A 72,089-nucleotide genomic window follows, 5' to 3' on the forward strand; every position below is an offset into this window, starting at 1 on the left:
TGCAATTAATAAAAATGAAGGTTTTATATATGTGTTTTTATTTTAATTATGAAATAAAAAAAATTCTCCCTATACATATTTTGAATGTAGGTTTGAATATAAAAGTGTTCAAACCGGTTTTATTCGTACAGAACCGATATTTTTTGCAAACCAAACTTGAACCCTGAACCGTTATTTTTATCCGAACCTGGACCGATATTGGTTTTGGTTTGAACCCCCGAGGGAAGATGAACAATAGAAAAACGACAATTGTCATAATCCTTATTTTTTTAACTTTTTAGAATTTTTTTGAAACAAATTAGTAAAAATATAAATTGTAAATGTTAAATTAAAATTTAAATGAGGATGTACCATAAAAGCGACAATTGTCATAATGGTTATTTTTGAACATTTTTTATTTTTCTTGAAGCAAATGGGTAAAAATATAAATTGCAAACATGTTAAATTAAAATAAAATGAGGATGTATAATAGATAAGTGATAATTGCCATAGTCGTTATTTTTAAATTTTTTTGAAATAAATGGGTAAAAATATATATTGTAACCATGTTAAATTAAAATTTTAGTGAAGATGAACCATAGAAAAGTGACAATTATTATATTCGCTATTTTTTAACTTTTTATACCATGCAGATGTTTGAAAATATTATAAAAAACTACCACTCTATACTAATATATTATTATCAAAGAGAATATATAAGAAAAATTGGCAATTTTAGCTATTTATGATTTATCTAATTTTGTTTATTGTGTTTATATAATTTAAAACACCATTGAAAATTATCAAAGTCAATTATTTGTCAATAGCAGCAAAAAATCAGAATTATACGTTTTAAGTAAAGTATGATCTTACCTAATGATATTAATGAACGATACATGATACTTGTTAAAAAAAATATATAGAAGAAACCAGTTCTATATTAAACCTTTTTATTTAAACTACCAAAAAATTGTGAAAGAATTACTGTTAACATAAATAATTTTATGAGTGGGATCCCCCATCATTATAATTTTATTATGCAAAATAATTGTTGGCTCATGCATATTTTTTCGTTTTTCGTCTGGAATTACCCCATACCCTCCATGCTCAACAAATTGCAAATATTTTAAAAAATATCAAATCAATAATCTTGAAATTTGGTTGATATATTCCTTATAACAAAACCTAAACTATTACAAAAACCTAGTCAAATTGCTTTCAGTTTTTTTGTTACCATACCTTCCATAATATGGATCCAATATTTGCATTATTCGTATTCGATTGGATCGAATTTTTGTATTATTCTTATCGTACGATTCGAATAATTTCTTATTCGTATTCATACGAATAATAAAAACATTTTTCGTTTGATTCATTAAAACATTCGATTCGAAAATTAAATTCTTTAAAAAGATTTTCAAAAATGAAAAAATAGTTTAGTAAAATTTAAGTTATTTAAAAGTTTCGCAAGGAACATGTTAAATTCTTAACCCGGGAGGAATACTACACATTTGTAAATATTACGATTTAGGTATCCAAATTAGTATATTTAGGTGCGCTTGCAAATAATAAATTTTATTTCCTGTTATTTAATTTTTATCATTAGAACTAGAACACTTTATTCGTAAAAATTAAAAATGATAAGTCAAAACTACCCTATATATGGACATATCAGAGATAACTCATTGGAAGAAAGTGAAAATCTACCAAAATCAATTAGTACTATTTGCAAGTTTTTCCCATCAAAATTGAGACTTGTGGCCAAAGTTATATATTGGATAACTCAAGTTAATGAATGCTATATTTAAAAAAAAATTATTTTACAGGAATATATTTGTATTAAATGTTTTATGATGATTTTACAATAAAAAAATATCTTGTCTAAGGCTCAAATTATTCTGATATTATTTAAAATCTTGTATCGTGGTAATTTTTACGATAGTAGGTTAGTATTAAAGTAACTTGTTCATAAAAATAATAATATTTATGAATAATTTCGAATATTGTATTAGTTTACTTTCCAAGAAGCTATCATAGACTCTTTCTGTTATTTTCTTCTCGCTTTGTACGATATTTCATTCACTAATATAGTTAGTTTTATATGTAAAAAGATTTTAAACATAATTTTATTAGAGTATAAATTGGTAGTAATTTATTTATAATAGTCTAGTTTTATATATTATTATTTTTAATTCTAAAAAATAAAACAATGTAAAAATAAGTTGCACCATACATATAGAACGAAAAACATAGAACAGCCTAACCGGATTTTTTAAAAAAAATTTTTTAGACGTAACGTGTAAAAGTGATTACCGTGAGATTTCGAAATCTCACACCATCAAAATCTCACGGCTAATACCGTGTGAAAATGATTTCATGAGATTTTTATTTTTATCACTTCAAATACATTGGGGGCCATTTAAATACTCAAAATCTCACTGCTATTCAATTTTTCTATATCTCATGGATTTTTTAAAAATCTCACATTATGAATTTCAATATGCTTAATAGGTTAAATTGTCTCAAATTTAAAACATCAGATTTGAATGATGGTGTCAAATTGAAAACATTTCTATATAATATATTTTAATTTGAAATACTTAGGGAATGTTGAAACCCTGGATAATTTTTTATTTGATCAATAAAATATTTGATAAGGGTAATAATATTATATCATATAAATTATTTATTGTAAATCAAGATGTATATGAATTTGTAACAAAGAATGCCATATTAAAAAAAAATATACAATCAATGCAATTTAAAAGAATTTATTGTGCGAACAATGAATATCCAGATGAAAATGATTTTTTAAAAATCACATATTTTATGAGATAAAAAAATTAATATTTAATAACATAAGTAATTTAAATGATTTTATTATAATTAATGCATTGATATTGGTTCCCAAAATATTGAACTTGAAGATGAAAATATTCACCTTGTTATGGATTTTATCAAAAGACTCCCATAGTTAATGTTATTTCTTATTATATTTGATTTATTTTAATTAGATGTTGATATTTTGAGAATAAATAAATTAGAAAGTATTCCTAGATATCTTTTTCCTACAACAAAGGCTTCATGCCAAAATATATGGTCTAAAGCCTCCCAAACTTTTTTGGGATGCAGACAAACTTGTTTTACAATTTTTATAAATTTCATATTGTATAAATAAGAATTTCAGTAAGAATCTTTTCCCTTCCTCAATATTTCTAAGCTATATTTCCAATTACAAATGATAAATTATGTAATATTCATTATTGCTAAGATAACACTAATGGTTATTGAGTGGAGCCTATCACTAATCTGAACCATATCATCCCAGGCACTTTTTTGTATGAAATACAGACTAAAAATAGGCGGCATCGGGTTTTTGGATATTATACCGATTTACATTAAAAAAGCAAAAGAATCAGATTTACAATTTTAAAAAAATATTTGGATGAACATAGATTCGAACTCACATTTTCAGGGTAGATAATGTAGACTCTTGCCAACAAGAATAGTCACTACAGATCTAACATTCAATTATATTTGTATTATATTATAATAATCGACTATTTAGTCATAAGCAATTATATTTATATTATTAAAAAGAGAAATTTTATTATATCCTTAACTCTAATGATGTTTCTTGAATTTACATTTTTCATTATTTGACTTAATAATCTTAAAAAAAATAAAGATGAGAGCTCTTGAAATGAAACAATATATCTCCTGCAAAGCATTATTAAAATATTATTCTATAAACAGTTAGATTTTATACCACTATATTATAAATTATTTAAAATTCATGTTATGAAAATTTTTACTTTAGATTTATCGCTTCAAAAACATTGAGGGCCATTTAAATAAAATCTCACAACCCATCCATGGGATTTTGATGGTGTAAGATTTCGAAATCTCAGATCACTTTCACAAATTATACCGGCAGAGGCCATGCAAACAGGGGTAGGGGACGAAGTCTCCATAAAATATCACACTCCCACCCCCTTCCATAAAAAAAATCCTGGCTACGCCACTGTATCGAATGAAATTATAATAAAAAATTAATAAGATAAGATTCCCAAAATGTAACAAGCGCCATGATAGGTCACAATATTTATCATAGAATAATCTAAAATTCTAGAATTTGAGACCATTTGCCTTAGTCATTTAAATAAGGTATGGATTTAGATAAATTGTGTCATTAATGTCCTTTTAGAAAATCTTAATTCGAAAACTGGTTGCGTGCCCGACCTAATTTTTTTAGAATATACTTTGATCTAATTATAGATTAATATATATTTTTAATTTAACATAGTGATAAATTAATCGAGTCACCAAAGCACATAAAATTTAAGAAACTTTAATTCCTCATAACCCTTAAATTAATTAAGTTGAAATATTCAATTAAAAGGTATTCAACTAAGCAAGGATACAACTCCGAAATTGAAAAGTGTTGAGAGTTAAAATTTAATATTTTTCTATTAATAAAAATTTTTTTTTAAGAAATCTGGAGTGGTCAGGCTAAAAATTATCCAATTTATAATTATATTAATATATTCAAATTATGGTATTCATATCATATATAAAAATAATCAGTTATAACTCAGGATTTGTCATAAAACTCTGACAAACTATGAAATTTAAAAAAAGCTTTTACAAAATTAAAAGAAAATTTTAACATTTAACATCAAATTATCTTTTGCACCCTTTCAAAAAAATATAATAAAAAAATATTAGATGTCAGTAGTAAACGAAAAACTATTATAATAAATATTCTCCGCTATTTTTTCTTTTTAACTGATCAAATCAGCCATTATAATGCATTCAGTTATTTTCACGATAATATTTTTATGATTTATAAAAAAAACTAACTATATTTCTTTAGATATTAAGAAATTTATAAAAATTATAATGTATGAGGTAAGGTTGCATAGTATAAAAAAATGAAATCCAATCAAACGATATCCCTTTTTATTTAAAATAATTTTTATATAATTCAATAAATTATTTGCAATATAAGTTTAAATATTGATAAAAAAGAACACTATAATCATAGCTAATAATTTATGTAAAATTGTGAATTTTATTTCCTTCATTTGGGAATCCAATGTAAAAATTTAGAATCTACTTTTCCAGGTAAGTTTCGCCAAATTTGTTTAGATAGATTTTTGAGTTCTTCTAATTCCTTGAAAATATAAAAGACTAATTGAGACCTAAAATAATTAATCTAAAAGAAAATATTATCTTATTTGAGAACTAATTATGTCTTGTAGCTTGAATCAAAATAGCAGTGTTGTTAAACGGTGCGATTTATGTCGATTATAACAGCCTGATTAAGTTTGCTGAAATATTATGTAAACCACAAGACTTAGCAAATAGAGCCCTAAACCTTTCTGCCATCTATAAAATCTCCAAACTTTAATATTATTTTGGCTAAAATCTTAATAGGGCCAATTTTAAAAATCGACCTAAATCGGTTAGTTTAATAATACTACAAAATAGGTGTCTCCTTCTTTCTAATCTTCTCTTAAATATTTACTTTCGTATAAAAAATTTTTTACTATAAAGCTCACGAATATTTTAAAATTGTGACATTTTACATTTTTCAGTATAATATGATTGCCTCTCCATGATTTTAGTAACCTATAAAATTGTAAAGTGCTTATTATGTCATCAGTATGAATTCCGGAATCTTGACTTAAATCTGTTAAGAAAATATATAAAAATAATAAAAATATTTTTTGCTTAATTGAGTTAACTTCTCAATTAATTAAATGGTGCCACCAAGAAAACATTTTAACTTGAAGTATAATGGTTATGATTAAAATTAACACATACTGTTACCATTTAATTGCCATATAAGCATTATTTATATAAGAAAAAATGGAAGATCGTAAAATTTATGCGAGGTATTTTTACATTGATGAAACTCTCACAAAGTTTAAACAATTTATCAAAAATATTGTCAAATTATAATAAATGACCAAAAATAATTAAAATTAACATTTAAACCTGGTCCACAAAAAAAATTGGGATTGGGTTGGAACCTCAGGTAGTGTAAGTCCTTGATAATTTTTGGCTAATATTTTTAAACTAAGGTACTCAAATTAGTCAAATGGATTTATATAATTGAGAATGCAACAAATATTCTAATCTAATGTTGGTTAAATCTTTTTTTACAATGAGAAGCAGAGAATGTGCCGAACAGGGTCCGATTATATATTAACCTGCCGAAGGAACCAAGTATATATAGCAAATATAAAGAGTATTCTGCTACCTTTTAAAAAATTCAAGTTGTCAGTGAACATGAGAGTTCGGTTTAGTACTGTTTAAGTGATATTCCCTGGGGGGATATTTCCCTTCTTTCAAACATATATGCCCCTTTTTAAACCTGTATATATATTCTTTTCTTAATTTGGATTTTTAAAAAATAAAGATATTAATACAATAAAACTCTAAGATAGTGCTAAAAAAATTTACATATGCAATAAATAATATTTCAGCGAATTTTATCACCTTTGATGGAAATTTTATCGTCTTGACATTTGCCCGACAAGTAATTAAGTATAATGGAATTCCAATAACTTCTGTATGTTACTAAACCGTGGTCTGATAAAGGCCTCTCGGGCGATCCTATTTTATCTTCCGTTCGGGCTAATAAATAACCTATTAATGTTTAATATTTTTTATAGGATTAATTTGTAGACCAAATGTATTATAAATAAATTCTTGTCAATTCATAAATTATGTTAATATTTTTTTATTCGTATTTTTTCTTCTTTCACATATATGATGCTAAAGTTCAATATTAAAATTACTAAAATCGATCAATTTCCATCCAAATCCTTTCCTCATAAAATGCGGCAGTATCAATACGCAGGAAACGGTATTCTTTTGAAAATTTTGTTTTTCCTATCAAATTTTTTTTGGTAAATGCAATTATCAAATTTATATTTTCACATCTAGTCAAAATACCAGATATAAAAATGTGGTATCTGTATCTAGATAGATTTTTGATTAAATAATCTGTATCTAGATATTATTTTAGACGTTGTATCTGTATCTAGATCCATTTAAAAAGTATCTTTTAACAACTCTGCAAAATACACAATAATTATTTTTTAAAAAAAATATAGTAAAATAAAGGATCCTTATTTCATAATATTATCTCAATTTTTTTCTTTCAATTATATTTTTTTATAATTTATTGTTTAATAATAATAATAGGTAAGGACTTGCTTCAATAAAATTATAGGTCAGAATAATGACATTTATACACTGTATTTTATTGAATCACAATATCAATAATAAAATCAAAGATGATCGGGTAACTTATTTTAGCCGAGACCAAATTAGCCAACCCTATAAAAGTTAGTTAAATAATTTTTCGATGCAAAATACACTTAAAAATTATATTTTCCTGAAAAATATATCGTAAAAAATTGAGTTTTTTAGAGCAACTTCTCCTTGTTTTTCAGACTGATATTTAACATTTATGCTTTATTACATTTTTGAAATCACCTCAAAATAAAAATGCTAATATATCTTTCGGTGTTTTTTTAAAAAAAGTTACTAATAACTATCAGAAAAGATTTTTATTCCATGATAAATTATTAAATTAATAATATGAATTTAAATAAAATATAGTTGTTATTGTCATTATTTTCAGTAATTTATTTATATAAGTATCAATGTTAGGTATCAACCGATATCTGGCACTATCAGGTCATTGATATTGGCAAAAAAAATGGTAAAAGTGCATCTCTGATTATACTCTGCATCCTTAAAAAGTAGGGGAGACTAGGATTGGGTGAACTCCGAGCTTAGAAAACCACTTAATCTTATTTTAAAATTAAATAGACTAAAAGGTTAAATTTTATCCTAATATAGCTTTTATTAGTATGTATTCTATAGGAAAAAAATCATTTGAAATAATTAATTATTAAAAATTTTATTTAAGAAATAAATTTGATGTCAAATTCAAAAGATTTTTAAGAGACATAATTTTAATTTCTATGAAGTCATATAATCATTTATTTGTAAATTAAATAGCAAAGTTTAAACTCTCTTATATAATATGAGAAAGTTTTATGAGATTTATTTTCTCTAGATATTATTTCAATCATGATTAGTTAGTCAAGGGGGTTTGCTACATCATACAAGTCAATTATGGCACTTAATATGAAAAAAAAAATTTCAATATTTTGAAAAATATTCATGGCTGTGTATAATTGGTATTTATAATTTATGCGAAAAAATCATAATCTCTCCTTAAGATACTTATTTTTATATATCTGTTACATGATTGTAATTATTATAAAATAATGTTTTATTTCAATTTAAAGTTTAATGTTTATAAATGTAAAATTATATTTTGACTTTACATGTCCATTTAAATGTTTTTAATTTTGAGGCATCAATTTAACATATTACCGATTAATTGATTTGATCAAGTATATAGTATATATAACTAAATGATGTCTACAAAATAGATTTTTGAAGTTTAAAGAAAGTAAAAGATTAAATTATTCTCATTCGTATATCGATCAAACCACATATATAGTTCAAGACAACCCCTCTTGTATCAATATCCAAAATGTTTATTATACCAAAATTAAGTTTCAATTTTATATATAATTAGTTTCAATTTAAAACTATATTTTGAACAATACAAATAAATCTATTATCAATATTAATAAACAAAAATGCATTTCAATTCATTATAGTCTAAAAAACTAATGATTGAGGATGTCCCTTTCAGTGGTTTGTTTAACCCCACTACTGGGGTTTCTGGGTAAAATTTTAACTTTTACAAAAAATAAAATTTCAAAAATACGATTATATTCTTAAAAATATATATACGACACCTTTATAGGGTATAGTAATATATGTCGATTTATATTTATTCTATATAATATCTAAAAAACACAGGAGTTATAGCCGATTTTGCAAAAATCGGTTCGACTAGTCCCAGTCTCCTATATATTTTTTAAAATAAAAATAAAAAATTTAGGAGGCAAAGACAAAGAAAAATAGATATAAGTAAAATTATGCACATACTTTAGAAAAGTAACCGACAATGTGACAACAGCCAGTACAATCAGCCAGTGTCATAACGTAGAACCAAAAGTGTTGTACTTCGTAACACAAAGTTTTAGATTCCATAAAGAGTTTTGAGAGCAAGCATAAATTACGACAATAAGAAGTTTGAGCTCGACCATCGACTTCGAAAACCGAAATCGGCCCTTCTCTGTATATTTCGTCGCCGGGAGGGTAAGTTATTTTACATTTTGTCTTGAAAAAAATAAAAGTAATAAAAAAAATAAGAATAAGTTTTTTTGGATTATCTTATCTGTGAAATATCAAAAGTCATTCATTTTCTTAAATTGAATTTTAGGAGTTTTTTTTGTAAATTTGTAACATTTAAAGAGCGGGTAAAGTCATCAGGGATAGAATAAAAAATTTTACCATGTTATCCATAGCATTTTTATTTAATAAAACAATAATTTATTTTCAAAAAAACAAAAAAGATGATTTTCGGTCGACCCCCTTCGATTTTGATAAAAAATTTACAAGATAGTTACATGTTCTATTCACTGCGAAATTTTAGCTTTCCTAAAATAATAGGGGTAAAAAAAAGTGAAAAAATCAACCATTTCTACTTTTATTGCATATAATATAACATTAATTGTCATATAATAAAACTTAATAAATTCTATATTTTATTTATAATAAATGATGATTAACTAAGGTGAAGGAGGGGGGAGGGGGTTAATTTTTTCAAGGTGACCATTTTATGTTCAAATAGAAATTTTATATAGTTTTTTGAAGGACTTATAGCCCTACAATTTTTCGGTATTGATAAGAATAATTTATTATTGACTCAGAGTTACAATGATCCCATTTTATTAAATATAAATTAATCTAAGCCCGTTTGTGTTTTAAGGATCAGGAAGATCAGGTCCATAAGGAATTCATAATACTTATAAATTGGGTGATTAAGTTGTGCTATTTCAAAAAACGCTTGGGGCTGTATTTTAGGAATATTAAAATTTCACCCACTACAATACCATTTTAAAATGCATTATTTGCATTTCAGCCAAACGAAAGAAACGCTGAATTTTGAAGCACTGTAAGGAAAGTTTTAAATTATCAGGGGAAGGGATAAGCGACTAATATCAAATCGTTCCCGTATAAAATTAACAAAAAATAATTGCAAATCATAACACGTTTAACTAGAAATTTATAAAAAGAGTATCTTATCAATGCAGAAATTTTTGAATAAGAATTATACTTTTTCATTAAATATATTAGTGTTGTCAAACGACTCGATTTTAACCGATTTTTAAAAACGGCCAACTCAATATTTTATCCAGAAAAATATTATTCAAACCTTAAGATTTTACTCACAGATGGATAAAAGTTTTGGATATCTATTAGGAAAATATCGAGGCTTAGGCACTATTTTTCTGTAAAATATTGAGTTAGCCGTTTTAAAAAAGCGGATCAAATCAAGCCATTTAACAACACTAAAAAATACCATATTTGATTCAATTACTTTATTTTATAAAATAGAAACAATCTATAAAATAAAAATTATCTTGTCTATAATAGATATAACTTTTGTATTAAATATCTAAAAAATAAATATAAGTTACAGGTTATAGACTTTGATCGCGCAAATTTAAATTTATAATGAAAATGTTTCTAATAAATAAATGGAAGCGTCTAATCGCATTTTATCTTGTCCGCGCGACTCAATTGGTATTATATTATTTAATATCAAGCGACTCAGGAATATTATGTTGAATCGCACGATGAACAATCATGTTCTGGGATATTTTGTCAAAAACAATAGAATAATAATACAAACTAAGTCCTATTCTATTCTATATAATATATCTATAATATTTAAACTCTAAACATTAATTAAGTTTAATTCATAGTGGATACAATGCGACACGATTTAACAGCTGATAGAATTTATTAAATATTAACAAAATTTAAAAAATAATGACAATTTTGTTATTATACAGATTTTTTTTAAATACTGGAAATATAAAGCAGCCAAAAATAACAATTGTCAATTTTTTTTACCTAATCGTTTGTACCAAATTGTTTGTTGATTGATTGTTAATGTACTTATATTAATATATAATAATCCAAAAAACATCAATAAATTTAGCCAATAGTGTTCTTTTATAAAATATTTATCCAATAAAAATGAATTTAGTGTAATCGGTTCAATGGTAATCATCATACCAAACACTACATTCATTCAATTTAGCTACCATTCTAACACATTTTACCATCTTCATATTAAATTTTTTAGTTATTCTTTTAGTTATATTATTTTTTTTAAATTATTCATACTACGGAAATTAACTTTTATATACTCAACCCACAGAAGGCGTTAAAATATTGGGCTGCAGGCTAAATATTCATTTTTCATAACTATAAAATCTAACAAATTTTATTTAGATAAATTATCAATAAAAAGAAATCTATCAAATCAAGAAATTTAGCTTGCATTTTGTATGATTATATATTTTAAAAAGGTTATATAAGTAATTTGCATTTATATCATACTCAGTTTAGTTACACCCTTGGAGTTGTTAAATTAAAAACATCATACTTATTGAATCATTGGAAGCAGTTTGGATTTATTAAGAATAAGTCTTTTAAAATGGGCTTCAAAGATATTTAACTTCAATTATTTTATTTTTGATAGCCAAGGTAAAATAAGAGAGGACATATACCCCCTGCCGGATCCTCATCAGAGTCTAATCTGGGTTGAATAAAGGAGAGTTTTAATGTCACAGTATGTCTCTAGGAATTTATGAGTAAAACAATTAATGAAATGTTCTCGAAATTTGTTATCAAAAGCATTTTTAAAGTATACTTTGAAAATATCTAGGAAGAGGATTCTGAAATAATACGAATGGCATGCTATTTTGACTTCTCCCTTAACACTTAATCCTAATTGCTATGTATACCTAATAAATTAAGACCCTGGATTTTAACCCATGGTAATTATGCTAATAATCTTCTAAATAGACAATTGCAATGGGATGGATACCACCACAGAGTTTTTGGGACACAATCAGGTTGACCCCATATTTTCAAAAGAGTATTTATGAAGGTCTTAAAGCATTTAAATGATTTTTTGAGATAAGTGTAGGTATAAGAAATTCATGTGTATATTTAATAGTTCCTCATCACTTAATTTAATTATATAAAATACCATGATATATTTCTTAAAAAATCATTTTTATTATTATTCTTAAAATGGAGATAGAATAAATATCAAATTTTATTTTAAGAAATATTATTCTATTCTCCAAACAACTTCTCTTTAAATCCAAAAATTTTATTTAATAATAATAATTACCATTGTAAAGACAACAGACTAAAATTTCATTTTAAAAATTTTAATATATTTTAATGGAATGAATAAAAATTATGGTAATATTATTTTTCTTAAAATAATAATAAAAAAATATTCTTTTTAATTTTTAATTTTTTGAACCAGTAATATCAGGATCTTTATATAAAACCATACAGTTAAAAACTCTTAATTCCATTTACATAATACTTGAAAACGTTTTAAAGAAACATGCTGCATGAATTGATTATTCTTTGTTAATGGAATAATATTGAAAAAATAGGGAGATAGAAAAATCTAATACTAGCTATAATTTATTTTATAAGTTAAAATTCTAAGGTTTTTTTATGTAAATAGATTAATGTATTCTTAAATAATCAATCGATCAAAAAAAATTATTTTTGACAAAAATGGAGATAGAATAACCTCTAACTCAGGTGACAATATATTTTAATGATTGAAAATGGTTTAACATTGGTTAATACATTCGAAATTTATTTTAAATTATATTAACCTACGGACTTGTTATATTATTTCTTTCACTTAACATAATATTAATCTAATAGTTACATTGATTGTTATTTACTTTTGAAAAGTATATATATAGAATTTATTAGGTTAATAAACAGTTAGTTATATTTTATAATAAATAAATTTAAAATAAAGTAATTTTGTATCGATATTTTTTATAATTTTGCCACCACATTAGCATGGTGGCAGACAATGGTGGGATCCGACACTACTTATAGTTAGGAACCAAATACTAAATTAAAAGAAAGATGTAAAATATTAAATCTAAATTAACTTCGTAAAAAACTATAAAAATCCAATAAATCAGTCTACAGATCCTATCTAAAAAATATATAAAATGAACATGCTAGCTTCTCAATAAAAAAAAAAGAAAGGTAAAAATATATAAACAATTTATTATTTTCATGATATTCTTATTGTCATTCTTTTAGTCAATTATTTATTTGATTTATCAAGTTAGTTAATATTTAAGACAATGTCATGGCCATCGGGATATCTTTTTTTAATCGTCATAGGTCATTGTTAGAAAAATAAAAATATAATACAGATAAATAAAAATATAATTTAAAACCTTTAAAGACCATAATAAAACAGTTCAAAGTACAAGGTCAATGAAAAATAAATAAAAAAATTACATAAAACAAAAAGGACACCGTTAATTTAAGCAAAGAGAAATTCATATATTATAAAAATAAATTAAGTGTATAAACGAACCGATAAATTATAAATTTAATATTGAGACAATGATAGAAATGATGAAATTCCCAAATTAATCGATAAAGCTCAGAGGCTGAATAAAAAATAAAAAACCTAAAATTTTATATCCAAAAATAGTAAAGAACAAAGTTAATCTAAGGACAAAAAATTTATAAGATAAAAGATTTAGATAAAATTAATGAGATGATAAAAGATTTAGATAAAATTAATGAGATGATAAAAACTGTATGTGAGGCAGAAGACATCGATAATAAAGTTATAACCAAAAGACGGTTAGAGATAAAAAAAATGTGTTATACAATAATATAAAAATAATAAAATAACTTAAAGATCAAAATAGATATATGATCCAAAGTGGGATCAAAAACATAATAATTAACTATCATAACAAAACTCAAAATAAATCTTGCAATAAAATTACTGACAAATAAGTTAGTCGATTTAAGTATAATACCATATTTATTTGAATCTGATTTTGATTCTAACTCTTATCAAAATTGGAAAGGCGTTAATTGGCTTAACAGGAAAATTTTTTGTGAAATTAAAAATATAAAGGACATATTTTGTACTAAAATATATAAAAATTTAAAAATTGTAACTAAAAATGTTAATGTAATTTCTTTACAATTTTTATATGAAGACTGTACAAAGTCTTATAAATTAAAAGATATAAATCATATATTGAATTTAAAGAAATATTTGTGATTAAAGAAGTTAACGATGCGAATATTAAAGAAAATTATAAAATTAAAAAAACTTTTATAAGTAATATTAAATGTGATAAAAAAAATTTGAAACTTAAAACTTTGAAGACAAATAAAAGTATAAAGAGAAGTTATGTAAAAACTTAACGTCTTCATTTTAGAAAAATATTTAAAGATGTGATGAGGAGATCATTTTCTAAATATGAGGCTTAAGAAATTATTTTTTACTAAAAGCAAAGCAATCTTATAAAGAATTATTATTTTAAAACACTTTTTAAATTAAAAAACAAGGGTGTTTAAATTCAAAAATTTTTTAAAGAGAGGGAAATGTGCATAATATTTATTTGGATATTTTAACCTTATGGATTGAAAATATTAATATATATATAAATAAAAATCGATATACATACATAAAAATTATGTAAAACGCAAAATATAAAAATAAATTTAAACGCCAAACTAGAACGCAAAATGTAAAAAAATAAATATAAACATAAACGCTAAAGTAAAACGCGAATCACATATCAATTATTCTATTTGAATATTATTCTATTATTCTATTATTCCAATTTTATCATTCTTATTCAATTCAATATACATTCTATATTCCAATTTGACATTTGACAAATTATTCTATGCTAAACGACGAATTAATGATAACGATTTGAACAGAACGGGATCGAGGATAGAAGAGATAGGAGAACGTACAAAAACAACAAACGATTGGAAGCGAGTTCCACGACGACTGCGAGGAACACAGAAAGAACAGAAGGGGGAATGTTAATACATTCGAAATTTATTTTAAATTATATTAACCTACAGACTTGTTATATTATTTCTTTCACTTAACATAATATTAATCTAATAGTTACATTGATTGTTATTTACTTTTGAAAAGTATATATACAGAGAATTTATTAGGTTAATAGTCAGTTAGTTAGATTTCATAATAAATAAATTTAAAATAAAGTAATTTTGTATTGATATTTTTATAATTTACACCATATTAGCAACATTTCAATCAGATATTTATGGGGAGGCTTGCAGCCCATGGGATGCCAGGTATAATATATTTACTAACGTGCCTGGGCCAGGACTGGGTTTTTGATAAAAAGCCCTAAAATTTTTCATTTAAATTTAGCCTATTAAACTGTGACTAACTTAAAAATATATTGTATATTTTTTCTTCTAATAATAATAAATTTCAGTATTGCTAACAAAGTGATCGCCTAAATACACTTAAATATTGTTCGTTTTCATTATAAATTAAATTTTTGGATATGGGTCTGGGCAAAATTTTTGAAACTTATGATGAGCTTGGGTTTGAATTTGTATTAAATATGGACTGACCTGCAAATTATTTTTACTGCTGACCTGCGCTGGAAGTTGATGAATAAATCAAGGCAAGGCCGTGAAGGTCTTTAATTTCAATAACTGAATTATTTCATTTCCCATCTGACTTTATTTGAACTTAATGGAATGGGCAAACCACAGATATGCCTTATTTAAATCATTTGCAAAAAATTTCTGATAATTTCTGGATTCAAGAAATTGTTGGACACAAGGAAATAAAGAAAGCCATTGTGAAGTGTATATATGGAGGAAATATGAATCCATTTTTATTTTAGCATAAATAAAAAAAAAATAATGCCTGTTGTGACCTTGCCTTATATTTACATATATTTAGGGATTTTTTAAGAACCCGTTATCAAAAATATAAGTTACTAGCTGATAGCCTGTCAAGAATGATGGGGAATCAGAATTTTCTTCTTTATTCAATGATGGATGAATAATAAATTTTACCTTTGTTTATGATGAATGAATCAGAAATTTTACTATCTTAAAAATGGGATTCATAAATTTATATTTATTTAGATGAGGAGTTATTCTACAATTTTCCATTATTTTTTATAATTTATGTAAATATATATGGTTTGTAATTTGAATTTATGTGCACAATAGAAAATCTTTTAAACTAAATTTTTATTCATTTGTATTTGTAATTTATAATATAAAAAATATATTCTTGCTAGATCAGTTTTGTGTAAAAAAATATAAATTTATAAATCTCACCTCATAAGATAGGAAAATTTCTGATTCATTCATCATGAAATAAAGGTAAAATTTATTATCTATCCGTCATTGAATAAAGAATAAAATTTTGATTCCCCATCATTCTTGACGGGCTATCAGCTAGTTAATATATAAATACTGTGTGTCGGAGGTAAGATATCTCGGATTCTTGAAAACTAAGACAAAATTCGCAAAAGTAGATTGTATCTGTACGACCGAATCTATCCAAAGGAAAGGGAGAAGGGTACCACCCATTCATTTGCCACGCGCTTCCAAAAACTATCTTTTTGATGTAAAAAGGAGGGGTGAATGGTTCTAAATCGCTTTCCTTAAAAAACAATAAAAAAAATAGTGAATTTGTCAAGATGGTACAATGTAAAATATATTAAAAATGTAAACCAGGGTCTCGAACAAGCATTTTCGTGTTGCTTTTTTATTAGGACTAAAAAATATATATTATTTTCCAAGTTTCAACTCAATTTAACTATTTTAATAATATCTTACAGATCTGCAAAAGTAGGCCCAGGCCGTTTTTAAAATATATCTAAATTTATCAATTTTATGTTGAATTTTTTATGGAAAATAAAAATATGTGATTTTATTTATAGAAAGTAGACGCCAAATAACATATATCGTTTATTTTGAGTAATTATAAAAATTATATTTAAATAAATTCGGGCCAGACAGGAAAAATTTTTTTAAAAAAATTTCAGGTTCGGGCCGGGCCGGGCTTAAAAATTAGGCCGGATGCAGATCACTAATCAAAATTTTATTCTTAATCTTTATAATATAAAATAATCAAATATTATATCCAAGAATTGATATATATTCGCTAAAAGATTTATTTGTGGGATGGTCTATAAATTTAAGTGTCGAAAACAACCTATCAACACTTTCTTACAATATCATCCATTGAAATCTAAAACTTTTATATAATATTAATTATAATAAATAGGTTAATCACATAATATAATAAATACTAAATGGTAGTATTGTTAAAAGCTACTTTTAAAAGTAGCGTGCTACTACTAACGTTTTCAAAAAAATAGATCGCTATTGGCTACTTTAAAAAACACTACTTTGAAATTTTTTTAAAATATTTACGTATCTCTATTTCCACAAATAAGAAATATGACTAAAATTTCAAATATATATAATTTATTCATCTTTTAGGGCAAACATTTCCATACTGTCATCTCCAAGTCTAGAGCGACGATCAAAGTATAAGCTATAACTAAATCGTTCAACACTCGCACGCAATAGTATTAAATTTAATATACATATTTTTTATATAAGAAAAATCATCAAAAATATTCGTATTTTTAAATTTAAAAAATGCGTCTAAAAGATTTTCAATAGTATTATTATTTATTTCAAAAAAAATTTGATCTGGCTAGGTCAGTCTAAAATTATAATAGTAATAGTTTGAATAAAAATTATGTATAAGTAGATCTGTGCACCGCCGGCTCAAGCCGGCGCCACTGATATTTTTTGCACGACGGAAAAGCCTCCGAATCTCATCTCGACGCCGATTTTTTTCATGGCGGGGGTGCGGAGTTGATAATTTATAGAATGCTATTTAATTATATTTATATATTAAATCATTAGTATTTAAATTTGAATATTAATTAATAAAATTAAAACATGACTTGTACTCTATTGGCATATAATAAAATATTGTATATCATTTACACTCATTCATACATCATATTTCAAAATAACACAAATATTAATTTTTTGGGGGCTTACATGTTTTAAATCACCCAAGTTTGTTTAATGATAACTCTGATGTTTTTTAAGTATCATTTATTAATATTGAAGTTATAATTTGTTTCATTTCAATACTAATTATTTTAATGTCTTTTAAATATCTTTTTAATGTATAAAATAAATATAAAATCTAATATGGCGAAATTATGTTTTGATATGCTACTTAGATTTAATGTCATTTGATTCTATAAAAAATAAAGAAAGCTGGTTTTCTAAAGGTTTGAAATTTAAATAAAATGATTATTAAAAATTAATTTTCTAAAGAAATAAAAATATAATATTTGATTCCTCATTAGAATTGCCTGATAGGACAATCATTAGTTGGGGTGCACTAGATGATGTTTATTCATCTATAAAGGTGTATTTTTAAATCTAATTGATTCTAGATCAAAATTCTCTTCTATCACTTTTGATTTATGGACAGATTCAAGCGTCGAAATTATATTACGTTTAGTCTTCGTCATTTAAATGAAGATTTTGATTTAAAATATTTGACAACTAGACACGCGACGCAAAAGCATACTGGTGAAAACATATTATCTTAGATCGATAGTATAAAAGAGGAATTCCATTTAAAAAACAAAATATTACAGATGGTAACTGATGCTCGGGCTAATATCAAAAGAAGCGTCAGATTGGGGGATTATTAGCATCATTTATGCTTAGGGCTTGAACTTTATAATTTTGTTACAGTTGATCGCATAAAAAAAGTTGCCAGAATTATTATTCTGATTAAACAAATTAGATAAATCATTTAAGCCCTCAGATATCGAGTAGCTGATTTGGAATGTGAAATTGAGGATGGGCATCGTAAATATCTGCAATCAATTATGAGACAGACGGATATTTTGGATATATGATTCTGGTCCATAGCTTGATGAAAATTTTGTTAACTTTGGTGAGGCTGATAATATAAATTGCATTACACTGTAGTAATATTATATATTTACCTTATTGTATATTGTTTTGCGCCTATAAGTTAACATAATGGAAAATTCATATATTAACTTTCGTTAAATAATAATATATACTAAATTGATTTAATATATTTTCTTGTTGAAATTATATTCAACTGTTTTTTAGATGCTATTAACTTTTAACGAAATATATATGTATACTGATAAATTGTGATGACCATTATTATTTTATTACCACTTAAATAAATATCTTTAATTTTTGTCTAATTCGAAATGCTTTAAAATTAAATTGCCCTCTCACTGGCACATCATATTAATTATTCTAGAAAGTATCCGTAGTGTTAACAAGATTCCTATAAATTTTTAATAAAGATTGGATATGAACTTTACATATTTATTAAATCAATTCAGAGAAAGGTGGAATTTCTTTCCTTCCAAAAAGGATCATTAATAAATTTAGGATAATTATTCGCAGTGAAATAGAAACAAATATACAAATCAATAAATCTGATTGCTCAGATATCTTTTGCCTAAAAGAAAATAAAAAAAGCCTGACCATAAGTTTCCAAATACCAAATTTCAAGTAATATCTATTATATTATATTTTTATTAATAAAATTATATTTTAAACATAAGATATTAGCGACTCGATTGATCAGAGATTTCAAAATCTTTGGATTGTTTCAGAACATTTAAATTCGAATTCTAAGACATCATTGCAATTTTTAATTCGACATTTAAAACTTTTAGAGCATGAGGGAAATGCACAGAGTGAGATTCAAGTTGAAGATAATGGGTAAACATCCAGTTTATATATAGCTAAAATAGCTCGTAAACATTCCCTTCCAAGCAAAGATTATAACAACATTGGCAATATAGAGAATGCCATATTTTTCTCAGCCAACATAGTGTACCAGCATAGGATGCACTAACTTTTTGGGAAAAAAGCGACTGGAACTTACTAGGCTTGCTAATTTAGCTAGGAAGGTTCTTTGCATACTTGCAACGAGTATACCCAACCAAAGAATTATTCCCATTGCTGGATTAATACTAAATGCAAAAAAGACTTCTTTATGTCACAAGAATCTTGATACGTTACTATTTATTCAGGCAATTATAATCTTGTTAAATCTGATTTTTTGATTTATTATATTTCATACTTTAAATTTTGTTGCATAATTTATATTTTAATTTGTATAATAAAAATCAATAGAATATTACTAATATGTGTTGTTTTTGACTCTGATCTGTGTCTAAATGCTATTCCTTAATCTATTTTTGAGTATAAGAAAATACATAAATTTAAATTGGAGTGAGACAGGAAGCAATTTAAGAAATGAATTAAACAATTTTTTAAATAAATAGCGTGCCGCGGCCGCCAACAATTTAGTAAGCGTAGGCGAAATTGGCGCGCCGCCGAACGCCAATGAAAAAATTAAAAAAGACTGCCGCCGTCGGATAAGTGGATAGCCATATTTACCAACTTGCCAGGCCACCACCCTTTAACTTTTTATCTATTGAACGTATTTCTCTCAAAATTGGTGTGAAAGGATAGAAATAAGTATTTTTAGCATGTTTTGAATTTATAAATATATAAATTTATTAGTGGTTAATTTTAAGCTTGTTAAACATCCTGATAATAATTTATAAAATATTGTCAAATAGATGAGTCTGATGATAAAATGAAATTATAATATAGTTATTTATTGTAATTTTTAATTTAATTCTTGAATAATACCATAGCCAGTTGAAACAAACTATGTTATAATATCTTTGGCCAGTTGAAACAAACCATGTTTGAACTGGGCCAGAAAATCAACTTTCACATAAACTCATCAAAAACTATTATAGATATAGCTTTGATTCAAATTTTATTTTAAAGATTATGGATTGGGCTACATATTGATATTAAATTTGTTTAATATATTACTTTTAAATGTTTCCTAAAATTGAACCTACTATTCATGTTTGATGATAAAACCTTCCGACACATCTTACAATGATGACATTTATACCCGGTGTCAAATTTTTTTATCTAGATTAAAATATTTTGTGAATTCAGGAAAAGGAAATTCCATATTATCATCACATTTTAAATTATTTTGAAAACTATTATAATGCAGATTTTAAATATAATATAGATTTCAAAATTAAATTAAATATAAAGATTATGATTTTAGAATTAATTAAAAATATTTTAATAATTTTTATGTGCATTAGCGAGCTACCGCTATTTATTTTAAAGTGTTATTATAACAAAACTGCTAAATGTATAATAGAATTGTTTTGTAGCGAATTAGATTTTTTTTTAAAAAAAAAGAATAGGTAGCCATTTTGAATATTACATTTTAATTATGAATAAACTTAATTGAAATTTACATATTATTTAATTCAAAACAAGTTCCGGAATAACTGTTCCTGTTAAGTTCTTATACCAAGTTCCGTTCCATGTCCCTGGTGTAAATAATTTCTCAATGACTTTACATTAAAGTTTGATACTAATAATCAGGGGGTCATTAAATTCGTCAACGACTGAGGTAACGATATTTTTAAATATAAAATTAATTTATTTATAAAAAATAATTAGCTGGCAGATCTGAAAGGCATAATTTTAGGAGACCAAAGGTTTTCTCAATTATCATATTTATGAACATTTTTTATCATCCGAAATTTCGTAGATTAATGTATAAACATGGTAGAGAAAAAATTTGGTATAATAAAGAATTAAATAATGTAATAAAACACGTTTTAGGATTTATATTAGATAAAGAAAATAAAAGAAATTTGTAAAAACTTGAATTTATATCATTTGAAAAGATAAGTTATATTGAAAATCTTCAAGTGTTAAATATTTTCATAATGTAACACTGCTTGAGAATATTTAACAAAGAAATGATTGGGGGAGGGGGGGGGGTTAAATATTCCATATAGTTACTTGTATTGCTGCAACGATAGCTCTGACGTCATAAAATATTTGGGTATCGGGATTGTCGAGACATAGGCCATCCAAATTATTTTGCTTAGACAAGTTATCATTTGGTTTAACCCCCGTGTTAATGATATTTTTCTTATTTTTATCATTACCATTATCCGATTTTTTGATGACAGGAGAATTGGTGTTTAATGCATTAAGTGATTGGTAAGTCGAGGCGAAGGAAAATGATCGTTCTTTGGAGCTTTGTTTATTAGGAGATCCCTTGTATATTTGAGATGGTGACTTCTTTTTAAAGGAATAAATAATAATTTATTTTTTAAATAAGGCAATTTTAACCTTGTTCTGGAATTGTGTGACATCTTTGTTATCGATATCGTTAGCATCTTTATCTACATTTTCAAAGTAATTCACATCCACACTCCCACTTTCAGTTATCTTTTTAAGTAACGGAATTATCCGAGTGTTCCACCGACGAATGCAAGCCCACTTATCAGTCTCATAAAAACTAGGACATGCAGCCAGAGTATGATGCGCTTCATATATACCACTCAAATGACCACTAGAGTCGCAACCATTATAGGGACAATATTTCATTTTTTCTGTGTATTTTTGGGATAAGGATAGGCCAAAGATACTTACAGGGGATACAAGTTTGATTTCTTGTTCTGTCTCATGGGTTAAAACGCTTTTTTCGGGGTTAATCATATCATTTTCATTTGAAAATGCAACATTTTTTAGCCGCAAATTATTTTTAATAGGTTTCCTACCTCTTTTTTTACCAATTGTAAGGGGGTCGTCATCTTTGTTTGAGTTGTCGTTAGATTTACTGTCGATACTTTCACGTTTACTCTTAAGTTTATTTATAACTTTTTCCGCTACATCGTCTTCTCCGAGGTAAAACGCCCCCTTGTTCAGTTTTAGTGCCAATCCCAACAAATATTCGCAATGCTTATTAAGTAAATTTTCAATCAGTTGTTTAGGGTATATGCAAGATAGAGTATTATCTGGAGTTGTCAGTCCTTCAATTTGGATCAGATCAATGCGGAAACAATCATTGACAATTTTCGATGAGTTTAAATCGTTATCAAATGTTGGCTTCTTAATATTGCTATTATCGCGAAGAGGAGACAATGTTTCTACTTTTCTTTTGGGCTTAAGTTCGGCTTTAGGAGATGATTCATTAATATTTGAGATGTCCATATGGGCTTCGTAATTTATTATATAAATATTCGATTTGTATTATTTTATTATTATAACAGCAGTGTACTGATTTGTATAATTTTAACTGCATCGCTAGAAGAGTAAAAGCGTGCTCAGTATGCATATTGATTGACATTTTCGAAATATAAAAAATTTGAATGATGTATTTAAATACAAACTAAGCCTATTTTTCACTTTGCGGAACCAATTTTGAATTAAATTTGGTTCAAGATTTTGAATTCAAAACCAACCTGGTCATATTAGAGGGTTTAGCTGATTACAAGTCTATTTTTAAAGTAATTGGCGGGTAATTTTTAATATTTTTCGAGCGAAACGAACAAAACAGACTTCAATTTATTAAAAATAATAGTACTATTTTATAATATTGCATACTATAAATGTTTAATTAAAAATACATTAAAATAAGTAAATAAAAAGTCCAGCCATCAAAATAATATTTAAACATTAGACGAGCTGATGAGTTAAACAAAATTTATAGATAAAAGGGCGGGGGGGGGGGGAGTAAATTTTTATAAAAAAGATATAAGTGGGCTGGCTGGCATCTAAAAAATTTCATAAAACGAATGGACGGGCTTATTGGCTAAAACCCGCCCATTGCAGACCTATATCCTTGATTAAATATAAATTTTGATGCAAGGATTGTATTAAATATAAATATTTTATTTGAAGTGCATCATTATGTTTTTTCCACGTTGATGGCTTTTTGTGATTTCTCTTTATTTATTAAAGAAGAAGAAGGGGGGGGGGGGGTTCATGTTAGGAAAATATTTTAAAAAATTACCCCCATATTTCAATTAAATTATATTAATTTGTGAAATAAATAATAAAATATGAATGCATTACCATCTCCAATTTTTCCTTCTAACAATTCTTCGTCTTCAATGTTAATATTATCATCGTTAGAAGTGTGCTTTTTTGATGCCCTAGTATCTCTAGCTTCGTACTTAATTCTTTGTCGCTTATGTATTTTCTTAACTACTCTTTGGTCAGAGTTTAAAAAGTTTGGTCCATTGAGCGTATTAAAAGTTTGTGGTGACAACGATAAATTATCAGGACTAAAGGCAGGTTTGTGCGGTGGGGAGCTACTTTTAGACCGTGTCCTAGGGGTGTGATAAACTAAACCGTCTTCACTTCATTTTTGTATATTTAATGTTTTAAAATATAAAAACATTTCAATGATACTTATTAATTATGGTGCATACCTTTTCATAATTTTATCAGATAATAAATGCAATTATTAATTTACAAAAGGTATATGTATCATTATCTAGATACCAAAGATACACTGATATTCACAGCAGTATGAGCCGATGCAATTTTATAAAAAAAAATATATACAAATTTCCAGAGTTGTTAAAGTAGCGACTACTTGTAGCGTGCTACTTAGCGCGTTATCTTTTTTTGTAATTATATAATTTTTTAGCGCGCTACTTTTTTTAAAAGTGCTACTTAGCTATTTTTAAAAAATATAATGAAGGTAAGTATAAACATGAAAATTTAAATATAATATCATAATTAATTATTATTTTTATGATTTATTATTTAATTTTGAAATTGAAATATATTTTCAATTTGTAATTTATATTTTCATTTGTGTTATAAACCTAAATCACGTGTTAATAATTTAAAATGCCATCGCCTATGGATATCCAAATCCTTGAAAGTGATTCAGACAATGATATTAATGAAATGGAAGATACCAGGGGAGAAAATGTTCTTAATAGCTATAATACAAATTTCCCATTCCCTAGATTTGAATTTTTTTTTTAAATAAATATAAAAACCAATACTGGCTTAAAATTTATTTGTTTAAAATGTAAAAAAAAATATTTCCTCAAATCAATCCAGTTATAACCTCAAGAAACACTAAAAGGTAAATTGTCATTTTTACATTCTAATAGTATTTATTTTATAAGACTGTTCATGCCAATAGTTTTAAGGAAATGGAGAAACATCTAAATAATTCTGGTATAGGCGACTCTACATCCAAAAAGACTAATTCAATTCAAACCAAATTAATTAATAATTCAAATGCCAATATTTTTCAGATATTGGCTGATAAAGTTATTGTTGATTTTATAATTGATATAGTTCAGCCAATGTCCTTGGTTGATAATCCATCATTTACCATGATGATTAAAACTATCCCCTGGTACAACAATTTTATGTCGCCAGACACTAATGAATAAAATAGCAGATAACTTTAAAGTGATGAAAGATGCTCTAATAGTTGAGTTATCAGAGATATCATATATATGTAACACGGCAGATAGTTGGACACATAACACTAGGTAAAAACTTATAAAATACTATAAATTACCATAAATATTTATTTTTATTAAATAAATTTTTTTATAATCACTATATTTTAATATTTATAAATGTTGATTTTTATATATGTACTATACAATAACATTATAAGCAAAAAATAAACCAATTTGTTTCACAATTTTTTTTATAAAAAGTAGCTTAAAAAGTAGCTAAAGCTACTTTTAAAAAATAGTAGCTAATAACGCGCTACTTTTTTGACAAATAGCGATAGCGGTAGCGCGCTACTTTTAAAAATAGCGATTAACAACTCTGTAAATTTCTAAATCGATAAAAAACGAAAGGTGCTGTTAATCTTAACTAGGGCTGTGCCGATTTTAAATATAGGTTAGGCATCGATATTTAGCGTTTTCCAAAAATATCGGATCGGGCCGATATCTGTAAACACCGATCTGATCTTTTTACTGTTCTTTTTTTTTGTTATTTTATGTATATTTATTTTGCATTAATAATATTTTCTAGATAATTTTTTTTTAAACAAAGGAAATGCACAACACCCCTTAAATTTTATTTATTTTTTAAAATAGATTTAGAGTATTTTAAAAGTTTTTTTATAAAAATATAAAGGAACACCCAAAGTTTTATTTATTTTAAATTTTTTTAAAACGCTAATTTTATTATTTATAGGAAATATTTTACAAAAGATAAATTTGCAAAATGCGTTATCTGCGAAATTTTAATTTCACGGGGAGGAATAAAGAAAAATTCATTTAATACTACCTATCCGTAAACATTTAAAGCGATTCCATCAAACAGCATTTGAAGAGCTAATACAAAAAGAACGAGAAATATTAGGAAAAACAAATCAAATTTTTAAAAATAAGAGTCCTGAAAGTCAGTCAATAATATCAGCCATTCTTAATAAAACTAATATTTGGAAAAATTCTGATCAAATTTTAGATGAAATGATTAATTATTGGGGTATAAAAAAATAAAATACACCTAATCATTAGAGATAATGCACCAAATATAGTTTTGGCCATGAAAAATGGGAACTTTCAAAGCGTTTCCTGTTTTGCAAATAGTTTGCAATTGTTTACACCGGCAGCAATTTTATCGCATAGATCTATTATTGATATGCTTACCCGGGTTAGAAAAATAGTAGACCACATTCTGAAAAGTGAATTAACGATTAACGGGGGCACAGATAGAGGTGTGCAGACAAGGAATCCGAACCGTTATTTATAACGGTTCAGTTTGTACTTCAGTATGTAAAAATTTTTAATGGTTAGGTTTTGGTTACGGTTCTTAAGAAAAATTTTATAAAGGTTCAGTTCGATTCAGCTAATTGGAAAGGTTTATAATGGTTCATTACGGTTAGAAATTCTTTTTTATTGAAGCAATACCATCGTCTAATTTATTTTTATTATAAGCACCTATGAATTATATATAAAAAAAATATATAAGATTCAAAATAACTCATCTCTTAATATATTATTTGAACGCATTCAAATATAAATGGATTCATATTTGTTCGTTGTGACGATACCTCAAATTTTAGCCCCGAAAAGGCCCTTTCTACAGAAATTTGTATTGCGGGAACCGCCAGTACTATAAGAGCAAGTATATATAATTCTGGATATTCAAATTTTTTCAATTCCTAAAATATAAAATTTGAACCGGTTTAACTTTTTTATAAGAGTTCTTTCTTTCAAAAAATAATTATATCGGTTCGGTTACGGTTCAGATATTTATAACGGTTTATAATGGTTTAACAGTTCGTTACGGTTCACTCCGGGTCTCTGGTGCAGACCACGAAGAATACCATTAATAATCAATTAACAACTCGGTTTTTTTATATTTATTATGACAATTATCTTATCGCAACATTACTTGATACTCGTTATAAGGATTTCCTTTTACCAAAAGCCATTTCATATATTGAAAAGCTCAGGAATGCATGTGAGCCTTTTATTAAGTGATAATAATGTTCAACTTCCAACTCCTAATAAAAATAAGCCAGGTTTTATATTTTTTTTAGATAAATTTAGATTTTATTGTTAACTTAGGTAATGAATGACAATGAAAAATGTTCCATATAACATTAAAAAATGCAAATTTAATTTAAGGGATGCTTATAAATTGAAATTCAAAGAGAAACTAGTAACAAATAAAATAATTGAAATCGATAGTAATGTAGACGATCCATACTAGAAATCAAGTAATATTTAAACGAATCTTTATATCTAGAAAGTATAATAACATATTTTTCATATTTAATCAAGTATTGCTTGGTTGGGATACGATTGACCCATTTGTTTGGGCGATATCTGATTATTTTCAAATTTAACAAAGGATTGGGTTTGTAGGTAACCCACTATTTTTTTAATGCTAACATGTTTGTGTTCTTTATTTAGTTAACTCGAATAACATTGATATTGATATTATATCCCCTGTGGATTCACTTGAAAATTGGAGAATTAATGCTGAAAAGTATCCAACTTTATCAAAACTTGCATGTAAATTTTTGGCGCCTCCTGCAACAAGTGTCCCATCTAAGTCTGCCTTCAGTAAGGTAGGAAATATAGATAGTCCACATCGTAGAAGCTTATTGCAAGAAAATCTAGAGGCTCTCATATTTATTTTAAAAAATCTAATATATTATAATTTTATAATTCATACCAACATAAAATGGATATATTATTAAATATATTTATTTTATAATAAAAAAATTAAATTAAATGCATATTCGATTTTTTGCATAAAAAATATTGATTTCTTAATTACATTTGGTTCAAAGGGGATGGTGAAAAATCAATATAAATCTCGGATCGGTTTTGAACTAATATCGGAAAATATCTGATCGGTGGATCGGCACAGCCCTAATCTTAACTATAAAATAAATTAGAAATAATATTTGCCTTTTTGAATAAATATACTACATTATTTTTGGTGTGTTAGTATCATTACTATAGGTTTAGGTATCGGCTAAAACAGTGGATCTTTCGCTATATACCTTAATAGCAGTATTGGTATTGAATATAATGCCTATCGTTATTTCGGAAGAAAACAAATATTTATTTAGGCATGATTTATTATGACATTATTATTATGCAGAAAAGAGATCTGCAATGGGTGAGTTTTAGCCAACAAGCCTGTCCACTCGTTATTTTAATTTTTTTAACCCATCCACGGTATTTTTTTAAAATTTGCCTGCCCGCCCGCCCATAAAATTTGTTTAATTCACCCATTCTATGTTTAAAAATTATTTTAATAGCTGGTTTGGCTCTTTATTAAAATATACAATATTATAAAATTAAATGATTTCTAATAAATAGAAGTCTGTTCTGCTTATTTCGTCCTAAAAAATTTAAAATTCGCGCGCCCATTGTTTTAAAAATATTTTTAACGCCCGCCACCCGCCTAATGTTTAAAATATTTTAGAAATCCCGCCCATTGCAGGCCTCGAATGCAGATCTTATATGATTTTTATAATAAAAAATCGAATCGAAAATGTATTGTAAAAACAATCGTATCTATACCTAAAAACATTTTTAAAAGTAATGGTATCATATTACATTTTAAGACCATCTTTAACCAACTCTGGATGCAACATATAATAAAATTAAACTTTAAATTGGAGCTATAAAAAATTGAGATATTGCATATTAAATTAAATTATAATCTTAAAAAAAATTAAATATCATTAAGACAGACAGGGTCATCCTTATGGCTTACCTAGTTTGACATTGTCTAAGGGTAAGCCTATTCAAAAAAAAATACGAAAGGAATGGTGCATTATTCGTATTACGAATAATAAAAATTTGTTATGTTATAGGAATTAATAAATTAAAATATTATATATTTTGGTTATTGAATATAATAGGTTTTAATTTATGTAACGCACATTCATTTAATTCTATTTATTCAAATTATATTTTCATTTTAGTTTTACCTTTTATTTTTATATGTTAACCTTTTTAATATTATATTCTAATTTTAGTTTGTAAAAAATATATAAATAGTAGATTGAAAAAGTAAATAAACGAACATTTTTAATATTTCTTTATTTTAATGTTCCGAGGACTTCTTCTTTCTTCAAAATTAATATTTGTAATTGATTAATAATTCGTTTCTTAATATTTAAAAAAAAAATAGGGCTGTGCTGATCCACAAATTTTTCACTGATCTGATATCGATATTTATATAGATTTTTATTTACCATCTATTTTTAAATCAATATCATAAAAATATCAATATTTTCTATTTTAAAAAAACCAACTAACTTTCACGATTAATATTTTATTTTTTTTAATTCTCCAGAAGTTAATCTCTTAAAATATTTGCAATGCTTATGGGTGAATTTAGTGTTTCTTAAACAGTCCCATTTAGCCGATTTTTAAAAAGGGCTACAATCCGATTCTATATTGATTTTTATTTACCATCTATCTTTGTATCAATGTCATTTAATATTTTCTACTTTAAAAAAACCAACTAAATTTTACGAATGATTAAATGTATTTTATTTTGTTTATTTTTCACAAGTTAATATTCCCATTTAAAATATTTGCTGTTTATGGGTGAATGTAGTGTTGTTAAACAGCCCCATTTAGTCGATTAAAAATAAAGTTTAATCAAAATTTTAACCAAAATATTATTGTTTATGTCTCAAAATTTCGCCAATCCAAACATTTCTGATCTGCAAACAAAATCAATAAGCTTGAGTAATTTACATTTGGTCAAAATCTTGAGTTAAACGTTAGGTGAGATAGGCAGTGAGCATAAAAAAATGATTATAATAATTACGATTTGATTCAGAAAAAGAGATAATTAAAAATAATTAATTAGATTACTATATGATGTAATACAAACCTGCTTTTATCAATAACTTATAGCAAAAAAAATTGTAATAATGTTTTTTATTTCTTTTTATAATTTAACAAACTCTCAGACCTTAATATATAAATATAAAAAATGTGTGGCCAAAGATATGATATTAAAGATAAATATTCATGTCAAACTTTGATATATATGTTTGCAGGTTCTATTTTTGCTCTCTGAAAGTGAGAAAATATATCTATTTTTGTGACACCTCTCATCAACCCATTAAATAATAATTACAATCCATTAGATATAGTGGAAAAAAAAGGAAATCCCTAAAATATACATATCTAGCCTACTACAATATATTTATACCCATTGTGGTATCAGCAAACTGCTCATTTGGGAGTTTCCCTAATCAAACTAAATAGTCAAAAGAGACATAAAACAATAATCTCGAGGGTCCCTTAGAAACAAAAAATCAGCTTTGAAATATTATGTTACAAATTTAAATAATTTTTTTAAGATTCATTGCAATCACTGGAGGAAAATGACTATTTATAACCACATCATTTTTCTTTTTTTAAAAAAATTATTTTTATATGGATTTAAAAATTTTTTCTAAATATGTTATAATATATATAGTTTACATGTTCTAATTAATATTGATTAATAAAAAAGAATTGAACTATGAATGCCAAAACAGATGGAAAAAATTACAAGGATGACCAGGTGGAATATAGGCAGACCTCGAGCTCTAAAAGTATCCTTATAACTCATAAAATACTAAATAAAATCAAAATTAATATTGCACACATATACTTTACCTAAAAATGTTAAACTACTAAAAGATTCAGGCAAAAATATCAAAAGAATTTTAAGTGATAACATTTTTAAAATGACTGGGGCCTGCATAGTCTTACCCATGTAACAAGGATTAATAATTTTTACATATTATAATTTTTCAAACAGAATTTAAGTTTTATAAAAAAAATTGGCATTATGCAAGCCATTAAAAAAAAATCTTAAATGTATCTTAAAAATTTATTGAGATACATTTAAAAAGTATCATTTGATAACTTTGGTTTCTGGAATATTTTAAAGATATGGCAATTATCTTGATGTTTTTGAAATTTCTGAAGAACTTAAAATGTGCTACAGGCTGTTGAAACAAACAATGAACCACAAGGTGTACATTAATCTATTTACAATATAAAATTTATCCAAACAATACCAGTAACCATTGCAAGTATTGAAAGAAGTTTTTCAAAATAAACATTAAGACATTTGAGATCAAATACAATCAAAGGATCAAATAGAATTTTGATGTTATCTATCAAATCCAAAATGGCACATACCTTAGATTTATAGGAAATTGTACAAGATATAGAAATTTTTAATTGTTGTTATTATAGATTGAATTTTAATAAATATAAATATTTTTTGGTTTTATAAGATGTAAAGGATTGCTCATATTATTGTTATTTTCACAATTTACAATTGCTCACAAGTTTGTTAATATGTCTATTGATTTCCAAGAGGTAACACAAAGAATAAAGTTCATTTTATATAAACTTAAAGACAGTAATTGTTAGACATCATTAATCCCAACTTAAAATACCATAAATTTTGATAGTCTGATTAAGTTTCAGTGAAATTATACTATCATTTATTTTTTTATTAAACAACATTCAAGTTTGTGTAAATTATTTATTTTAATTTAGGCAATTTTTGTATAAATATATTAGCTTTAGTTAAAATGATTTTACTCTATAATTTCTCTATTCATTGGAGCTTGAACACATAATTTATTGAGTTTTATATTCTGATTATGCAATAAAACAGGTGAGAGTTGAATTTTAAGATTTTTGCAAAGCATACAAGTCCAATAACGTTTGCTCCATTTTATAGGTGGATCATAACATTTTTCGTGAAATGCTCTATCACATTTATCACATAATATCAAAGCTCCAGCCTAATATTTGATATTTTAAAGATGATTTTGTGGTTATATTATTTTTATTTATACCTTGGAGCTTTTTTCTTTGTAGCATATAGAACATATCTTACATTTATGACAATACCAAGAATATTGTTTAGCATTTTCATATTCTATTTCATTAAATTTTAAACATATAACATGATAATACAAGAAGCAGTGAGCACACCTAAGATAAACATCTTTTTTTAAATTCAATGCTAAATAACATATATCGCAAGATGTGTTATCTTTTCCATCTTGTTTCCTATTCCCTTCTTCAAATTTTTGATGTGATCTTAAAATTTTGAGCATAGAACGTTTTTCTAAATTTAAACAATCAATGAGAATTTTGCGAAATATATTTGATATATCACATGACCTATCAGATTTGACGGGTAAATGTTTAATTTGACCATAAACTCAAATGATCTCTGTTAGATAGATGCGTTGGCGTAGGCAAGGAAGAGGACATCTACTCAAAGATTTTAATTCTTTTATTTATATTGATAAACACCCCCCTCCAATTTTTAATTTTCTATTTCAATAGGTCATCTCCTATCCTATAATTTGACCACTTGAAAATAATCGTTTAAATATACGAGAATAATACTATATAAATGAATTTTAATTTTTAATATTTTCTTATAAAAGATTTGATTTAAAAACGGATTTAATTTGTATGCTTTTATATTTGAAATAGCACAATATGTAAAAACTATATTAAAATAACATGTAAAAAAATTAAGTAAAATTTTTAAAAAGTATAAAAACAAGAACTAAGAAAAACAAGAACTAAGAAAAACAAGAACTAAGAAAAACAAGAACTAAGAAAAACAAGAACTAAGAAAAACAAGAACTAAGAAAAACAAGAACTAAGAAAAACAAGAACTAAGAAAAACAAGAACTAAGAAAAACAAGAACTAAGAAAAACAAGAACTAAGAAAAACAAGAACTAAGAAAAACAAGAACTAAGAAAAACAAGAACTAAGAAAAACAAGAACTAAGAAAAACAAGAACTAAGAAAAACAAGAACTAAGAAAAACAAGAACTAAGAAAAACAAGAACTAAGAAAAACAAGAACTAAGAAAAACAAGAACTAAGAAAAACAAGAACTAAGAAAAACAAGAACTAAGAAAAACAAGAACTAAGAAAAACATATAAGAGGATAAAGTGGAGGGGGGGGGGGCATAAAAGACTTTCATTTAGATCCAAGGATAGTTGCCTCGTAACACGGCGATTTGAGCAGAGTTGTACAAAAGATCTTCTTTGAAGATTTTTGAGCGAGATCTAGCTCAAAAATTTGAGCAAGATCTTTGAAGATCGTAAAATTTGAAGATCTTTTATTTTTTAAAAATTTTGTGTAACGATCTTCAAAGATCTTCATGATATTTATTTTTTTACCCCTTTATTAAAAGCCCAGATGTTTTTCAATTTTTATCAAGGCAGGAGGAGAGGTATAAAACATAAAAGAAATATTATATTAATAAAATTGAAAAACATCTGGGCTTTTAATAAAGGGGTAAAAAGAATAAATATCATGAAGATCTTTGAAGATCGTTGATCGCAGCGATCTTCAAAAATCTACACAAAATTTTTAAAAAATAAAAGATCTTCAAATTAACGTTTTAAGAGGATTCATGATCACCACTAATTTGATGATTTACCTTAAATTTTATAATAAAAATAGCCAAGAGGTACTAGGGAACTATCGGTAGAAATAACTATTGGAATAAAGTCCAAATCAGAAAGTCGTGGTACTTTCTAATTTTTGACCTTTTCGCTTGTAAGCCTATCTGGTCTTTCCCAAACAGGGATATGTGGACTGGTTACAAAAGGTAGAGTAGCTGGTCATCCCTGATTCGTTTTTGGTCAAGTGTTTATAGTTCTATGGCGACTAATTAGTCCTTTGGAATATAAACAGGTTAGACCATCTAGGCCCTTAGGATCGGAGTCTTTCTCACACGCTTTTGTAGGGTAGATTTAAGCAGGGATGTGAACCTTTAGCAACTAAATTAGTCTATTAGTCGACTAAAACGACTAATTTAGTCGACTAAAAGGATTAATTAAGTTTGAATTTTTTCAAAGCAAAAAATATTTATTGTAAACATGTTAAGTTAAAATTTCAGTGAAGATGTACCATAGAAAAGTGACAATTGTCATAAACGTTATTTGTGAACTTTTTGGAACTTTTTCAAAGAAAATAGGTAAAAATGTATATTGTAAACATGTTATATTAAAATTTCAGTAAAGATGTACTATAGAAAAGTAACAATTGTCATAATCATTATTTTTGAACTTTTTTGAATTTTTTCAAGCAAATAGGTAAAAATATATATTGTAAACATGTTAAGTTAAATTTTCAGTGAAGATGTATCATAGAAAAGGGACAATTGTCATACTCGTTATTTGTGAACTTTTTTGAATTTTTTCAAAGAAAATAGGTAAAAATATATATTGTAAACATGTTATATTAAAATTTTAGTGAAGATGCACCATAGAAAAATGACAATTGTCATAATTATTATTTGTGAATTTTTTTGAATTTTTTCAAAGCAAATAGGTAAAAATAATTGTAAACATGTTAATTTAAAATTTCAGTGAAGATGTACCATAGAAAAGTGACAATTGTCATAATATATATTTTTAAATTTTTTTGAATTTTTATAAGCAAACTGGTAAATATATATATTGTAAACATGTTATATTAAAATTTCAGTGAAGATACCAAATAAAAGTGGCAATTGTCATAATCTTTATTTTTTGAATTTTTTTAAAGCAAACTGGTAAAAATATTTATTGTAAACATGATAAGTTAAAATTTCATTGAGGATATACCATAGAAAAGTGACAATTGTCATAATATTTATTTTAAACTTTTTTGGATTTTTTTAAAGCAAACTGGTAAATATATATATTGTAAACATGTTAATCAGTGAAGATACCACAGAAAAGTGACAATTGTTATATTCTTAATTTTTGAACTTTTAATTTTTTTAAAGCAAACTGTTAAATATATGATATTGTAAACGAGAATTGTCATAATCGTTATTTTTGAACTTTTTTGAATTTTTTCAAAGCAAATAGCTAAAAATATTTATTGCAAACCTGTTAAGTTAAAATTTCAGTGAGGATTTACCATAGAAAACGATAATTGTCATAATCGTTATTTAAAATATTTCTCGATTTTTTTTGCTCAAACGATCTGGTTTTTAGCCCACCCCCTTCTATCTAATTGGGCGGGCTGGCTAAATAATTTTAAAAAGTGCTAAAAAATTTTAACAATGGACAAACTTTTATTTGTTATTTAAAATTTATTAGATTTTTTTTTTCTCTTTTAGCTTTCACCTTTTCTGGTGGTAAGCTCCTTCAATATCTCTCTCCACTTTATGTTATTCATTCTATCTTGTTTATCTAATTTATAATTCTTCATATTGGCTCTAACTTTATCGTCCCATTGAAGTTTTGGCCTTCCTCTTTTACCTTTACCCATCACTTCCAAACTCTCTACCTTATTTCCTATGTAGTTCATAGGCCTTCTCTTTGTATGTCTATACCACCTAAGTCTGTTTACAATTATCTTAGTCTTAATGGGCACTACCTTTAAACTTCCTAGTATTCTTGTACTTTGCACCTTATCCTTTTTTGTTACCCCAGTAATCATCCTCAGCATTCTCATCTCCATAGTTTGACTTCTCTCATCTGATTCTTTGGTTGGCCATGTTTCCGAACCATATAGAATAGTTGGTTGTACTATGGAACTGTAAATTTTTCCCTTCAATTTGTGTGGGATTCTTTTGTCAAAGAGCACTCCAGATAAAGATCTCCACTTTAACCACACTTGATTCATTTTACTTTTTATCTCCTTCTCTATTGTGCCGTTTGTTTGTATAGTGGAGCCTAATTATTTGCAGCTTTCAATTGCCGATATCTGCAATTCATTTATTTCAATGCTCTCTATTTCATCTCCTCCTATCACCATATACTCCGTCTTTTCTCTAATTACTTTTAGTCCTTGCTTTTATAGGATATTTATCCAGCTCACTAGTCTTTCTTTCATTTCATCCTTGGATTCGGCAAGCATCACAATATCATCTGCAAATATCATATTCCACGGGATTGTTTGAGGTATAGTTCTAATACATCTATTACTGTAATGAAGAGAATTGGGCTGAGAGCCGACCCTTGATGAACTCCTTCGGCTATTGTGAAGCCTGCTGAAGTACCTGTTGTGCTACGGACCATTGTTGTATGGCCCATATACATATCCTGTATTATTCTTATATATTTTTCGGGAACCTTTTCGTGGCTTATCGCCCACCAGATAAGTTTTCTTGGGATTCTATCGAAGGCCTTTTCTAGATCGAGAAAGACCATGTATAGCTTTTTGTTCTTGTCCCTGTATTTTTCACTCATTTCCCTAATTGCGTGGATAGCATCAGTTGTTTATCTTCCAGGCATAAAGCCAAATGAGTCTCTCCTATTTGGATTTATCTCTTAACCTTTTTTCTATTATTTTTTCGTAGAGTTTAAGACAGTGTAACATTCGTTTTATGCCCCTGTAATTTTGACAATTGTGTTGTGTGGATCCCCTTTATTATTGAAGATAGGAACTAGATAGCTCTGCCTCCATTTTTGAGGGATCTCTTCATTTCTCTATATTTTATTGTACAGATTTGTGAGGAGATGTATTCCATCATCTCCTAGTGCTTTAAGACTTTCTATTGGAATATCATCTGGACCCCTAGCTTTGTTGTTTTCCATATGCTTAAGGCATGTGATTATTTCTTGTTCTGTTATTGGTTGTACAAGGTTTTGACATTGGGAGTGTTCATCTAGATGTAGTATGTGGGGATTAAAGTTGAGAAGCTCCAGAAAATATTCTTTCCATCTATTCATTATTTCTTTTTCCTTTATTATCAATTTCCCATCTTTATTTATGATTACTATCGGAGCTACGTTTATATCCCTAGAGTTCTTTTCTCGCTGTTTGGCTAATCTGTATATTTTATTTTGCCCTTCTTTGGTATGTAGATCTTCGTACATGTCATCGTATGCCATAGATTTGGCTCTAGTAACCGCCTTTGTAGCTAATCTCTTGGATTTTTTGTATCTTGTCTTGTCATCATATAGGGCTTTTTTCTCCTTTATAGTGGTTTGTACCTTTTCATTCCACCACCATACTTCTTTGTATGATTTGTTGCCTCCCCTTGTCAAGCCTAGTGTTGATTTGGCAGTGTCTATTAATCTGGATGAAAGGTCCGTCCACATTTTTTTACTAACTTGTGAGAAATCTATTCTTTCAATGTTATGATGCCTTTTGTAGCTATCTCTTGCTTTTCCCACATGCGCATTTAAGTCACCACCTATTATGACTAGGTCACCCTTAGGGATTTCCATTACAGCTTCATCAAGAATAGCTCTAAAGTCATCTTTCTCTTCTTCCTTGCAACAAAGGCATATACTGAAAGAATGTGTAGTATTGATTGACCAATGCAGAGTTTTATCTTCATTAGTTTATCAGAGATCCTGTTGACTTCTACAAATGAGGAGGTTAGATCTTGACTGAGGATGATGCCTACACCGTTTCTATTGCTAACAATTTCATTATAGTACAATTTATACCCATCTCCAATCATTAAAGTCTTCTGACCTTTCCATTTCTTGTATGCACGCTATATCAACTTTTCTTGTTTAACATTGATGCCAATTCTATCGTCTTACCTTTAAGTGTCCTAATATTCAAACTTGCTAATCTTGTCTTCTTTTCTTATTAGACAAACATTAAAAAATATATGCTTTATAAAAAAAATTTTAAATACCACAATACCGATAACTGTTTCGTCGAAAAAATTAATGAGATAAAATAAAAAAAACTTATTGGATTTGATTTGCAATTATAGGGTCGAAGTATTTCGTCATATAATTGATCAAGTTATAAACATCAGAACGGTTTTCTGCGAAAAGAGAGCTTACTTTTAATATGCAATATTTATATCCTAAGCATTTTAATGAAAATAATAGTAAAGGTATTCCTGAAAAGGCCTTCGAAAAACTAACACAACTGGCAAATATATTGAGTGTTAAATTACATAACGAATTGTGTTCATTTGCCTGTGAATTCAAAGATTTTATAACAGAATTAAATGAAATGGACGATGATATCGTATGTGCAGGTGAGGAGTCTAATGAAAAAGTACAATAAGTTAATAACTCAGAATGTGATAATAAATGTAACAATTGTTTAATATGCGTGTATTTCATTCTTAAGATACAATATGTACACAAGTGCATACACAAATTTATTTTTGACATATGAATACATTTTAACTTTGTCATTTACACAAGTTAATTGTGAGAGAACATTTAGTAAATTAAAAATTATAAAAAATAAGATGAGAACTAATATAGACGAAGAAAAATTAGGATCGTTTTTAATGTTAGTTGAATGATAACTTTTATTGGAGATTGAACTAGAAGATATTCTTGTTTATTTGCGCAAAGGTTCAAAGTTAATAAGATTTATCAACGTAAAAATTATATATTATCTTAATTTCTTTTATTTAAAAATCATGTAATTCAAATAAAAAAAACATTTAAAAAATAAATAATATTGTTAATGGTGAAAAAAACAACATGCGTTATTTATAAAATGCATTTTATTTTAAAAATTTTTTTAAAATGGTATTTTAAAAAAATAGGAACGCTTTTGAACACAAAAAATTTGGATTCATTATTATTTTTGCATGATAATAACAAATAATATGAATAACATAAATATTTTGATCATATTTTAAATCGAATATTTTTTTATGCTTACTAAATTATGAAATTTTTAGTGAGGGTGTAGCGTTGAAACTGAATCATTCATTTGTTATAAGATGCTTAAAAAATTTGAAGAATGGGCATATTTAAATTTTATATGGGGGGGGGGGGGGGGGGCGAGCGTGGTTTAAATTTTTTTATATGGGCGGGGCAAGACGAAAAGTCTATAAAAATTATTTAAATTTTATTTAACATTTTTTCTCCAGGATTAAATATCCCTTATAACAATAACTAAAGATTCTGCATTCTTCTATGATAAAAAAATTCAAAGGAAGACACATTTAATTTAATTCAGTTTATTAATAAATAAACGTACACATAATATAAAGATATTTTTATTAAAAATACGCGGTTACCATACAAAAAATATAGAAAGGAAAAAATATATAGATTTAAAAAAATGTTAAATTTTTTTTAAATAAAAATTAAAATAAAAGTTTTTTATAAAAAAAAAATAAAAGTTTTTTATAAAATTAAAAATAAAAGTTTTTTATAAAATTAAAAATAAAAGTTTTTTATAAAATTAAAAATAAAAGTTTTTTATAAAATTAAAAATAAAAGTTTTTTATAAAATTAAAATTAAAATTAAAATTTTAAAATTTTTTTTTAAATTAAAATTAAAATTTTTTTTAAATAATAATTAAAATTTTTTTTAAAATAAAAATTAATTTAAAATAATAAATATAATATTAATAATAATTATATTTATAATAATTATATTTATAATAAATTGAAATAATAAGAACCAAAAAATCTTGCTAAATTATTGTTACAAATTTTGAATAACAATGGGATAGATAAACGGGGGAGGGATTGGACATTTATTTTCTAAAATAATAATTTTAAACAATAAACAAAAAAATAATTGAAAAATATTTTTTGAGGGAGAATTATAATAATCGATTTTGTGAAAAAAGGTTTAGCTAAACCCTCCCCCCTTCTCCCCATTTATTCTTAAATACTTTATATATTAATAAAAAATTCAGTAAAGTTTTGTAATATTTTTCAAAGAAAATACATGTTCGCATTTTTTAAGCGTGGCGATTAAGGGTGTGAACCCTGGGTCTTTCCCCGGAGCTCGTGATCATAGCTGGTTTACTTAATTTTTAGACCCAAACCCCGGGTCTGGGGGTCACATACTAAAAAACTTAATCTTTTTTTTTATTTAAATAGTTTTCAAATCAAGAAATTTATTTATACGTATAATTTAGTGTTGTTAAACGGCTCGTTTTAAGGTTTTTAAAAACGACTAATAGTGCGCACAAATTGAGCGTTTCAAACGCAACTTATGCATTTCAAATGCATTCGTTTAAATTGAGCACTTTTACTTTTTCCAATTGCGCCAATAAAAAACGCAATCTGGTTTGCTTTTTTTGTAACTTTTTTTTATAAAACAAAAATTTTGATACGATAAAATATGGATATTCCTTCAAAAATGTAAGAAATATGATATATTTTTTAATATTAATATATATATTTATATTTTTAGGGCATGGGATGACTAATATATAATATATTTTTAAATATGAATTGATAGACAATATACAAATGGTTGGAGTATATAAAATTTATGGAGCCTACAATTGCTGATAGGCTAACCACTAGTAATTTTGATACTAGTCAGAGTATTAAGAATGTTACTTCATCCCCAAGCCAAAAATTGGATGAAAAATTATTGAATATTATAAATAGAAGCCATCTCCAAACAGGTAAAATTTATAATTGTCTTAAAAAACATTTGTCAAGATTATTTCTTCTTTCAATGGAAGAAGGGCTAGATGGTTTTAGTATACCTAACCAATACCTTTTTAAATCTGAACCAATGAAAATCTTCTATTCCATCACAATGAATAATTAAATTCAACCAATAGAACAATCAATAGAAAATGGTCAAACTGCTCTTGAAATATTTAATAGCATTAAAGAATAAATTATGTATATATATATATATATATTATTTGTATTTATTTTTATTCCTAAATAAAATTTTATTCTAATGTCCAAATTTGTTTTTAGCTATCTTTTACTATTTATAATAAATATTTATAAAGTTTTTATTTATTAAAATAGTGTCTAAATTTATTAATAAAGATTGAAAAATTAGATTATTAAAATATAAATACATAATTCTAATAAAAATGAAAGTGCTTTGAATAATATAGAAATTATAATATAATTAATAAATGACTCATTAACTTCAGTTTTTTATTAAATTTTTTGTCAAATAAATTCAGGGATTTTAAATTATAAGGTGATCAGAATAAAGATTTAAAAATTTAAACACAATTCTATTTTATTATATAAATTTATTTATTAAGTAATATTCTAAATAATAACAATAATCAATTATATATTTGATACAATTCATTATTTATAACAATGATATATAAAAAAATAATTTAAAATTAAAAAATAATTTAAAATTTAAAAAAATTTTAAATTTATCTCTTAAAATTGTTGATGAATTGTTTTCTCTGTCTATGCCAATAAAGAATGGTCTAGTGGTCAGATTTGACATTGTATCTTTTACATATAAAGAAAATATAAGGTACCAAAATTTTTGTGCACCTATTCCTTCATTGCTTATTATTATATTATGTAGCAAATTATCTATTTATGTCTGTTAAGGCCAACAAAACTATTGTGAATCTATGTTTGTAACAAAAAAATTAAGATCTATGTAATATAAATGTAATTGTAAATTGAATTTTAATTGATAATATTAACTTTTCGTTTGTAAATTACATAACCTGAAGAATTGAATTCATTATATATATATACGTATTTTGTATTAAATATACTTTTACTTACTTTACCTATTTTACTTATTTAATAAAACACTTCATTGGCGACGATATTTTTAGAGAAGATTTATTTGATTTATTAAATTTAAAGTAAAAGACTCAATGGAAGTAGCTCCTATTAAAGTTGAAGATTCAATGGAAGTAGTTCCTATTAAAGTTAAAGACTCAATGGAAGTAGTTCCTATTAAATTCCATATTCCAGAATTCGTCAAAGAAAAAGTAAATATTCAGGACTACTTATTTAACTTGGAATTAATTTATAAAGTAAGAAATATTATAGATTTAAATACAAAAAAAGACCTGCTTTTAGCCTATATCGGAACAGACAATCTTATCAAAATTAAGAACTTTCACTTTCCAATAAATTTAGAGATGATAAATTATGATACTTTAATAAAAAGCTTAAATTTGGTGTTCAAGGATAGTTCGAGCATTTTCGTAAATAGGAAAATTTTTTTTACGCTAAAAAGATGCAATGAGACGATTATTGACTTTTCAATTAGGGTTAAAACTGTCTGTTCTCTTTGTAATTTTAAACCGCCTTTTGATGAACTTTTAAGAGATATATTTATCCTAGGAGTAGGCTTACCTGAGTTGGACAAAGAACTTCGGTCAAAGTATATCGAAGGCAATATTACTTTTGAAGAGACTGTGCGTTTAGCGATCGCGCTGTCTTCGTTGGAAAATGAAACCCAGACTGAAGTTAATAAAATAATTAAAAATAAGCCAACACAGGGTTCGAAAAATAATTATTTTAGAAATAATAATTATACAAACATCAATAGATTCAATAATAATAAACACTTTAGTAACAATTTTCCTAATAATAATTATAGACCTAGTATCAAACCTAACTCTATTCAAAAGAAAGTGATATGCTTTCGTTGCGGTAAGGCAAACCACATAGCGAAAGATTGTAGAACTGCCATACAAATGATTCTGCCACGGACACCTCGCCTGTCATTTTCAAATAAAGCAACCATCGATGCGAAGATAAATGGGTTGCAGCTAGCTATGGAGTTTGATACCGGCGCCGCGTGTAGTGTGATTGATGAGGTCACCTGGAATCGTATTGGCAGACCACAACTATCACCGGCTTATAAATTAGTGGGATATAATCATATCCAAATCGAAGTACTAGGTAAATGTACCGTAGAAGTCAAAGTAAAAAATATTTCGAAATTTTTACTTATTTGGGTAGTTAAAGGGGAGAATTCCCTTATTTTTGGGATGCCTTTCATTAGAGAATTTGATATAAAACTACCGGAAGAAGTTCGTATTAATAAAATAAATATGAATGTTCCCTCTTTAAATACGATTGCTTCAAAATTCCCTCAAGTTTTTAAAAAAAAATTAGGTGAAATCAAACTGCAAAAGGCAGTCATCCGAATAGAACCGAACACGTTACCGATTGCATTACCAGCATGAAGAGTTCCTTTTCCGTTGCGTTGAACCATTGAAGCTGAGTTGGACAGACTTTTAGACGAAGGCGTTATTGAGAAGGTGGATCCAACAATAACTCCAATCACTTGGGCTACACCAACGGTTAATATCTTAAAGAAATCCGGTGCCGTACGGATATGCGGAGATTTTTCGTTTAACAATCAACAAATATCTAGCGATCGATAACGATTTACTACCAACTTTCGTCGACCTAACAAATAAAATCGCGGGTGGTAAAATATTTTCAACAATAGATTTAAGAGATGCATTTTTACAATTCGGAGTTAGTCCAGAATGTAGGGACCTTTTAGTAATTTCGACACATGTCGGTTATTACCGATACCAAAGAATTCCATTTGGTTTGACTAGCGCTCCGATAATATTCCAACGCTTTATGAAAAACCTATTAAAGGGAATTCCTATGGTTAGTGTATTTTTAGACGACATAATTATTGCAGGTGAGAATAATTCCGATCACATAGTTAATTTGGAAGTAGTATTAAGAAGATTTGAGAAGGCTAGACTGACCACGACGACCGATAAAATTAAAATCGGAGAAAAGTCAGTCACTTATTTAGGTCATGTTATTGACAGTTTCGGAATTCACCCTACAGAAGATAAGATTAGCGCTATAAAAAATTTTAAAACACCTTCCAATGTTAAAGAACTACGTTCATTTCTTGGAATAGTGAATTATCATGAGGCATTTATTAAAAATTTGCATTCTATTTGTGCGCCTTTACACCGACTAATGAGTAAAAATGGTTGGTTTTGGTTAGCTAAAGAAAATGAAATATTTACTAAAGTTAAAAATATATTGTCAAAAGAAGATACAATAATTCCTTATTTATCCCTGTCGTGATTTCTTGTGACGCTTCCGAAGATGGTCTAGGAGCTGTTATTGCACATCGATTTCTTACTGGCCAGGAGAAACCGATTGCTTACGCATCGAGGACACTTTCGGCGGCTGAAAAGAATTATGCCACAATTGATCGGGAGGCTTCGGCGATCATGTTTGCTATCGAGAAGTTTCATCAATATATTTTTGGAAGACATTTTATCTTGGTTACTGATCATAAACCATTACAATATATTTTAGGTGATAAAAGAGATCTTAACAAAATAACAAATAACCGTTTAATACGGTGGGCGACGAAACTATTAAATTATGATTATGAGATAATATATAGACCAGGTAATCATAACAAATGTGCCTATGCTCTGTCCCGTTTGGGGGTAGAGAAAGCAAAAACCAATGATGTTACAAAAAAATTCAAAGAAGAAATCAGAGGATTAAAAATTAATTTAATAGAAGATTTATCTTTCACTCGCAGTAAAGTCGTAAGTGAAACGAGCAATGATATAAACCTAAAAGAGATTATTAAATTAATAAAAAATCATTGGTATATTGATAATATAAATAATTATTCGGAGATTGTAAAAAAATATATTTCGATTAAAGATAATATTTCGTTCGAAGAAGGATTATTATTTTATAATGATAGAATTATTATTCCAGATATTTTAAAAAAGGAGGTTTTATATGTGATTCATCGAGGACATCCTGGGATAGTGGGGATGAAATCATTGTGTAGATATTAAGTGTTTTGGACAAATCTCGATACTGATGTTGAAGACTTTGTTAAATGTTGTAAGAGTTGTCAAGAAGGAAGGCCGGGAGCTAAAGAAGTGCCATTAATTGGAACATTCCTACCCGACCTTGGGAACGATTACACATTGATTTGACAGGCCCCGTATCTGGAAATTATTGGTTAATTTGCGTAGACGCTTTTACCAAATGGGTTGAAGTTGTAATTTTAACACATATTAATTCGGCGAGTGTAATAAATAATCTGCGTAATTATTTCGCTAGATTTGGGTTACCTCGCTACTTTGTTTTAGATAACGGTACTCAGTTTACTGGCTCTGAATTCAAAACGTTTCTTTTTAAAAACAATATAAAACATTTTAGATCGGCCCCTTATAGCCCGAATGGTTTGGCTGAACGATATATACGGACGATAAAGACGCGTTTCTATGCTGGAAGGAGATGTGGGACTCCGGACCAGTTAAATTTAGCGAATGTTTTAATTACTCACTGTAATACTCCCAATGCAACTACTGGTAAATCCCCTGCCGAGATGATGTTTGGAAGGTCGCTTAGGACGACATTAGATCAGTGGAAATTATCAACGAGAGAAAGGACGGAAAACGCTCTATGGAAACAAAAGTACTACAAATATAGAAGTGTTGAACCTCGGGAGTTTGAAGAGCAGCAAAAAGTTTGGATAGCAAACGAAAGGACAGCAGGGTGGCATGAAGGAAAAGTGTTACAACGAAAAAGCGCAATATTGTACGATGTGGAATCAGAGGGGATCGTTAAAAACAAGCATGCAGATCAATTGAGGGATGCACATATGCAAGAGAAGGAAATACCCGTTACGTTGACCGAAGAAGTGGAAAAGGCAGAACATGAGAATACAACTCTTGAAAAAAGAGTTTCGAAACCCCCACTACGTTATCACGATGAATTCAATTTATAGTGGGGAGAACTGTAATATAAATGTAATTGTAAATTGAATTTAAATTGAATATAATATTAACTTTTCGTTTGTAAATTACATAACCTGAAGGATTGAATTCATTATATATATATATACGTGATATTTTGTATTAAATATACTTTGACTTACTTTACCTATTTTACTTATTTAATAAAACACTTCACATAGCATTTAGTTTTAATGGATTAAACCTGGCCTGAAGAGATGAGGAGGTAAGAAGAATAAAAATTGGATATTATTTTCAAATAACAGGTAACATGCATAAAGGTAAGAAAAAAATTTTCATTCCCCGTCATTTTTGACGGGCTATCTACTAGTATTTTTATAATTTAAATAAAATTATATATATATATTCTGAATCCTACCTTCCTTAAGGCGATCATTTTGTGGCCTATAACATTATTCCCCTTCATTTATACTGGTCATCCCCATACTTATATTATAATTTTATTTAAAATCTAATTTCTCATGATTTGTGATCCATCGCATTTATTACTCTCCACTATTTGTTATTCATGGATATTTCTGATTTCGCGCCAATTGTGATTCCCAAGTTCCCCCTTAAATTGCCCCCCCCCCACTGGAAGTCTGGCTAGGGTGTAGCCCTTGTTTATTCAAATAAAATAATATATCCTTAATTGCAATTTATATCAGAGTTATAAATCTTTGATTTTTGCTTAAAATTAAAAATTTTATCTTGAAAGATTTTGTATGCATGTTAACTAATTTAGAATTTTTAGGTAATATTAGACTAAAAAATTTAAAAAATTTTTCAAGATTTTTATCAAACTCTGATTATGATGTGTAATACGAATAATTAATGTAATATATCATTTATAATTAAGGCAATATTTAATATTTAAAAAAATTAAATATCTCACTTATATTAATAAGTTGAGTTCTTATTTATAAACAACCGATCAACTTTAAATTATGAATAAAAATAATTAATGATTTAAATTTATTTTTTAAGCTTTAAAGAAAAAAATTAAAGGAATGTATGAAAATACTTATATATTTGCTTTGGTAGGAGAATTCAACCTATTTTACTAGAAGCAAAGGAACACATCTTTTACCTTTTTTTAATGTTCAAAAGTATAATAATTGATATTATTAGAATTGAATATATATGGAAATATAGAAATAAATATATAATATTTAAGATAAAACTGGCCAAAAACCGAGGAAATAAAAGTCAAAAGCCTGTGATCTGGGTGGGGGGGGAGGCACAAAGCGCACCAGATTTTTATAGGTGACCTCCCTAAAGAAAAATATCTAGCTACCCCACTGTCTTATGGCGATGCATTAAAAAAATTTAATTTACCTACTTGGCCCCATACCTATATTGTATTTTTTTTTATATAAAACTCTGATATCTCATACTTCGCGATTCATTGCCATTTGTTACTCATCAGTCATCACTATTTGTAATTCATCGCCTACTCTGACACCGCGCTTCTCAAGCTACACCTCTCCCCCTGCCGAAATCCGGGCAATTTGCTTGGTCGTAAAATATAGTACCCAATTTTGTGCTAATACTTGCTATTAGCACGAACCCTGAGCACAAACCCGGGGTTCAGATCCGAGGTCTGTGCTCGGGGTTCAAACCAGGAGTCTGTGCTCGGGGTTCAGACCCGGGTTGTTTTTAATTATTATATAGTCCTGCAAAAGCAAGTTAGCTTCGGGATAAAAAAATTTATATCGGGTCGTTTAATTTAAAAGTTCCCAAAATTATTGCTGAGAATAAAACAAAGAGGACAGATAGTATTAAATTTAATATAAAAATTAAAATTCTTTTTATTTAAATATTTTCAGACTCGGAGTTAAAGAAAGGAAAATGGTGCTAGTAGTGCCTAAAAATCAATAGGTATATATAACTGAGATAGGGTTTTAGAATAAGTTGCAATGGGCTCAGGCAAAAAAAAATTGAATTTGTAGAGCTCTACCTTGGGTAGGGTAGAGTAATCATGTTTTTTTAATCACATTTACTGTGGTGATTTTGTAGATACTAAAATGAAATGATTATAAGGAAAACTAAAAAAATTTATAAACCTTATTTATTAATCTTAAGCTTTATTATTTCATTCTACATTAATCCCATTCCCAATAGTGTTGTTTATTTTTTAAGTTAAATTTAAATTATTATTATTTTAGTTATTTATATGGAAAATAAAAAAATATTTTTAATATATGAGTGGATTGGATGAATTAACAACCTAATAGGATTACTATAAGAGTGAATAAATATGATAGATAGAAATTTATTGGATTGATGATTATCAGAATTGATAAAACATAAATATAAAAATATCGTATCTTTATCTACTAGGTTCACTATTATAAAAAAGATATTGTATCTAGATATAATTTTAGAGGTATCTGTATTTTAATCTCAAAATTTTTTTTTTAAAATAAATGCTAGTTTTAAGAGAATTTGTAAAATAAGAGATTATGTTCAAAAACAACAGCTAACTCTGTATATTTAACTATGAAAAAATTGTATCTCAAGAGTCGACTCAAACGGCTCATTAAGCCGCTTGAGGCTGAGTCGTTTTTTAAGACTAAAAATTCGACTCAAGTCGCGGCTAAGCCGAATCGGCTTCTTTTAAATTAGTAAAAATTTCTGGGATAGGTAAAATAATGAGAAAGTCGTTTTATTTTAGCTAGCTAGCACACCTGCTTTTCCATATATAGGGGCTCAAATGTACAAAAAAGTGCCACATTGGAATCTTTAAGATTTTTAAAATGCTTATATCTCAAAAACTTATATAGCAAAAAAAATATAATCTATCATATTGTGTAATAAAATCTCTGAAATAAATGATGTTTAGTCCAGAAGCGGGACAAAACCCCATTTATTTTGAATTTTATTTTGAATCTACTAGGAAAGTATATAATATATATGATTTAGCGTTCCCTCTCGAGTCTCGACTAAGCTAATATAAGGCTTAGAAGGAGCAGGAAAATTTTTATCCAAAATAATTAGGTAGTCTAGTCCTGACGAGTCTCAGTCAGGATTACCAAAGCAAATTATTGACTGACAAAACTGATTATGATTACGACATACGTACGATAAACTCTATCATTTTACTTAACTAAATATAAAATAGATCAGCCTACTATATTGTAGGAATTTTTTTTATTTACTTTTAAAAAAAACTATTGATGCTAATATAACTAGAAGATATCAATGATTTTAACTGCATTTCTTAAAATATGAGTATTGTATCATTATTAATTTTCGTAATTTTAAACATAATAGCCTCAAAAATAGTATTTAACACATTATTTTAGATTTTAGAGTCATGTCTTACAAAAACTAGTTATTTTTTAAAATTTTTTATATTTTATATACTATTCTTAAAAATTATTATTGTTTAAAAGGTATATGTTAAAATTTTTTGTTTAAAATCATTTAAGTAAAGATTAAAAAAATGTCCTCCATGAGACTACCGATAGCTGGCTTAGGATGTTGCCTTTGGAAAAAATTAATTAAGTAATTTATTTTTAATGATATACTGGTCATTAGTCAAAATAAAACATATACATTTTGCCAAAGGAACCGCCAAGTATCTAGTATCTAGGTGACAATTGTCAAAAATAAAAAATTCTATATTAGGCAAGATATTCGAAATTTTAATATATATTTTTTATAAGAAATTTTTTTTCGTGGTTAATATAAACATCTTAAAAATCGCAAAATATGATGATAATTTATTATAATTTATATTTAAACAAATAAATTAATAAATATAATTTATTATAAATATAATGAAATAAAAAATAATATAATATACATTCAAAATATAATATATTATGTTAAAAATTCCCATTCCATTATATATTTCGATCGGTAGATAGAACATACTGCAAGCCCCGCTTTAAATAAAATTTAAACAAATATATAAATATTACTAATTTTATTGAGATAAATAATATTATTATATAACATGCATGATACTTAATGTTCTTAAACGGCTAGAATTTTCTAAATTAATATTCACGTGCCTGCAGTTATCTGAAATTTCAATTTATGTTTTAAAATTGACTGCATTTTAGACTTTTACGAATAATAATATAAGCTAAAAATAACCTATTAACAAAAATATTTAAATTTATAGTATTTTACTTAAATCAATTCCTAAATAAGTGATATTTTATATTATTATTCTTACCTCTCTAATTGATGTATGTTTATTAAAAATATGATTGCATATACTGTTACACCTGAGAAATTATTGCCATATTTCATCACGAAGAGACATTATATATATGTCCCAGGAGGATAGTGCCATACATTGTTTCAGCGTCGATGAGGCCATCTTGTTCCTCATTTTAGTCATAATATTTCCGGCCAAGGAAAAAGCTCTTTCCGATGCCACTGAGGTTGTCTGTTGGCATAGATAGTCCCTGGCCATCATTGCTAAATGAGGAAAACTTTCAGCATTTCCTCTCCACCAATCTAATATATGTGTAATTTCGATGGATAAATATAAAATATTAAAGATTATATATTAAGATTGAACAAATATACCTTTTTTTCAATCCCTGCAATATTGAAATGGTTTTAGAAATTGAGGGATTGTTATTATTATCAAATTTGTACGCATCAAATGGCTCGGACATATTTTTTCAAAATTTTTTAAAAATATCAAAATATTTATTTGCGAGGTCTTCCTTTTGATTTGTAATAATCGAATTTTTGATCATAGGATCAAGTAATGTCGCTGCATAATTGTATGGGGTGAATATATATTCACTATATTCGTTAGCTTTTTTTAACATAAGAGTTGCAGCCTCTTTTATTGATAAATCAGAAATAATCACAGTATAATTTTTCAAATTCTGCATTATATCATTAAAAAATAATAGGGCCATCCCAATTGTGGGAGATTGGTTGGATATTTCTACGGTTATTTGATAAAATGGTAATAGAAATTCTTCCAACTTTATGAAGAACGCGCAATCATCAGGAGTTGGAGTAATATCTGCCCCTATTATACCTTGTTTGATCAGGTCTTATATAGCATTCATATTCTAAAAAGATAAATATTAAGAAAAAGAATATAATAAATATACAATAATAATTATTACCTTATTAATAGAGGATATCATTAGGTATTTGCTGTTCCATCGCGTTTTAACAGCAAGAGGTATCTTAGTTGCCCCACTTACTGCTTTGTATGATTGCATGAATTTTGACGAGCTATATAATTTAGCCACTATCTGTTCTATATTTTTCAATTACTCCTCAAAACAATTAAGGCCCACCTTTACTATTAAATTAATAATGTGGGCCAAGCAGCGATGTCCATATAAAATTTTTGAGTAATGGGATTGATAATATTTTTGCAACAATTGGACTGCCTTGACCTCATTAGATCCATTATCATGTGTTATTGACAGTATTCTATCTTTTAATTTGAATTCTTCTAATGAAGATAAGACAATTTAGCAAATTTCATCTCCTGTGTGTGGATGAGGAAACGCTATCATATCCAATACCAGATTGAACCCAATTTTTATTTATATAATGAAAGGTAAGGGCACAAAATGACATGTTATTATTAGCAGTCCAGATATCAGTAGTAATAGAAAACAAATTTGTATGATTATTTAATTTTTCAATTAAGTTATTTTTGGCCAAATTATATACATTATCAAGATTTTTTTTAATGGTCTGTCTACACCATAACTTAATATTTTTATTTGCATTATTGAATATTCTTTTAAAGGCTGGATTATCAATGGTGCTAAAAGATATATTTGTCTCTATTAGGAATATTAGGATTAGTTTATTAATCATCAAATTTTCATGGGGTAAGGGCTTCCGCATCCCAGGCATCGTGTCATAAATGGAGGATCCCTGAGCCATCTCATTAAATATATTTGGATGCACTGATTTCATATGTTTTTTCAAATTCGCTAAATATAAAAAAAAATAATTCCATATATTTTATAATCCTCCATTATTGGTCTTAATAAATTAGTTAGAGACCTGCAGGTCCTGCCTAGCCCGTCCTGGGTACACTGGCCGGACCTATTTTAATTTTTTTTAATTAACCCAGGCCGAGCCTGAAATTTATTTTAAAAATAATCCGGGGCGGACCGTATATTTTAAAACTAAATATTTTAAATCGCCATTATTAGCTATATAAATCAAAAATAAGTATAATATTTTTAAAAAAATCTGGGCCTGGCCTGAAATTTTTTTTTTAAAGTAGGGCCAGGCCTGAAAATTTATTTTAAAAAAGCTGAGACGGGCCTGGTCGAAAAAAATTTTGAGAAAAAATCCAGGCCGGGCCGTGCAAATGGCATCTCTGCAGGTCTATGAAATTAGTGCCGGAAGTTTTTAAAAAGTAATGTTTTTCGGTCTAAACCAGAAACCTTCATGGGCTGGCCAGCGACCCAGAGGGCCTAATATCATATTATCTAGCTGTCCTAAGTTTTTAAAACTTTTTTAATAAGCTTTGGCTTACAATTATTAAATTTAGAATATTTAAAACAATTGCTAATTTAAAAAAAATATTGCCTTTTTTCCTAATAATAAATTTCAGTATAGTAAACAAAACGATTGCCTAAATATATTTAAATATTGTTTATTTTCATTAAATAAAATCGCCCGGTCTGTCCTGCGGGTTCGTGTTCAGAGGGCCAGACAAAATTGGGTACTAAGACCAAATAAAAAATAAAGATCAGGTTAAATTTATGTTTTAAATATAATACATCTATTTAGAAATCTAGGAGCCCTCTTATGAAAGTTTTGTTTAGCTAGAAATTATAATAGAATCAACTAAAGGACAATTAATAATATGATTAATTGTATCCAAATGTATTGTTAATTGTGCATGATTAATACAAATGTGTAGATAGATTTGTAAAAGTAATAAAAGTTTTGCCAGCCGGCCCGAGCCCGAATTTTTTTACAAAAATATTAACAGGTTTGGCCAAGTCCGAAGCCCGTTCGCTCCTGCCCTACAAGCAGATATCTAGATTAAAAAAATAAAATATTTTTTTAAATTGAAAAGGAAACCCAAAGATATTATGGGGAAAAAAATCAAAATTAAAAAAAAATACATTGGCTATAAAAGTATATGAACAATCTAAATTAGGGGGGTAAGTTAGATGAAATATTTTAAAAAAAATAATAAAAAGATTAGATTTGATGCAATTATTAAACTAAAAAATAAAAAGAAAAATGGAGGGGGGGGGGGGGGGTCAAAATTTTAAAAAAAGGAACAAAGTATGAATAATCGAAATTGGGGGGGGGGGGGGGTAAATTTTAAAAAAATAAAATAATAAAATTAGTTACATAAAGTATGAGGGGAGAGGTATTATTAAGAACAAGAAAAGAAATTGGGGGGGGGGGGGGATTGAAAATTTAAGACAAATAATAATAAAACAAAACTTTTACTTTAATCTTTACCAAAAAAAATTTTATTATTTTTTATTTCATTATCTAATATATAATCTCCATAATCACATGATGATCGTTTTCGTATCTCCTTAATGTATTTAAAATTTAAGGAGACTATATAGTGTAATGTTAATTTTTTTTTAAAAAATTTATTTTGCCATCCTAGGGATTCGAACTTGCAACTTCACGATTGGAAGGCAAACGTTCTTTCAATGCAGCCCCCCTCAACATATTTAATTTAAATTAACAATAAAGAGACTAGATAGTGTAATGTTAATTTTTTTTTAAAAAATTTATTTTGCCATCCTAGGGATTCGAACTTGCAACTTCGCGATTGGAAGGCAAACGTTCTTTCAATGCAGCCCCCCTCAACATATTTAATTTAAATTAACAATAAAGAGACTAGATAGTGTAATGTTAATTTTTTTTTAAAAAATTTATTTTGCCATCCTAGGGATTCGAACTTGCAACTTCGCGATTGGAAGGCAAACGTTCTTTCAATGCAGCCCCCCTCAACATATTTAATTTAAATTAACAATAAAGAGACTAGATAGTGTAATGTTAATTTTTTTTAAAAAAATTTATTTTGCCATCCTAGGGATTCGAACTTGCAACTTCACGATTGGAAGGCAAACGTTCTTTCAATGCAGCCACCCTCAACATATTTAATTTAAATTAACAATAAAGAGACTAGATAGTGTAATGTTAATTTTTTGCTCACTACGAGAATGGAACTCGAGCTTCCCGTTTCAAAGGCATACCGCATGCACCAACTTGAATATAAATAAATCTAAAATATTAATTATATATATTAAAGTTTCACGCATGCACCAATTTCTTGAAATTTAAGAGTAAAAGAGGTAAAATTGTTCAATGTATACTGTGAGCATGTATTAGAAATATTAAAATTTAAAAATGTGATGGAGATCATATTGAATAAAATTTAAAATAGAAGTGCTAAGATTTTTGAATTTTAAATATGGGTTATAGATTGGTCTGAAATTTTTTTTGCAGACAGCCAGAACTGATCAAAAAACCATATGTTGAAGGGTAATTATTTAGTTTGTGTGTATGGTATTAAATATATTTTATTAATAAATTTTATATAAATATTAAAATTTAAGAGTAAAAGAGGTAAAATTGTTGCATGTTTAAAATTTAAATTAGCATGAACATATTTTCAGAATGGTACTTTAATATGTATTCATGAATTTCATATAAATACCAGGAGCTCACCAGTAGAATCATAGGTAAATCAGAAATTTACCCTTCATTTGATTATAATTTTGAAATTAGACAGATTTAATTCTTATAAGCCCCTTACATCAGACCTATTTTTCTGGATCAAATAAATTATTTGGGTTTTCCTGGGCTTGGGAAATATTTTTCACCATTAATATGGACTTGGACCTAGCTTAAGAAACATTTTTCATAATTATTATAGTCTAAAATTCCTGTAAATTTTTTAATTTTAAATATGGACTAGAAATTGGCCTGAAAATTTCTTTTGAAGACATGGCAAGGCCTGATCAAAAACCAAGGCCCATGCAACTTTCAGATTCTGATTGTATTTTTAAATGCATTGTGACTTTTTATATATTTTATTTCAGTCCTCAACTATCAAAATTATTATGGTCTTTTGCGGGTTTGAGAAAACCAAGTGCGAGGACCTGGCTTGGGAATTTTTTTAATATTAGGCATAGGTGTAATATTTAACACAGAATATTTATATGGCTTTCAGGTAAAATCTAATTTAAATATATTTTTATTCAAAAAAATAGTATTCACTCTTAGTCTTAATGGGTTAGCCTTGGTCGGAGTGAGCTAGGTTAAAATAAACTAAATAATAGATATGGTTTTTAGAGATTTACCTATCTTCAGGCTTGGAAAATTACTATCGGTTAGCCAGGTTTGAGAAATTTTTTTTATAAAATTATTATGGGTTGGGCTGGGCTAATATTTTTATAAATTATATTGGGCTGGGCTTGGGGAAAGTTTTTCAAAATTATTATGAGGTTGGACGCTTGAGAATTTTTTTATTATTAATTATAGGTCAGACATTGGCCCAAAACAAATTTTTTTTGCAGGCCTGGGCTTGACCTGATCAAAAAACCAAGACCCATGAAAATCTGAATTTTGATTGTATTTTTAAATTCATTATGATTATTTAAATATTTTATTTCAGTTCTTAACTACCAAAATTATTATGATCTTCCATTGGGCTTGGAAGAATTTTTCATAATTAATATGGCTTTGGAATTTGCCTGGGAATTTTTTTAATATTAAATATTAGGTATAAGTAATCAGTAATATTTAACAAATAATATTGGTATTAGCAAGTAAATGCTTTAAATTTATTTTTACTCAAACCATAGCACTTAGTTTTAATGGATTATACCTGGCCTGAAGGGATGAGGGGGTAAGAAGAATAAATGGATATTATTTTCAAATAACAGGTAACATGCATAAAAGTAAGAAGAAAATTTTCATTCCCCGTCATTTTTGACGGGCTATTTACTAGTAATACTATAATTATATTTATAAGTTTATTTATTTAAATATAAATTATAATAAAAATATCATCATATTTTGCTATTTTTAAGATGTTTATGTTAACTACGAAAAAAATTTCTTATAAAAAATATATATCAAAATTTCGAATATCTTGCCTACCATAGAATTTTTCAATTGTCACCTAGATACTTGGCGGTTTCTTTGGCAAAATGTATATATTTTATTTAGACTAATGGCCAGTATATCATTAAAAATAAATAAATAAACCGATACCCATATTTTGGATCGGATCGAATAAAACGACCACAACTTTGGGTTGAAGTCGTAAAAAACCACCCGTTTGAGTCTGAGTAGAAAAAACGGAAAACATTAATTCGTCTTCTAGTCGACTTAAAACTCGTATAACGACTTAAGTTGGAAGTCTAAAGATAAAGAAAAAAACAGAACAAATGTTTTATTAATTAATAAAAACTAATCAAGTTTATAGAACTATTCGTCCTCTAGTCGACTAAGTTCGTAGAACTGACTCAAGTTTATAAACTTGAGTTGGTAGTTGGTCGATTTAAATCGCGGAATTTAAACAGAAATGCTCAAAAAAATCATCAAACGTTGAGAATAAATATCAAACGTTCAGAAAATACTGAATATAATTTTTAGAAATACACATATTGTTGCAATTCCATAATGCGATATGCAAGGGCCCCTACAACGGGGAGGGGGGGGGGTCCGAAGCAACTGCTTCAGTAAATGAGTGGGGGTACTTATTTTTAAATTTTTTTAAATTTAAAAAAAGAATTTTTTTTACATTCATCATGATCATGTGATTCCTGGTTTATAAATGTAATAATAAGACCCCCCCCCCCCACTTAATATTTAATTTAATATATTGACGGAAATTTTGGTCTATATTTAGTAAATTTTTTATCCGAGATTTCTTGTCATAAATTATTTTTCCAATTTTATATGCCTAAAAATATTAACCAAGAAAATACAAATGCCTAATAAAAAATTGCAAATCGCATAATATAAGAGATGATAAATGGATAGATCACATTAGAAAAAGACATGGCGGGCTTAATATTAACGATATAAAGAAAAGTTTTGAAAAAGTAGCTTTTAAGAATGTTACTCAAAATTGGACAAATAGCTTTATGAAGGAGAGAAATCTACCTTTTGATTTTGAAAGTTCTAGACTTCAAACATTACAATCCAAAAAGGAGAGGTATATATACTTTCATCATTAAATATAGGAATTTTTTTTAGCTTTAAAATAGGTGTTTTACGCTGCACTCGATTTAATTATTATGCATTAACGAAAGATTTAATGATGATTCCATGAAATTTTTACATCAAACATCATTTTTTACGCCAAAGGGAATGGCAGAAAAATCAATTATTAAAGAAGATATCGAGGATATTTGTGAATTTTACAATTTAAATTCAAGTCAAATTTTCGAAGAAATGTTAAAGTTTAGAAATATTTATAAGATGGCCAAAATGGGGAATGTAATTATTACTCATGACCTAGAGGTTCAAGAATCTAAAGATTTGTCAGATTCTGAGAATTGTAAATTTATTTAATTAAAATATTTTTACCAATACATTATTTAGCTTCTTCTGATGATGATGATAATTCAGGGACTTACGATTCAGATTGGAAAAACTATTCATTTATTTTACCTTTTCGTTTACTTTAAAATTTTTCTGCTTTCCCAAATTTAAATATTTTATATAAATATTTATTAACCATTCCCACAACCTCATGTACTGCCGAAAGAGTCATGAGTAAAATTAAATTAATTAAAACAAGACTTCGCAGTACCATGAAAGATTCTTTTCTCAATAATTTAACCATATTATCAGGAAAAAAATTTATTTAAATAATTAAATACTGATGAAATTATAAATTCTTTCGCTTTCTCTTCCCCTAATTTACCTAAATTATTAATTTAAAAATAATATTTATAAAGTATATATTTTTTGCATTTTATTTATATTATATATTAAAAATTGATGCAATAAAAATTATTTTTGAAATTTATGGGTGTAATAATTATCATTTCTATGAGGGGGGGGGGGATACTTTTCATGGGGGTATTCTGCTTCATTCGCTCAAAAAGTGTAGGGGCCACTGGCGATATGGAAAAAACAAAAAGAGTTTAGGAAATTTATTAATATAATTTCGATTAAATGAATGAAATTGCGTTATTTAATACTACATTTTGATTTAATGAAATAAAACTGCTTTTCATTTGTATAATTGACCCCCCCCCCTAAAGTTAACTTCCATCTAGAGGTCTGCATTGGGCGGGTTTTTTGGATAATATGCCCGCCCACTCAATGTTTAAAAAATTTTTTAACCCACCCGCCCAGCTCGCCCATAGTTTTCAAAAAAATATACCCGCCCGCCCATTAATCTAAAAAATTTTACCCGCCCGACCGCCCATTAGTCTAAAATTTCTTGCCCGCCCGCACATTAGTCAGAAATTTTTTACCCGCCCGCCCATTATTTATAAAAAATTTTTTACCCAAGCCCGCTATTTTAATCATCTAATGAAAATAGTTTCAACATTACGTCTCTATAAGTTTTATAATTTAGGAAATTACTATATTAAGCTTAAAAAATATTCAATTTAAATTATGGATAATTTATTTTATCAAATAAAATATTTATAAAATATAAATAAATATTATAAGTAATTATAATGCAAAAATAATAATAAATCCACATTTTCGGGATTCAAACACGTTCTTCAAAACCTTCCGGCAATGCTAAATCCTCTTTCAGAAGTAGCACTAGTTGCAGGAATTCCTAATATTTTTCTTGCTAATCTTGATAGCTTTTGCAAATCTTTTTCTTGTCGTTTCCACCAAAGTAGGACATCCTTTTGAAGTATATCCTCTTCTTTAATTGAAATCTTTAAATAAAAGTGAACCAATAATAATAAATTTAGTAATTTAAATTTATATTAATTGTAATATATGCATCTTAAAATTATGCTAAATTATACTTATCAAAAATGGTTACTTTAAGATTTAAATATTTTGTTATGTCATTATGTACGGTACTATCCTCAGTAACAACCTCATCCTCCCATCTGTTGGAGTTTAATTTTGATGTAGATGCTATTTATTTCAAATATTACATTTAATAAGTAGCTAAACGAATTTATAATTTATTAATACCTTTTAATTGGATTCTCTTTGCTTTTGGGGAAATGGGTAAAATTAAACTTTCATCTACGTCGATGTTACATTCTTCTATGCAAATCAAATCTAACAAGTTTTCAATATGTTTTTTTTACTTCATTAATTTCTTCCGACGACAACATCCTCATTTGTCGGAACTTTGGTATTAAAAATGTTGAAACTTTATGGAGCATATGAATTTTAAATTTTTAAATTATAAAATTTTTAGCTCTTTTCTTTATTATATCTATTTCTTTTTCGCATTTTGTTTTTCTCTCCATTATATTCATATTTATTTCATTATGCTCATGTAGAAGATTATACCTAATTTTTTTATAAATAAAGATAAAATGGGCATAAATCCCAAAATATTAATTTTCATACCATATAAGAGCGTTCTGTAGTGTAGGCCTGCAATCACCCTCAAGAGGATTAGTTGCATCTTTATATGGTTCCAAATATATCAGTGTTTTTAAATCTTCCTTTCCCATAGATCCCATTTTTCAGTCATATCACGAGATTGTAAGAATAAAAAAATCTCATCATACATTATATAAATGCTTTGTAGCATATTATGCTTTGTATTCCATCTTATATCAATATTTTGTAGTAACGTCTTGCTTAGATATTTTACGTTACCACTTTGTTTGAAATAAGTCGTCAATGATGCAGTTACCAAAATATTATTAATCTCGTGAGCATTTTCTAAAATAAAAGTTGACTGGAAGGTATTACGAAGTATTGTGTTCAGCATATGTGCTGAACAGTTTAGTCTATTAAACCTAATATTTGAAAAAATAAAAGGAAAATATAGTTCTTTAAATATGAATGTTTTTTTTTAGGTGTATACAAAATCTCTCAGAAATTATTATAATATCTACCTAATAATTAAATTCTATTTAATAAAAAATTTACCCTTCCAAAGCTTTTTTAATATTTGCTCCTTGATCCGTAACAAAGATGAGCTTGGAAAAATATTCTCGGGGAACACCAATTTTTTAAAATTTTTTTAATAATTCTTTAAGAATATTTTCTCCCGTCTTTTTTTCATCTTGAAATTTTGAAATAAAAAGAAATTTTTTTTCTAATTTCCAATTTTGTATATAATGGATTGATAGAGATATGTAATCGGTTATGGTAAATTCTTCACACCACATATCAGTAGTACATGAGCAAATGGAATTTTTTATGATTTCTACAAATATTTCTTTAAGATCCTCAGTAACTTGGATACGTTGCGGCTAACTGTTGTAGCACAAAGGATGATCTTATTAACATCCAATTTACCATATGTTGCCCCTAAGTCGGCAAATCTTTGTAAAATATTTATAAATCGAGGTTCTTGAACTGCTTGAAATGGCCTAAAAAAGATAAAAGAATAATTTATTAAATTAAAATACCTAATGTCTCTAGCGCAATATTCTACAAAATTCGCTATTAGACCAGATTTTATCGTTTTGTTTAATTGAGAATTGTCTTTTTCAAAATATCCAGTTATTTTTTTATTATCTATCAAATCTTCATAATTTGCAGATGAACATTGATGCCGAAGGCTATTATATTTAAAGATGGACTCGCAATCATTGCACAGAATCCAATCTAGCTTTTTGTCATTTTCATCAAAAATAATTTTAAATTGTTTCCACATTGACGATTTAAGTTTATTATTATTATCTTCATTGTTTTTTATCTTATAAAAATTATTTTTTATTTTCTTAGCAATATATTTTTTATTCATAATTTAAAATTAAATTAAAAAATATTATTTTGTTAAAATTATGTTATAAAAAATAAAACAACTTTTTATTAATTAAAATAAAAATTTTTAATTTTTTTAACCCGTCCGCCCATTGTTTAAATTTCTTAACCCGCCCGCCCACCGGCCCATTGTTAAAAAAATTTTTTAACCCGCCCGCCTGCCCATTGTTAAAAAAAATTTTTAACCCGCCCGCCTGCCCGTTCTTAAAAAGGGCGTAGGCGGGCGGGCAGGAAACCCGACCAATGCAGACCTCTACTTCCATCCTCTTAAAAATTTGTAAGCAATCGCATATATAAACGCTAAAAAATTATTTAATATTTCAAAAAATCTTAAATAAAATAAGATATATTAATTTAAAAATAAAATAAAAAATTAACCAATTATTAAAAAATAACAAAAAAATAACAAAAAAAATAAAATAAAAAAGAATAATGAGCCCCCCTAACCGATTAATTTTTTGAAACTGGTGATAAAATAATAATTTGTATAATTCTGTATGAATTTGATTTCTTTTATATACAAATATATTATATTTTTATATAAAATCAGCTTGGGAGTCGGCTCTATGTTTCCTTCCCCGCCCCTCTTATTTATATTTTTGATATTATTATTTATTTTTATATCATATCTTATGTTTTTAAATGAATGTAAATAGACCCCAGGTCTGAACCCCGGGTCTGTGCTCGGGGTTCGTGCTCAGAGCTGGTTTAGTCGATATTTTAGACCCAAACCCCGGGTCTGAGCACTACACAACCAACCAATTAACAACACTAGCTAGGACGACGTCTTAGTCTATCTTAGTCTACATAATTCTTTATTTTAACTAGCATTTTAATTATATTGATCTCCTCCTAAGCCGTTTCTCCGTCATGACCATATATCTATATCAATAATTTGTATTTTCCAAAACTTTGCTTCCTTATTCGTTTTACCTTCATAGGTAGTCGGGATAGAATATCAATTAGCATGTTTTCTCTTCCTTTCTTATATGTTATTTCAAAATTATATTTAGCCATTTCCAGGTCCTTTGATAGTTAGTTATTCGGAAATTTTGTCAAAGTTAGTTATTCGGAAATTTTGTAAAATCAAGACTATTTTCTAACAATCTCTACACAGTAGCGTTACTAGGGGGCGCAGGGGTTCAAGCCCCCTGAAAAATTTGAATAGCCCCTGAATTAAAAAAAAATTTTTTTCAATGGCTCACTAATATCCCCCTGAACTAAAAATAAACTTTTTTAATAGTCCCATGAACGAATTCTTTTTATAATTCTATTAAGTATTATATACAGTTAGATTTAATTATTTAAAAATTAATAACACTATCTAAATTTTTATTAAATAAGTGCTATTTTAATTATTAGATTATAAACTTTATTTTCACTATGTTAGCTTGCAAAATCAAATTCTGTGTTAAAAAATGGAATATCGATCGCATTAACAGTTGAAGCTTAATTGATCTTTATTAAAATTATTTTATAACCCTAATTAAATAAATAAAATCATTTATTAATTGAAAATTAACAAATTTAATATTGTAATTAGCCGAGTTCAACATCACTAATCTTAAATTTAATTACAATGCCTCTTCCTAAAAATATTTCCATGGTCCAAACAAGTTAAGAAATTTCTTTATAAAATGTTATAGACATATAGTTGATATTTCTCTATTATTTAGAATTGCTTACAAAATATTAGGTAAAATGCCACTTTTACACACATATTTGAAGGTTATAGAATATATTACAGTTAATACTTTAATAAGATTTACTAATTAATGCTTTTGATAACAAATATAAGTAACAATTTACATTCAATTCTTTAACGCCATCCATTTATTTTTAATAATATATTATTAAACATCTTATTATCCATCCCACAATGGATGTACTCTTATTAGATATCTTTTTTTCCTTCTCTTTTTTTAAATGTGTTTTTTAGGAAAGCTATATTTTTCTTCCTAAAAAACAGTTTTAAGCTATATTTTTAATACGTTAATATTTTGATATTATTACAATATTATTTTAAGACATAATATACCAACTAGAGTTGGTGAGCCAATAATATATTAAATTTTAATTGCTTTAATCATATCACTCTCTTATTTTCTAGTTACTAAATGATTTATTTCTAATATGGCATCCTTACCATGTAAATAACTCAACGCTTCAATATATTTGCATAATTATTTATTCTAAAGGTTTTTTATGTTATTTTTTTATCAATTTATCTAACATAATAAATTCTGATATGAGTTTATTTCGTGTGTGTCATGGCTATGACAGCAAATTAACCAGTTTCTATTGTTTGTGTGGCTATTATAATTTAAGATTATTACTCCTTCTGCTAAGAGTATTTGATTACATAATTTAGATGAGCAATAATGGTCAACTGTCTAGTCGTTTGTATATTATTAAAAATGGAAGATAATCATTTAGAAATTTAATATCTCACAATAATTTTCTCTATTATTTATTTAGTTTCCATAATGACATTTAAAAGGAAGCTCTAACCACCATATAGTTTATGATTTGGATTAGTCGTTTATATTCTCTTCTTCAAGAATTATTGATTTGGCTAGGCCTGCAAATTTTTCCTTATTAGTCCATTCTCTAAAACATTGCCAAAAAGGGTAACACAACGTTATATTAGTTTTATGCTAAGAAATATATTGCCTTGGGTAGTTTTTAAAAACCATTATCAATTGAGGCAGTAATTAACCTTTTTTATCACTTGTAATTCTTGAGACGTAAAATTTTTGAATATCCTTAATCAAAAATATTTAAAATTGTAATAAATAGATAAATATTTTATATTAAAAAATTTTATCTTTAGAAATGTCTTGTATTGTTTTTTTCATTATTTGCATGCATAATAAATGACAAACAGAATAATTGTCCAGAGTTTGCAAATTTCAATTAAAAAAGTATAATATATTAATATAAAATCAAGCCGAAGACCGGGCAAAAAAGTGCAAAAGCGGGCCGAAGGCACAAAATAGTGGGTTTGGGGAGCCTAGTTTTCCATAAAAAATTTTAGTTGAGCCCCCTGAGATAGTGAAGGCTAGTGACGCCCAGGTTATTCTAGTTCTTCTTTTTTAAAACATTTACTTTTATATTATATTAAATTGAACAATGTAATTATTAAATATCACCCTCTTATGGTTATTTTATAAACAAGTCAATCATTTTCGTCATTACGGTTCGAGGCTCGTATCCATAAACTTCCACTTGGGGGTGTGCAATGTTTTTTAAATAAAACAAATAGCAGATGCTTATGGAAATATTGTAGCTATTTTTATTGTAAATTTTCTAATGTAAATATGAACATAAAAGTTGTGGGTTGTTTTTATTATTAAAGTCATTAGCACTAAATTTTATTTTCGTTCATTTTTCATTGATTCTCTGGTGCTCAATGTGTAAATATTAAGATGTGATACTCCAATATAAGTTTTGCTGAAATTTATATAATTCCTTTTAGATATTTTATGTGTTAAATTGAAAAATTGAAAATATTGGACTATTTATATATAAATTAATAATGACACTATTTGTGACAAAAATAATGATAATAATTTGATAGATTCTGCTAAAATTATTAATCAAAAAGCTAGTGGAATTATAAAGTGCTAAATTTGATCAAGAGAGTTCAATTTTCTGTTATTTTACTAGTTGGGAAGCCGGTTTTCGTTAAAATAAGTTAAGTCCCATAAAATGTTCAAGATGAACTAAAAAGTGAAAGAAAAAAAAGATCAATTTTATAAAAATTTCGATATTATAATCGAGGATTTGCAGAGGCCATCTCTATGGGCAATGTTGTATGCAGATTATATTGTGATGTGCGAATAAACTGTATTGTTGACAACACAACGGACCCGTATTTGGGCAGTTAGGTTGGCAAAATATGGAGAGGTCTGCATTGGACGGGGTTTCGGCCCGCCCGCTAAAAAATTTTTAAGAAAGGGTAGCCGGGCGGGTGGTTTAAAAAATTTAAACTATGGGCGGGTGGGTTGGTTAAGAAATTTAAGCATGGGCAGTCGGGTTAAAAAAATTTAAATCATTTAATTAAATATTAACAAAAAATTGTTCTTATGAACTTTTTTTATTAAAGATTAAAATGTTTTTTCTTGGTATCATAAAAACTTTACTACTTTGGTAGAAACGACAGGAGATTTTTATCAAGATTAGCAAGAAAAATATTGGCAATTTCTGTAACTAGTGCATCTTCTGGACGAGGATTGCTGGAAGGTTTTTAGAACAAAGAAGAACGTGTTTGAATCCAGAATTAGATTCATTATTATTTTTGCATTACATACAATAACAATTATATATATATATTTTTTTTAAATATTTTATTTGATTATCAATAATTTAATTTGAATATTTTTTTTATGCTTAATATAGTAATTACCTAAATTATAACTTTTTGTAGAGGTGTCTGAAATTTTTTTTATTAAATGCTTAAAAAATTGAAAGAATGACCATAATTAAATGTTATAATAGCGGGCTTGGGTTAAAAAATTTTAAATGATAATGAGTGGGCGTAAGAAATTTTAGACTGATGGGTAGGCGGGCGGGTTTAATTTTTTTAAAACATTGGGTGAGCATGGTCCAAAAACTCACCCAATGCAGACCTTTATTATGGACTCCGTACCACTTCGTCTAAGATAGTGCATTTGGCAACAAATGTTGCAGGTCGATGTCAAGAAACTATGCAAGTTGTCCATACCCGAAAGTTAAAAGTTTAAGTAATTTGGGTCCACAATACATCAAGACAGAGATTGTCATGAGTATAACGCTGATGCAGAAGGGTTGGATGAAATGGAGAAGCATATCAGGGGCGCTTTGCGACAGAAAGATGCCCTTGTGGCTTAAAGTTAAGTACTATCGATCTATCGTCAGGCCTGTCTTGTTGTATGGGTGTGAATCTTGGGCAGCGTGCTGCTGAGAAAAAGATATTGAATGTAACTGTAATGCGTATGATCAGATAGAGCCTATGTTACTCCAAGCTGGATCGTATGGCCTGGTAGCTTAATAGTGAGCACAAATTGAACGTTTCAAAACGTAAATAAAAAAACGTAAACCCCTCTACGTGTAAATTGAAGCGTTAACTTTTTTTCAATATGAACATTTAAATTCTAAACAAAAAAAAAGGTTTGCCCTATATTTAATTATCAACTTTTTGTAATATCATAATTCCATAAGCTAAAAATATTATTGTATCATTAATATAATTATTTTACTTTTGAGAAGATGTTGTATCATACTATCACTTCAAAATTTAAAAGTGTTTCAAAAAACGCAAGATATTTTGTTTTTTAATAATTTAAAATGCAAAACAGAATTGTTTCCAATTTAAACGAATGCATTTGAAATGCATTATTTGCGTTGCCGCGTTGAAACGTTCAATTTGTACTCCCTTGTCGGAAAAAATAACCGACTAAGATGGATAAACATATGTTAAGGACTGGATCAACCAACATCAGCAAGTTCTCGATCTTGAAGTTACGACAAACGATAACAAAATTGTCGTTGATATGGTCAAAGCCGAGGTATATGAAAAGATACCCGTTTTAAACCCAACTAGAATTGGAATGATAAAATAGAAAGATTATCGAAATCAAGATTTTATTAATAAACATCAAGCGGGTTTTTTATGATATGTGATTTTGCAATGCGAATACATTCAAACGTTTGGAGGGGTGAAATACACCATTTGTACCTAAAGTGATATTGACCGACTGGTGACTCCTGGGATTCTCGAAAAGATAGATTCTACTAATAGTAGGATACATTGAGTCAATCGCATAGCGGTATTTGAATTTGTGCTGCCTTATCGGTGTATTGTGTACCATTTTGTTATTCCTATTTTTGATGATTTGTTAGAGAAAATTTAAGATACAAATTCTTAAAGATGCCCAAATGCAAATGGAAGATAGATCATATTCTTAGGAATTTTAAACGATAGCAATTTATAAGGTTTATTTTAATTATTGATTGATGTTTTTTGGATAGTTTACCTACCATATTTCAGAGCATGCATGAATTGTTGAAAAGTTGTCAAATGCCCCACATATACCTACATAATATAGTTACTTTCGGTCAAGCCATAAAAAATTTACTGATGATTTAGAAGTTAAGCAAAAATAATCAATATGAAAATATTGACTAGTTGAAACAAAAATATTCAACATGAAAATATAAACTTATTTCAGGCTACTGGCGCCTTACAAATTATGACTAGTGTTAAAAAGTAAAGAATTATACTTTTGTGAAAAGTGACTACAACTGATTTAAGAAAAATATAACTAGTTAAATGTAAAAAGAGTATTTAAAATATACTATAAAAAATATTTGGGAGGTGAGGGGGAATGGGGTCAAATCTCAGGTATTACTTTCAATTTTTTTCGTGTATGCACTGTTTACATCAGGAGCTCGCGTAGAAAGTTTGTCCACTCTAAGGACTTATTTTGGGAAAAGGGAACACACCTTTTAGACACCCAATTTTGCAATTATAACACCAAAATTGGTTGAATAATAAATATTATATTCTTATAAATATATTTATACAAGGCAAATAAAGATTATATTGTCATATTTTTTTTAGTGCAATAAATATAATATTTTGGTATATTTTCAGTGCAACTATTTCTCTATTACAATTATATTATAGTTTTATTAAATGTTATTTTTAATATAATTTTTAAAATAAATAAAAGTTTAAATGAAGGAAAAAATCGGACTTATAATAACACATCAAAATTTATACAAAATAAAACTTTAATTACAACATTTCTTATCTTAGATTGTCTAGGAATATTGATATAATTTAAATATAAAATTTACCTTTACCTTGTTGTCGTGATCCACTGCGTAAAATAAAAAATGTGTGGCTTCTTCTTGTAATGATCTAAACTCGGACATAATATTTAATATATTTAAATCAAATATTATTTATTTTTATTATAAAAGAACGAAAAATAAAATATGTATCGAACAGATATCTCCAAGATAGTATCGATGTACTGATACTTTTTTATAAAAGGGTATCTAGATATATATGTTAGCGTCATTGTGTTATTTTTACAACTTTAAATCATTTTTTGAGCGCTTTTTTTTTAAATTTAAAAATCGGATTTTACCGGAGATATATTCCATCATATTTGAAATACCTATCTTATGAATTGTAGACAATTTTGCTTTAACCTTTGAGTCATTTATATTTTATATAAAAAATATATGGAGCCTAATATAAATTATATTAAATTTAAAAGTTCATGGAAAAATTGTTTGAGTTTCATATGGTATGTATTCCAAACATAATGGAATACATTTCCGGTAAAATCAGATTTTTAAATTTTTAAAATTGCGCAAAGTAATTTAAAGTTGAAAAAATAACACATTGCCGGATAAAACACATTGACGCTAACATATATACCACATTTTTGTATCTAGATACTTTAACAACTCTGTAATTTAACAATTAATATTGGCTTAAACTTTCAATTTGGGCTTAGGTTTGGCAAACTTTATACTTAAGGCTGAATCTTAAATATGAGATTTAAATTTATATCATAATTATGAAAATATAACTAGATTAAGAGATTTTAAATACTTTACATCCTATTAAATAAGCAGAAAAGAACAAATAATCCCTATAAAGAGCGTAAAATCATAAGATAAAAAATATTTTGAATAATAGAAAAGAAAAAGAGACCTTACTATTTGATGCAATTGATTTTTGAATTGCGATTCAAATCTAATATTAAGACGCAGCTTAAGGTGTACTGTTATCGTTTTTTTTTCACTTATAACTGGTTTCTGTTTATTAACTGGTATTACACATTGGCACACCCAGATATTCAGTGTTTCATAATTTTAATTCGGGCATTACGCCAATCTATTTTTATTTTGCCAATAATGCATTTTTCTAAACCTATATATACCAAACAGATTGAAGCATTTAAATATACCAAATATGCACTAATTATTAATAAAGTTTCAGAGTTTATGCTTAAATAAATTTGGCTGACTTCATGCTTAAGGTATGATATATAGTTTTGGTTAAACAAATTTTTTGGTCGATTTGTCATAAATTCCTCATTTTAGTAGATAAGTCATTTTTTATTTCATGCTGCAAATCTCTATCAGCTATAAGATTCATTGTCATGTGCTAACCCAATGTGATTCGGTAATATAATAAATCTAGATAGTTTATAAATATCCACGATACAGCCCAACTATGCTTGTTCTATTTTATCATAACTAAATTATCTAATCATAAAAAGATTTAATAATGAACTTTAAAAATTAGGTTCTAATAATTAATATGCAGAATACAAATAAATTAACGTACTTATACAATAAAAAGACAAATTTATTTGAACAATTATTCAATAAAAATTAATATGAAAATTAATTGCCACTAAAGTAAAAGTGTTACCAAAACAAAGCAAATTAATATTTTATAGTTTATAAACATACGAAAAGAAATTTCAATGAAAATTATAATTAAATAAACAACAAATTCAAATAAAACGAGAGCAATTTTATATATAATTTAAAATTTGAACGCGCAACTTTTTTATGTTTTGTTCCCATGTCCTAAGGTTGAAGTATAAGGTATATATAATGCTAAATTAAACATTATATCAACTGCTCATGAGAATATATGATATCGCCATTTTCTTAAAGATGATCGGAAGAGGGTGGCTTCTTTTCGCTATATTTTTTTGTGAAATCTTCGGCATTTTTGAAAAATTTTTTACGATCCTTGGTATATTCCTCGGCTAGATCTGTTCTTAGAGGATGTTCGGGTTCCGGTTCTTCGATCTAAAAAATTACAAGGATTTTATTCTTAAATGAAAGGTCTTTATTGGGTCATTTCCATGTCAAATTAGCAAAAAAATTGATATCTTCGGCCGACTTCTTTCAATTTCAATAAAAATTTGCAGGCAGGTTATATATGTTCTAATTATATGAAAAATGAATTTTAGCTCATCAATTATTTTATCCGAGATAATGGGTATTAAAGGTACAAAACCCGTCCTTTTTTTACCTTTTATTATGTTAAATATTAGTTTTAAATTAACTACTAAATTAGTTCGAATATTGAATCTAATATTAATAACTAAATCAATCATTGAAATTATCAGGGAAGCATCAAACTTAAATTTTTTTAAAATATTGGTCATCTTATGGCCATTTGAAACTTAATATTTCGAATAAATTATAAGCAATTTTTCAAATGTTTATTTTCTTTTATTTTTTTCTAATCATTTCTTCAATAATTGGAACGGGTGGAAAATTATTTAGAAAAATATCGCAATTTTTTTCAAGCATGATATTACTTATAAATCAATTTTAATTCCTTTAAATAATTTTAAACGAGAAAAAAGTCCTATGCATTGAATATATAGCGCCATTCAAATGTTTTTTTTATACACTATTTGCGATATTTTTTTAAATAATTTCCCAGAAGAAATTCTAAAAATTAGAAAATTTAAGCTCATAATAATTTCAAATTTTATGTCCAAATTATCAATTATTAACTTAGTATTAATATTAGATCGTATATTCTAACTATTTTTAATTTAAAACTATTTATTTAACATGAGTAAAAGTAGTGTTGTTAAACGGCTCGTTTTGAGCCGTTTTTAAAAACGGCTAACTCAATATTTTAGCCAGAAATAATATTGCCTAAGCCTAAATATTTCGATAATATATGTCTATTGTTCCTTCTATGAGCAAAATCTTCAGGCTTGCGTAATATTTTTTCTGGATGAAATATTGAGTTAGCCGTTTTTAAAAATCGGCTCAAAACGAGCCGTTTAACAATACTAAGTAAAAGGCTAAAAATACCGATTTTTGTACCTTTAATCTCCATTATCGCAGGTAATAATTTTTATCAAAATTGAAAGGGATAGGCCGAAAGGTGTCTAATTTAACATGGAATGATATTAATATAATATCAATTTAAAATATCACAAGACTAAAACTAATAGGGTAATAAGACAGAATTTTCCAATTTATGCCTCACCTTCCTCTATTATTTTCAATTAATTCTTAACTTATTTATAAAATGGATCTATTATTTATTTATATTGGCTTAAAAGTTTTTATACAAATAATTTTGACTTAATATTAATATAAAAATTTTCAAAAGAATTGAAAGTTCATGGTTAATGAATGGGCTGACATATGAATTAAATATCACAATATAAAAATCAGACCCTCATGCCGGGTCATTTTAATTTTTTCAAATATACCAGGGCTGGGCCAAAATTCTTTTTTTCTAAAAAATACCGGGGCAAGGCCTTATATTTTAAAACCTAATATTTTAAATCGACATTATTAGTGATAAAAATTAAAAATAAATGTAATATATTTTAAAAAAATCCGGGCCGGGGTATGCAAATGGCACCTCTACAGGTCTCAAAAATATTTGTTAATTAAACCATAAATTCAAGAAAAAGATAATATCTTAAAGCGCAACTCTTGCAATAAAAAAATAAGTAAGAGTCGAATATTGAACTTAAAATTAATAAATACTGCAATATTATAATAATTGTTCAAATTCTGTTATAACATCTCTATATGCGTAGTAGGCTCAAAAACGAATTCAAATCGAATAGTGCATTATTCATATTCGAAAACGAATCGAATAATTTACTATTTGAATTCGTACGAATAATAAAATCTACTATTTGTATTTGATTCGAATTAATTTTTTTAATAAAATAAATCATACTCAAATATATTGACAAATTTTTTTATTACAAATTTGATTTTAAACAGAAAAAATTATAATAATATGTAATCAATAATCTGATAATAAATAATATATAATCAAGTTATAAACAAAATTAAAATATATATTATTAATTTAATTTATAATTTAAGACAAGGCAAAGAGTGTTTCTTATATTTTCTTCCTTATATGCATGCGGTTTTTTGACAATAAATTAGTTCCAACTGAGAAAAGCCTTTCACAAGCAGTTGATGTTCCTTGTATAGATAGATAATCCCTTGCCATTTTCGAGAGTATGGGGATCCGATATGCATTTGCCTTCCACCACATTAACGAGTCAGTATCAATCTTTGCTCTTGGTTCACTCAGATAAAAATCTATTTCACACAGTTGAATATTATTTTGTTTAAAAACAATGTCTAGCCTATTTATTTTATCCTTATTTGTTTGACAGTTATAATTATGAGCTTATAAAATAAAATCATATTTAAATGGGGGTAAATTAAATACCTGTATATCTATTGTAAATCTCTTTAAA

At 26.8% G+C, this 72,089-nt stretch overlaps 4 protein-coding genes and 1 long non-coding RNA gene across 7 annotated transcripts in view; all 5 read right to left on the bottom strand.

The window, feature by feature from the left end:
* Positions 1 to 5,055: 5,055 nt before the first annotated feature.
* LOC135925882 (histone acetyltransferase KAT6A-like) lies at positions 5,056 to 32,632 on the bottom strand. Of its 2 annotated transcripts, XM_065461436.1 has the most exons (11): positions 32,342 to 32,632; positions 32,082 to 32,287; positions 24,067 to 24,353; positions 22,339 to 23,207; positions 22,003 to 22,287; positions 16,520 to 16,708; positions 9,031 to 9,264; positions 6,789 to 6,882; positions 6,487 to 6,636; positions 5,571 to 5,674; positions 5,056 to 5,155 (listed from the first exon to the last, which is right to left on the bottom strand). In XM_065461436.1, the coding sequence occupies exons 1-11, from the start codon at positions 32,603 to 32,605 to the stop codon at positions 5,063 to 5,065; spliced, it is 2,775 nt and encodes a 924-aa protein (XP_065317508.1). In that variant the 5' UTR covers positions 32,606 to 32,632; the 3' UTR covers positions 5,056 to 5,062. The 2 variants fall into 2 exon arrangements, with proteins under 2 accessions (XP_065317508.1, XP_065317509.1); XM_065461437.1 differs by lacking the exon at positions 16,520 to 16,708.
* Positions 32,633 to 35,627: 2,995 nt separating this feature from the next.
* Positions 35,628 to 36,140, bottom strand: LOC135926799 (uncharacterized). Its single transcript, XM_065462730.1, has one exon. The coding sequence runs from the start codon at positions 36,138 to 36,140 to the stop codon at positions 35,628 to 35,630; it is 513 nt and encodes a 170-aa protein (XP_065318802.1).
* Positions 36,141 to 36,946: 806 nt separating this feature from the next.
* Positions 36,947 to 37,951, bottom strand: LOC135926800 (uncharacterized). The gene is made up of 3 exons (XM_065462731.1): positions 37,916 to 37,951; positions 37,574 to 37,735; positions 36,947 to 37,435 (listed from the first exon to the last, which is right to left on the bottom strand). Exons 1-3 carry the CDS (start codon positions 37,949 to 37,951, stop codon positions 36,947 to 36,949), a joined length of 687 nt encoding a protein of 228 aa, XP_065318803.1.
* Positions 37,952 to 58,650: 20,699 nt separating this feature from the next.
* Positions 58,651 to 59,071, bottom strand: LOC135925698 (uncharacterized). The gene is made up of 3 exons (XR_010571714.1): positions 59,044 to 59,071; positions 58,886 to 58,983; positions 58,651 to 58,775 (listed from the first exon to the last, which is right to left on the bottom strand). It is a non-coding gene; the product is annotated as an uncharacterized LOC135925698 (long non-coding RNA).
* A 10,159-nt stretch (positions 59,072 to 69,230) lies between these two features.
* The window catches only part of LOC135925830 (ubiquitin-conjugating enzyme E2 L3-like), a 13,670-nt gene continuing 10,811 nt past the window's right edge, over positions 69,231 to 72,089 (bottom strand). For both annotated transcript variants that reach the window (XM_065461348.1, XM_065461349.1), the window contains one exon: positions 69,231 to 69,633. In XM_065461348.1, the coding sequence (XP_065317420.1) occupies positions 69,490 to 69,633 (144 nt within the window). In that variant the 3' untranslated portion in view covers positions 69,231 to 69,489. The remainder of the gene's footprint in view (positions 69,634 to 72,089) is intronic.

This window comes from Gordionus sp. m RMFG-2023, chromosome 3 (genome assembly GCF_954871325.1).
Source record: "Gordionus sp. m RMFG-2023 chromosome 3, tfGorSpeb1-WG-v2, whole genome shotgun sequence".
NCBI lineage: Eukaryota > Metazoa > Nematomorpha > Gordioida > Chordodea > Parachordodidae > Gordionus > Gordionus sp. m RMFG-2023.

Bases quoted from the DNA above. Each gene is read 5' to 3' on its own strand.
- LOC135925882 (XM_065461436.1), bottom strand. From the start codon at position 32,605: ATGCTCAAAATTTTAAGATCACATCAAAAATTTGAAGAAGGGAATAGG. The intron at 16,709-22,002 runs GTAACTATATGG...TTGTTTTTTAAG, and splicing joins CTATCGTTGCAGCAATACAA to GAAAGCGATTTAGAACCATT. The intron at 9,265-16,519 runs GTATTTATATAT...ATTTTTTTCAAG, and splicing joins TATCTTACCTCCGACACACA to ACAAAATGTAAAATAACTTA.
- LOC135926800 (XM_065462731.1), bottom strand. From the start codon at position 37,951: ATGGAAAGGTCAGAAGACTTTAATGATTGGAGATGG. The intron at 37,736-37,915 runs GTATAAATTGTA...CTTTGTTGCAAG, and splicing joins ACTTTAATGATTGGAGATGG to GAAGAAGAGAAAGATGACTT. The intron at 37,436-37,573 runs GTTAGTAAAAAA...ACCACTATAAAG, and splicing joins AAAGAATAGATTTCTCACAA to GAGAAAAAAGCCCTATATGA.
- LOC135926799 (XM_065462730.1), bottom strand. From the start codon at position 36,140: ATGAATCAAGTGTGGTTAAAGTGGAGATCTTTATCTGGAGTGCTCTTT.